General features: G+C 41.7%; 1 protein-coding gene and 1 non-coding gene across 8 annotated transcripts; one reads left to right on the forward strand and one right to left on the reverse strand.

Moving 5' to 3' along the window:
• Positions 1 to 201: 201 nt before the first annotated feature.
• On the reverse strand, positions 202 to 50839 carry LOC111856372 (uncharacterized). Of its 7 annotated transcripts, none has more exons than XM_023836284.2 (31): positions 49992 to 50839; positions 47875 to 47976; positions 39034 to 39177; positions 35160 to 35306; positions 34206 to 34385; positions 33588 to 33674; positions 33065 to 33156; positions 32565 to 32679; positions 32340 to 32417; positions 29854 to 29969; positions 27316 to 27481; positions 22245 to 22387; positions 22096 to 22156; positions 21246 to 21392; positions 20528 to 20650; positions 19870 to 20087; positions 19593 to 19713; positions 15395 to 15541; positions 14216 to 14433; positions 13793 to 13955; positions 13586 to 13711; positions 12026 to 12367; positions 7535 to 9403; positions 6578 to 6643; positions 5662 to 5739; positions 4849 to 4940; positions 4518 to 4609; positions 4234 to 4291; positions 3386 to 3585; positions 2965 to 3075; positions 202 to 1575 (listed from the first exon to the last, which is right to left on the reverse strand). In XM_023836284.2, the coding sequence occupies exons 1-31, from the start codon at positions 50448 to 50450 to the stop codon at positions 1334 to 1336; spliced, it is 6303 nt and encodes a 2100-aa protein (XP_023692052.2). In that variant the 5' UTR covers positions 50451 to 50839; the 3' UTR covers positions 202 to 1333. The 7 variants fall into 7 exon arrangements, with proteins under 7 accessions (XP_023692052.2, XP_023692058.2, XP_023692055.2 ...); XM_023836290.2 differs by having other exon boundaries at positions 34224 to 34385; positions 49992 to 50832; XM_023836287.2 differs by having other exon boundaries at positions 33588 to 33671; positions 49992 to 50832.
• LOC111856384 (U7 small nuclear RNA) lies at positions 38636 to 38693 on the forward strand. The gene has a single exon (XR_002841114.1). It is a non-coding gene; the product is annotated as a U7 small nuclear RNA (small nuclear RNA).
• Positions 50840 to 61741: the final 10902 nt, after the last annotated feature.

Genomic DNA, 61741 nt, shown 5'->3' on the forward strand with positions numbered 1-61741 from the left:
ATCCCACTCTGTACAGGGAGGCATGCTGGGATACCGCCTGGAAGGGATGCCAGTCCATCACAGGGAACATGGACGCACACAGAATCCTGCGCTATGGGCAGATTTAGAGACACCAGTTAGCCTGAAAGCATCTTTTTGGGCTGCAGGAGGAAGCCAGAGTATGTGGAGGAAGATCACAAAACACAGGAATGACATGCTTGGTGCAGTAAATAAAGTTTACTTTTTATTTCATGAAATTTCTGGGCAAGCAGTTTCCAACTGCTTTAACATAAGTACCCAAACCTGTGTGAATTTAAACCTGTTAGAATATGAATTTCAGTTAAATACACAAAAGGCAAAGTTAAGGCAATTACATCCAAATTTCTGGTTGCTGACCAGACAACCCAGCTTCAATAGCAACCTTTATCTATGACAGAATCTAAGATTATCACCACACACCACACCATTGCATATTACTGAATAAATTGGTTTCTTTACCATCATCTTCAAACGTAGAGGAAATGCAATAACAAAGAGTATTTAGTGAATCTTTGACTAATACTAAATTTGATCAGAAAATGGTGAATGTCTTTTTTAGCATATACTATATGGCTAAAAGTATGTGGACACCCCTATTAATTAGAGGAACTGCATAAATAAGCCAAACCCATTGCTGACACAGATGTATAATTAAGCACACAGTCATGCAATATCATGCAACTTCAGCAGCAGAAGAGGTGGTTGGATAAAAGATGCTAGCGATGTTCCACTTGGCACTATCGCAGGACGCTGTCTTTCCAATAAGTCACTTTGCCACATTTCTGCCCTGCTAGAGTTGCCCTGGTCAACCATAAGTGAGGTGATTGAGAAGGCCAAAACGTCTGGGAGCACGTTCAGTTGCAAAGGTTCATGGCCAAACAAGCTTACAGAAAGGGACCTGATCACCCAACATCAATAGTCAATCTGAATGGCAGCAGATCCCACCGGCAATGTTACAACATCCAATGGACAGCCTTCCCAGAAGTATAGAAACTATTATAGCAACAATGGGGAGACAAATTCATATTAATAGCCTTGGTTTCGGAATGACACGCTGGTGTCCATACTTTTGGCCATACGTTGTACAGCTCACGCACACAATGGTCCTTTTTAATAATGGATTCTTCCATTTGGTGATTCAAATGAGTATGCTGCAATAGCCCCCAATGTACTGTCAAATGCCCGCACTGGTCCCACACTGGGTTTTGTGAAAACATATAGGCCTAATGCAATATGCTCTGCACCAAGGCACATAAACCAGCCTTTGAGACAACACTGCCATCCCCAATGAGGTAAATTCACACCAACATTATCACTACTTTGCAGAAAAAAATGTGACAGCAGATTCATCCTGTTGCCCTGGAAGACTTGTGCTGCTCCTCTGGAGACGGGCATCCGGGGAGGGCTCTTGCTGCTGGCCAGCGGGGCATAGCGGCTGGAGCCCCGGGCCAGCGGCCTCTGGGGGCTGCTCTCCAATGAGCAAAGTCACAGAGTAGCTGGAACTGCCCACAGACGGTCCACAGGAAGGGGCAACAGGTGTGATCTTCTGATAGGTGGCTGAAAGAAACAGGGCGCTCTGATTGGCTGTGATTCGTGACACAGCAACACGACAGTGGAACCAGAAACCACAGTGCCAACAAAAAATCAGGTGAGCCAGTCCCGTAACAACTCCTTTGGTGAAAAAGTCACACTACAGACTGCACTGCATATTATTTTATCAGTTTTTAAATGACCCATGGGTGTGACATTACTAAGACCAAATGAACAAAGAGGAAGAAAATTTCCATCTCAATAGTACATTTCCTCTGACTGATCTAACCACGCACACAAATTCCTGTCAGACACAATCAGTTTATCGTGCTGAATCGCTCGTGGTGAACGCTGAATGGGGGTTGCCTGAGTTCCATCCGGGTGGAGCCCAGAACCATCCGGGCCCACCCCTGTTGCCACGGCTACTGCATGAATACAGTATAATTAATCTATAAGCCTTGGTTTAATAGTAAAGGGATATGATACAAACATGGAAGATACAATCGTATCTCTTTATCCGACACAAACTATTATGTAGGTATAATCCACCAATTGGTGCACATCAGACTGCTAAATGACAGGGCGATGCTTCAGCGCGCAACGTTGCTCTCCAGAGGACTTCTGTCGTAAAACCCACCGCACGACCGGAGGGATGCATTTTATCTATATTAAACCATATCGTTCGCCCTAATTCATCACTAAGTGCTCTCCTGTAAACCTGATACATTCACCGCTAGTTCTGGTAGCAATGCAGCATCCACCAGTTATTAAAAATAAATGGCTGCTTTTTGGAGAACAATTTTCCTGTACGTCATGTCTGGAGCGTTGCTTTAATAGCGACTCCCGACGACGTGAGATTCCATTAACAACCTGTCTCCTCATTAGAAAAAGCGCAAGTGTCAGGATAATAACAGTAATGTTTTATAGGGCTTTTTGCTGAATATCTCCCAGCTGGATATATCAGACTCTCATCACAGCGAGTGGCAAGGAGGAGGCACTGCAGGGGGCCCCCCAGGGGAAGCCCTGAAGACAGCGGCGGCCTTGATGGGGGATAATGGGTAAAGTAGAGTAGAAGCCTGCTGTGCGTGAGGTGCTTATGCTGCGGTAAACTGTACACAAGTGGGCTACAGCAGGGTGAAGGGGATCTGCACAGGGGTTGGGGGGCGGGTTAAGCCTCGGTACTTGCGACTGGAAGGTCATCGGTTTGAATCCTGTCCTCGGCAGAATAGTCACACACGTGTTAGGCCCTTGAACAAGACCCTTAATCCTAAAAGCAAAATATGTATGGGTATGTCTCAAAGCAGAGAAGACGGGGATGAAGAAGCATTCCAGTGGCAAATAAAAGCAGCATCGAGGGAAAGGCTCCTAGGAAAGGAATGGTCATTGTTTGTGACGGGGAGGCAGAGACTGGGATACCTGAGGTAAAGCAGTGTGACGGGCACAAGCTGGCGGGGCAGCCTGGGCTGGAAGAGAGGTAGGAGTGAGCCGGCCCAGGGTGCGAATCCCCAGTCGAGGAATGGCACTGGTCTGAAGAAGGAGACACATAAAACTGGCATTGGGGTGAGGAAGTGGACATCCTCCAACGAACAGTGCCAAAGCTTAACGAAGACGGTGACCACAGCGATCAGACTCACCTGCTGGCCAGAAAAGGAACTGCACATTTTAGTAGCTGAATTGTTCTGTATTTTTCCATAGCACAAAGATACCAGTGCATTTTATTGCATTAATTATATGCCGAGGTTTGAAACTTCAAACTACCTGCTGCAGAAACAGGCTGGAAAGTCTTATCCGCTTCAAATAAGGCGTGAAAACCATTAATGCTGATGACATCACTCACCGGTGCTTCCTGCGTCTGAACGTGAGGCCGGGGCCGTCATGTCCCCACAATCCCACTGCGGCTTCAGAGGCTTCTCGCTTGCTGAGACACCAAACTCTCTGGCGCTGGCATGGCATGATCCATTGTGTTTAGTGGAAGAGGAAATGCCATCGGGCCCAGGGACGCAGTGGCATGTGGTTTGGCTGCTAGGGGTGGGTTCCCTGGGAAACAGGTGGCTGAGTTATTGTGGGCCAACAGAAAGATTTGCAAAAGGCTTTAAATCATCTTTATATACCGATACAGAAACTGCCATTAGTGCTATTGTCTCCTCTAGTATTGCTTTATCCTTTTGAATTGATGCCATAATAAAAGTCTTCCTTGCAGCAACAAAAAAATACAGTGCTTCTCCCCTCTAGTGGACATATCATGAAGTACAAGAATTATTGTAGTTATAATGCAGGTGAGGAGGATATTACTTGCAACTAGATAATAAAAAATAAGTATTTTATGTTGCTTATTAGATACCCAATTTCTTTCTACGCATAATTTAAAATCACCCAGGTTAATTCACTGAACGATTAAACAAAAAAGGATCAATGACTGATTAAATATAAGGCCACTCTACATTTAACGCTCCATAATATTTTATGAAAGCATAATTAGAGAATGTGTACACTAATCAGTCTGGTATTACAGCTAGTTCCTCTTTTAGTAAATAATCACGTGCTTGGGCAGAATATTTGCAAATGAATAAAGATGAGTAAAGATTAAGAGCTACGTCACACAGGAGAAAGGTAAAGGTTTTGTTTATGTGTGTTTGTGCGTGTGTATCCTCTGTAAAGTGAAGTGTGTGTGGCGGCATTTCTTACATGAAGAGGGAGAGGTCCGTTGCAAATGATGAAGGGGAATTCTGAGTTTTCTTCAGACCTGGTAATGTTACACACATGCATGCACAAAAACATCAAAACATGCACATATCTGCAAACACACGCAGCAACTTTGAACGAAAATGATCAAGATAGTGAACAGAACCTGAAATGCAAAGAAGCAGCTGCATAACAAAGGCACATAAGCCACGGCCAGTGACTCTTAAATAAGCCACATTAGAACAGAATGAATCCCGCAAGACAGTGGGACTGCACAAACTCAGCACCTTTTGCTGAATTAGCCTGGATCTTCAGCATCCATTTCCTCATCAAAAACGGTGAAGAGGCACTGAGGAGGTATTTGGACCCATTTCCCAGCCTACACACATAAAGGAGGAGAAACATTAACATGTAATACCATGCTAAGGCATTAAAGACAAGATCTTCACTGTAGATACCACGGATGGTGATTAATATCCAGGGAAACTTTTTTAACATTTTGATATTATTCAGTAAAAAAGATTTATAGCAGACTGCATTTAAGTGGATGCATCCTGAATTTATTATAACTATGCGTGATTAAAAGATGAGTCTTTTATGAGATGTTTTTATGCTCACCTCAGACAGAAAGAGTTTGCTCTCTCTGTGCACTCAGGGCAAGTGCTGCACTCAGCATCGGTGAGGTCAAGGGTCAGCTCAGGCGCTGAGATCTGAATGTAGAGCAGGGATGTGTCAATGAAACATTTGAACTAGGCATGGACGTATGTTACTGTACATGTAATAGTACTGCATGAGTATTTGGTAATATTTTACTTTAGAGGGCACAAATAATGTAGTAATACACTCTTAATGCATTAATTAACCAGCAAGTGCTAGTTATGTACTGATACCATGTTTATTCATCATTAATCAATCATAATGCTTCATGTATTTCATGCAGTTAGTATATTGTTCATGGTTTGTACTTGAGTAGTAACTGAGTTACTAAGTTACTTGTTCCCCCACAAGTAAAATGTTACCAAGAATTCTGTAGTAACAAAATGTCTACATACGAAATATTTATTGGCTTAGCTAGTACAGAATACAAAGGAAATAGCTGAATCTAAAATAAAAAACAATATATCTTGCCTACAATTTAACTGGATATATTGTTTTTGCTATTTATTCCTCCAGTACTAGCTGGAGTTTAGCAAATAATTCAGCAAAGAATATGAAAAACATTAAAAAGATCAGCTGCGAGCAGTTATATTCCTGCGGGCGGGCCAAGATTTCAATTAAAAGTAATTAAAAGTAATGATCCCAGTGTGGGTCTGCTTTACTGGCCAGTTAGAAAGTGGTTAAAACCAAAAAACTACTGTGACCAGATTTTCGATGGAACAATCTGCCAAGCAGCAACAATAGGGAAAACAACACAGCGGTAGTCTTGGTTACCTCCGGAATGTCCTTTTTGTGCCGGTAAAAATACAGCGACTCTTTCAGCAGCAGGGTGTGGAAAGTGGTCCAGGTGGCCTTTAAGTATGAAACCATGTCAATGACATGCAGTAGAGAAGGCAAACTGTGCTTGCTTTGTTTTGTTGTGCCAGGATCTGCCCTGATGGTCTGCTTTTCTATGACCATGTTTTTCATTAAACATCATGAACGCGGGAAAAACACTGAGCCCTTCTCTCTACCAAGAGGGTCAGAGAGTGCTCTCAAATGCATCATTTTGAAGAGGAGCTCTGCATAAACACTGTGTTATCACACAGTCCAGCTGTGTTGGCCTTACAGAAAAGTGTTCTGCCTAGGATTTTTATAAATTGTCTTCTTTGCAAAAGCTTTAGAGCTTATCTTGCTCCGGGTCACAGGTTTTATTAAATAATGTAAAGGCAATATTATTAATTCTTAAATACTTATGGCAACCATACCTATTTTGATTTTCGTATGTATATTTCTCCTTTATATAGCTATCTGAATAATCAAAGCCCAGAAATCAAGAGAGAGGCTAATATTTCTAAACATGAAATTCTATTCCCTTTTATATTTCGATTGCTAACTGATCTGAATTTTTTCAAATCTGGTACTGGGATTCTACACTGTTATATTAGTTAGTGTCTGGGTTTCTGACTATGAAGGGAAAACGGATTAATCCAAGCCAGTATGTCCTCGTCGCTGCTTAGCATATTGCCGTATTCCTCTTGCTACATGAATGCCATTTCCATTTAAAGTGTTTGGGATGTAACAGATGGAAATACTCAGGAAATAGTATTTTACACTGGAAATAGTAAGGCTATTGAATATGAAACCTTAACTGTCTCAAAGCAAACATCACGATTATCACAACCATCCCAATATCACAACTATTCCCCACCTTTCCTGCAGTCTCTGAGTGACGCATGATTTCCAGAACCCCATCCATTGAATGGACCTCCTCATTCTGGAGAAGGTACACATGCAAAAATCCACAAACACTGAGTCAGTTTGTAAATATTGCTTTTCATTGCATACATGCAGGAGCCATTATTACACAGGACCTCAGTGTGGTACTGATAGTATTGAGGCAACACTCCAAATGACATACCCTGAGCTCCATATTCATTATATTAGACAGACAGACAGACAGACAGACAGATAGATAGATAGATAGATAGATAGATAGATAGATAGATAGATAGATAGATAGATAGATAATCAGTAAATATAGTTATATAAAACCATGTTGGCAACTACAATCTAAATTATTATCAAGTTACAAATTAAAACCACAGTAAGAAAGTCAAGAACATTGCATTTTTATAACTTAAAAATATTGTGTAAATCACAATCTGGGTTTTGCAATAAAGTGTGGGATTATTTCTAAACCTTAAATGTACTAAAAGTATCTTTGTTTATTATTGGAATTCTAGGTATATGGAGAACTTACTTCCTCTCCAAGAAATGGCACAGTAATCCTGAAACACATAGCCTCTCTTTGTGCAAGACTTTATGGTCTTATAATGAAAATAAACTTCTGAAATATTTGTACTCAGATCATATACCAAGAATGCCCTCTACTGGTGAGTGAATGTACTGCTTTGGCCTGATATTGTTTCTACAAGAGGAAGTCCAGTCCTCTGAACAGATGTGAATGAACAGCAGGCTCACTGGTTGGTCCTGTTGAGAATTTATTTATTTATTCTTACTACATTTTTTAAAGGAATTTTTATGGATGATGTTTCAGTGTTCTGCATACACATGACATGAGATAAAAACATATATTCAGATATTACAAATACAGACAGTTGAACTGCTGAAACCTATAAATTCATAAGTGACTGGAATACCTTACCATTGAAGAGGAGCTATTGTTGTTGATTTTATTTTCTCCTATGGCTTCTTCCGTCTTCCATGAAGTATTATGGCAGTCTGTACTGGGAGATGTTCCTAGACTGAAAGCTGTCTGGTTTGTCAGTGTTGTGTGTTGTCTCTGCTGCTCTTTTAAGGGAGGACTTTGCCAGGATGCCTCTTCTCTCTGCCTGAGGTTTCCCTGCCCTGGGTTCTGCTCTTTGTTGTAGCCCAGACGGTTCTGTATAGAGGCTGGCAGCTTAAACTCTGCCACCAGGAGGTTGTGTGTGGACACAGTAACCGGTTTCCTGCAAAGCTCGTCCTGGTCTGGGGGGGCGGGCTTTCTTGACTGTGTGGTAGGAACGGGGGCCAGCTTTTCATGGACACCCTGGCAGGTTTTGTAGCCATTGATTCGGTTCCAGATGTCCTTTAGCTCCGCCTCTTCCTCTTCGAACTGTCCATGATCTGGATGAATGGTGCCCAGCACACCATTTCCCGATTCAGAGGAATTGCAATTGTCTTTTTTACGAACAGTAGTGACTTCCCTTTCCAGTGATCCCACTACCTCTCCTGTTTCCTTTGGAACAGGACCACCTACAACTTTTCCAGCAGTGAACTTTACATGTTGGCCAAAGTCAGCTAAATCCTCCTTCTTGGTGGTAGACGTCTTGAGCGACATCGAAGCAGGTGAGCTAGCAGTTAAGCTAGTGGCTGAGCAGCCCACCTGACCTCTTAGCCACATAGCAGGCGAATGGTATATATGTCCGTTCAGGTCCCGGATTTTGGTGTGAACACTTGGACATACGTGATTCACTTTGAATAAGTTTGACGTGTGCCCAAGGGCTTTGCTGTTACACTGGTTATCCTGATTTTGTAGATGGGTACTTTGACTGTTACTGTTTAGCTTTGCGCTAGAGAGTGCCAAGGGCAAAGATTTGTGCCTGTTTTGGTTTGCTTCCTCAAACGGACTATTAAAGCCTGAGAGACGACCGAGTTTGTCTGATGTGTCACTCTGTGAAGTGCAGCAGAGATGGTCCTGGGTAGTGTGTTCTTTTTCAGGTAGGGGTCCACATGGGGGTAGACCTGAAGCAAGGTTCAAATCACAATTTTGTGACTCTGGACCTTGACACAAGTCTTTTTTGCAGGGCATTTGCTTTTGTTTGCTGATTTTGTCAGATTTGGATTTTTCTCTTTTGTGCTCTGATGGTGAGTGTAACATTTCGAAAGTGCTTAATCCTTTGTGTCTGTCTGTATTCAAATTCTGGCCCAGGTTGTTACTGAAGATGTTCTTGCCATTTGTCTCTGGCTGGTCTATGTTGATGACAGCTGGAATGCTGGGAATGTGGCCCAAGTCCTTTGGAAGGTCAAAGCTCAAAGTTGAGCCAAGAGGGAGATATTTGTATTGATTCTTGTCGCTGGCGATTTTTCCATTTGATCCAAAACAATCCCCTTTATGCTTTGTAACAATTTCCTTTGCGACTGGGTTTTTGAGATAGGACAAACAATCTGTGTTAGCAAGCCTAGCTTTTGGTATTTTCTTTTTCCATGTATCAAGTGGCCAGGTATGGCTGCTATAGAGGGGCCAACTGTGAACTAGATCCAGGTCTTCTGGATCCACTCCCATCATACTCTGGATGGTGTGTCTTTGTGATCTCTTTTTCCTCTTCTCACTCGTGCTCTTCAAGGTGCTGAAGGTGGAGCTGGAAGCACACCTAGTTGTATCTTGGAAGGGTGTGATGCTTACTTCCTGGGAGCAGGTGGTGGCAGAAGGGCAGATGGATACCTGGGCTTTGCTAACGATGTGGGTCGGAGGGCCAGTCCCAAGCAGAAGATCTGAAGCTTGCTTCTCCTTAACATGCAAATAGGCACTCACCTAGTGAGAAGATAAGACATCACATAGTCTATGATCTGCAATGCATGCATCAAATGTAGAAGGTACCTGCATAACTCAAAGATGGCCTGAGTGCAACAGCCAGCCTCATTAACTAGATTAATGAACTAAACTAATGCAAATTCCTGTGTTCCTTGGGAAATGGACTGCAGGATGTAAATTGACGTCACACATGATAGCAAGTTGAGAGCTTGTGTGCTGCTAAGACTAAACAAATGATAATCAATTATTTAGTACCCATGCAAACTAAATGTTACTTCTGCTTTGTTATGAATCAGCAATAAACCCTCATACCACACACTCAAGGCCATGTATAACTACACTCATGCTCTCCTCAGGACTTGATCAATATCACATGGTGTTAAAAGAGCTCATACACAGCTGCAATGGTTTGACCTATGACTTGCTTGACTAATCCTATGCTGCCACATTCATAAATCATATTCAGTGATGTGGGGCCCTCTGAATGTCTTGCTGCACATTCCTCAGCTAATAGTCACATTGCGTCTGGCCTCTGTCCTGCTGGGAAGCAGTTCAAAGTGAACTTCATGGGAACTCAAGCAGGAGGTCATACCATACAGGACAATCCAGCAAAACATGGAGGCTAACACATGCCAGTTGTTGTAGGGCACGTATGGGACATAAGTAATGTCATCAAGCAGGTACGGGACAATCAAAGCCCTGTCAGATTCCACTGCGCTTGTCTTCTAGACCAGTGTTTCCCAGTCGGGTCCTCAGAGATCCCCAGACAGTCCACATTTTTGCTCCTACCTGGAGCAGGGAGGGAGCAATAATGTGGGCTGCTGGGGGTCCCCGAGAACCAGATTGGGAAACACTGTTCAGGACAACTAGAGCTATGGTTAAAAGCCCAGGTCTTGACCTGCTGTTCTGAACAATTTCAGTCAGCCTATTCTGAAAAAAAATACTGTGATGTCTACTCTCAGTTAAAGCAGATTGAAATAATTTCAAATGCATTGTTTCCTTGCTATGAAATAGTGATCCGGAAAGTTGTGCACATAAAAGCGAACACATCACTGTTGTCAACACTGACCATAGTTGCTCTACAAATGTAGAACCCAAACAATTGTGCATAACATAAAACATCCAAGAACAAACCAACATCCAAAGTCTGTAGGGGCCAAGCCTGTAATTCGAGCAATTCAGCCTGTTCGCATATTCACACTCCTTATGGTCGGCGAAGTGCACTTTTTCCCTTGAGTGCCTCCGGCACACAACAACAAACAACAGATTATTTGTGTTTGTGTGAGCGCCCACTTAACCGAATTACTGTAGGTAGTTTCTCAGCAATTTGAGTCATTTGTTTGAATTGTCGCTGCAAAATAGGAGCATCACACATTCAAATCTGATTGAAAGTTTTTTAGTACCATGAAAATAAAAAACACTGATTTTGTCCTTTCCCACACAAAGAAACAACATTCTATTTGAATTAGGCAAGACGACTTCCATCCTCCAACCAGAATACACAAAATGCGCCACATGAAACCATTTCAAAAACATTTTTATGCTTAAAGATAATTTTATTAGGTTAAAATGGAGCAGACCGCCAACTTCTCACGTTCTTTCCGAATTACCTTGTATGGGTCTTTAATGATTCAAAGAAAATCCTAGAGAATTACGAAAACACTTCACTACAAATTGCATTTGTACACTGGACTCAAGAACCATACCTGACAATTCTCACCTATCATATTATCCATCCAGAATTAACAAAGTGTTAACTTCCAAAAAAGCAACTTCTAAATCTAATACAAAAAGCAAACTGCATGAAAAATAAACACGTACGTAATTCCAGCCTGGAGGAGAGATGCATCTGGGGATGTAGTATAATATTTTCTGAAGGTATTTACACTGATCGAAGCTAAATTATTGGAAAAGAGGCTGACATGCGTAAACCGACACGTGTGGAAAATTAATGTTTGCTTTTTCCCTTAGTTGCGGTCGTTACTGGCATGAGAGACAAAGTAATCTGTATATTACACTCTTCTGTCACTAATGCTAATATTATACTCACAAATTGCATTCGCCTCAGCACAATTGATGGACAACTGGTTTGTTTCCAATACTCTTTGTGCTCTCGTGTAGCTAATCTCTGTTTGCATGCTGTGTAATGTCCCTTGGGGTACGCATGCCTGGATTACGAATTTACAGATAACGTAATTTAAGCCGTGCAGATCGCGCCGGAGCGCGGCGCTTACGGCTCAGTGCAGAGGTGCTGAGTTAAGCGGCGCCGCTTCTCGGCGGAGGAACAGCCGAGCGTGTTCTCAAGCGCTTGGCATTCGTCGCCACCTGTTACCTCTTTAGCGCTCTGAAAATAAATCCTTCTCTTTCTCTACCAAAATTATTTTTCCAAAAAGCCCCCGGCGGGACCTCGGGGAGCTTCTCTTTCTTCTTTTTTTAAACTACAAAGAGGAAAAACTCAGCTGGCTGGGTAATAAGATGAAAATACATGTGAAAGATGACTACAAAAGCAGCAGATAGAAACGTTATTCCCTGTAAGGGAAAATCAGTTTTTTTCCTTTGCAGCTATTGTCAGAGTTACTGTAGTGAAATAAACACAAAACAGGCAGCGTAGGAGTAAGGTACCCTGTGCTTGTGTTCGGAGGCAGCCACTTCCTCTGGGACGTCATGCACCTGCAGCTGGCCTCCCCCTGACTCCCCAAAGCTGAGGACCAAGTTCACGGTGCCACCCAGAGAGGGAGCTGCGGGTTCAGTCAGGACAAAGACAGGAGACTTGGACGTCTCTCTCTGGAGAGGGCTTGTATTTGGTGACTCCTGGATGGCGGGCTCAGGTATGAACTCAGGCTCAGAACACGGTTTATTCAACCCATCATCACAGCTGTCGGCTCCCAGAAGAACATGACAGCCACCGGAGGGATGTGAAGACACGGACTTCTCTGATGTAGGCAGGGGCTCTGACTGAATTGGCTGTTAAAAAAAAGACTTACAAGGTAAACCTATCTTTGACTATATACAGTATATTTTCAGCTAAAGGAAACCAAGCATCTCAGCTCACACATCAACATGAATCATATTTTACAGTAATTCAGTTCATACTAAGTAAAGAACAGTTCTAGATATGTTCTAGGATTTGAGTGTAGTCCAAAATTTACAAAACTCACAGATTCCATTTTTTGTTGTTTTTGAGATGAGACCGCCAGTGATCTAAAGTCAGGCCTCCTCATCATATGTTATAATGCTGGGAACCAAAACTCACTCAGTACTCATGGAAATTGTATCTAAAAATGATCCATCCATCCATTTTCTGTACCCACCTGTCCTATTTAGGGTTGCAGGGGGTCCAGATTCTGTTCTAGAATCTACATGTGCAAGGCAGGGAACAACCCAGGATGGGACACCATCTCATCACATGGCACACTCACACACCATTCACTCACACACCATTCACTCACACACCGGCCACTCACACACCGGCCACTCACACACCATTCACTCACACACCGGCCACTCACACACCATTCACTCACACACCATTCACTCACACGCCGGCCACTCACACGCCGGCCACTCACACACCATTCACTCACACACCATTCATTCACACACCATTCACTCACACACCATTCACTCACACACCATTCACTCATACACCATTCACTCATATACCATTCACTCACAAACCATTCACTCACACACCATTCACTCACACACCGGCCACTCACACACCGGCCACTCACACACCGGCCACTCACACACCATTCACTCACACACCGGCCACTCACACACCATTCACTCACACACCATTCACTCACACACCATTCACTCACACACCGGCCACTCACACACCATTCACTCACACACCATTCACTCACACATGCACACCTACAGCCAATTTGGTAACTCCAGTTCACCTCAGCATGTTTTTAGACTGTGAGGGGAAACTGGAGAACTCTGAGGAAATCCCAGGACAACACGGGGAGAACATACATGGCAGAGACTCCACCCCTGGTCCTAGTGCTAACCACTGTACCACCACAGCGCCCCTACAATACTTATTAGTTTTGGAAATTATATCCAATTCTTTTACTATAACTGTGAGTAATATCAGAAGTACACCGACTAGGCTTATCGTACTCACTGGCAAGTCAATAGACATTCCACCATAGCTGTGCGTTACCACAGTACCTTTATCTCTGATGTCACAGGAGCAGCCGTGTTGCCCCCGGGTTCAGAGTTCTGCTTCCTGTTACTCCAGTGCCCTCGGACCCAATCCAGCATGGTCCGGAGCTCCCGCGTCGTTTCCTGGATCTGCTGAGGAATCATAACCCTCCAGTCATCCATGATGGCGGGGAGTCAAACCGGCGCGGCCATCAGACAGAAACGCTAACTTGCCATCTCTGTTAGATGATGTCCCTCATCAATGAGCTTCTGCCCTGCAGCAGCCAGGTCCTGGAACTGCCTGGATTTCTGCTCCATATGCAGCTCCGTGCCTCCGTCTCCAGAGCTCGCCGCGTTCCCAGAGAAGACAGGGCCCTGTGTGAACTCGGGCCACAAACTAAGCAGGGAGAAATTCAGGGGAAAAAAGCATGAGATACAAATTATCATCATACTTGACCCACTTCAAATTTGTTTTGTTTTATATGTTTTTATATTCCGTATATTTATAATAACACTACACTTCTTACTCGATGAAGTTGCCATGGCAATAGTAATAGCTACCATCAAACAGCATGCTTGTGATATTTATGAATAACAGAGCAGTGGATGCTGGGGCTTGGCGGTAAAAGGACACCATTCCTGCTCTCCATCACTTACATCATCGCTTGGTATTTGCAAAAGAAATCCTGCAGCTGCCCCAGCTGCCGCAGACGGCCCCGGTTCTCCGCCATGCTGCTGTCCAGCTCCTCCCAGGCCTCCAGAGTCGCCTTAACCTCCTCCCCCAGGACCTGGTCCCTCGTGGGACACGTGACCTCGGATCGCTCGGCCAGCACCCCTATTTTCACCAGCTCCTCTCTGATGCTCTCATAATCCACCTGACAGGGTTCAATCCAACAAAACTACCATGAGGGGGCCAGCAGATCTTAAAGCTATCATCTGCATTGCGGCCTCTGCCTTTTTACCGGTGTACTCTACCGTTAATAATGACCAGATCCCTTAAATATTTCAGCTGCTGCAACAGCCTGCCTTTCTAACACTTCTGTAGTAATCGATAACACTAAGGCTTCAGTGGGAAAATTCCTGAAAAACCTCCCAAGCTTCAGAGGAATGAGGTGTCTGCTCCATAGCTGTAATGCTATTTTAGTAAGAGAGGTGAGGTAACACGGCTCCTCGCGGTATCAGAGGCGGCGCAGCTGTGCGTGCATGGGATACACGTAACATCGGCCCAAACATGACTCATGCAGCAGACCACCGGAGCCTGAGACTCCCCCATCCCAAGTGCACGCACGCCATCGCACAATGAGGTCTTTTGTTGGCAGGACGTGGCGCTCTCTGTGTGGTGGGATCACATGCTGCAGCTTATATAATTGGAAGGAGCGCTAAGCGAAACAGGGACTGACTGAGCCTTCGGTGGTTTCCGAAAACTTGGGCACGCCAGGCGACACCACAAGATACCCTCTTTTCCAGAGGAGAATTCTGAAAGGCCACGCTGCATTCTTAATTGGCGGAGACGGAAAACATTTATTAAACATATACTTATTTTTATAGCCCAATAAGATTTAATGAAGAGCACGTGCTGACAGATGCTGTTTACAAACCCGTGTCGATTTACTTGCTTAATTTGCTGACAGCTGCAGGGGAGCCTGCAGCTTCCGGCGACCAGCATGGAGAGCAGTGTTTTCCAGTCCGGTCCTCAAGGACCCTCAGACAGTCCGTGTTTTACCGGGAGCTGGGAGAGAGCAAAAACGTGGACTGTCTGTGGGCCCCTGAGGACCAGCTTGGGAAACCCTGCTGCAGTGCCCTGATTCTGTATTAAGAGCTAAAGCGGGTTCTGACCTCCAGCTTGTCCTGCTGCTCCTGCAGTGCCTCCAGCCGGGCACAGTCCGGTTCCCGGTCGATTGACATGTCCCTCTCTGCATCCAAGATGTCCATGCTGAGCATGGCGGATTGGGACACGCTGCGGTTGATCCAGACGAGAGGGGTCTGAGAAAAGATCCACATAAAAGCTCATTGTGAGAGGGGTGGATCAGTGGGTTAGGCCTCTGTGTGTGTCATCAGAAAGTTGTTGGTTCAAATCCCAGTGTTCCCAGAATAGTCACATCACCATAGGCCCTTTGAGCAAGGCCTTTAAACCCTCAAAAAACGCTCCTGGGGTGCTGACCGTGTGCTCAGGCACCCTGTTTCCCTGACTTGTATTTATATGGGAAATGCAAAAACTGAAGAGTTCCTCTGTACTTATACTCATCCATCCATTTTTTGCACCCACTTGTCCTATTCAGGGGTTCAGAGCCTATTACAAAAGTCACAGGGAGTGAATTGCAGGGCAACCAACCCATCACAGGACACACTCACCTTTCACACCTACAGGGAGTTTGGTAAATCCAATTAAGTCCAGTGTTTTCACCATACCTTATTCATGTATTAGCACTTTTAACAGTAAATAATAAACATCATCACAAAAATACTAAATAAAAGTTTACCAAATAAAAATATAAATAACTGCTTATAAAAATATCCAAAAGTATTTCATACGTTTTACTTAAACAGAACAAATGCTTTGTTTATAGTGATAAATATTTGTGTTTATTACTGGCAGTATCTCACAACAATATTCTTGCATATTTTAAACTGAAAATACATTTTAGACATAATGATTGGCTTATTCGTAAATTAACGAAAACATTGCTAACAAGTGCAAATAAGCTATTATAAGAGAATATGGGCTATTTAATGAAGCTGTCAGCAACTGCCAATTTTAGGTCAGCTCACTGGTAAAAGCTGCGGGGGCCTGAAGCCTCGCACCTGCTGATATGAGTGCTTAGTGACGGCACAAGCCAATTAAACTTCCATGCTGAATCAAGTCTGTTCTCCAACTTACTGACCTCATTCCTGTTTCCTTTATTATCAGTTCTTGTTTTTATTATCGTGTCTATTCTTTTATTATTTACTATTTATCTATTTGTTTATTTACTTATTTATTTATACTTGTCTTTTGTCCCTTTACATAGTTTGGGTGAGGGTGGCAGTAGGGGTGGGTTGTTATTGTTTTTATTATGTAAAGCACTTTGTGTTACATTGAGTTTGCAGGAAAAGTGATATATAAATAAAGTATGATGAACTGATAGATTGATTGACTGACAGATTGATTGATTGATCAAATAATAAAAAAAACTGTCACCAAACAAATGAGTGTTTTGTGGGGTTTTCTGTCCCTAAACAGGATGCAATGGGCGACTAAATGACTTTTTATCTGCAGGACGGTGTGACTAGGTGACAGCAAGGCTGTTGGAAATGGATCTTATTGTCTCAGTGTCAAACTACAGTACAGCAAATTGCAAAATGAACGCAAAATAATGCAGACAGACTACAGAGCCAGACTAAATAAAGTGTAGTCTGAGTACTAAATAAATGCACATGAATCACACATGAGGAAGACATGGGAGTGAGATCCAGATGTTTGTGCAGATGTTCCCTGAAGCCGAGTCACCGTGCCTCCCCAGCCACTCCTCTGACAGCTCACGCATAAAAAATATTGATCAATGGACTATTATCATTGTTGTTATGGTTACTATCGAAGGCACTGTGGTTAGCACTGTTTCCCAGCACTGTTGTGGGTTCGAATCCCACCTTCGCTCTGTGTGTGTGGAGTTTGCATGTGCTTCCTGTATCATTTGGGTTTTCTGTGGGTATTTTGGTTTGCATCCAAAGCCCAAAGACATACAGGCAGGTTCCCCAGTGTAACTGCCCTTGTTGTGTCATTGTAAGTTCATGACATACCATCCAGGGTGGAATGACTCCACAGCATGAAAAAGTTTCATGTTTTTATCACATTGTGGGGGAAATCTGGTCCCCACAATGTAATAATTACAAAAACACACACATACACACACGCTATGGGGAATTAAGATATTCCATTTCACTCAATTGCATGTCTGAGAGGGTGCTGTAGTACCGGGACACTACCAGGAATCACGGGGAGGAAACTCAGACAGAGCTGGGTTCGGGACGCCATCCTTAGCCCCAGTGACGTCAGGCTGCAGTACTAACCACTGAACTGCCACACTGCTCTCTACAGTTACCAAAAGGTTACTCATTTAAATTTCTCAATTTCATAAATTCTCAAATAATGGGATCACAGGCTATAATAGCATTACAAACAAGGTGTGTTTTAAACCAGAGGCCTCTTCCTGAATCAGCATCCATTGCTGTCTCTGAGCTTTACAAACCGTCAGCCACTAACCAAAATGGGCTGTGATCCAGTGTTCATTTTCACAGCACAATCTGATTTAGTTTTAGTCTCAGTTCTTTGACAAAAATGGAACTTAGTTTCAGTCATTTTATTTTTGTTTATTTTATTCTAGTCTGAGTCAATGTAAATTACAGGTATTTAGTTGACGAAATCTACAGTACATGCAGTCAAATGAAACTAACAAGTTTAGTCATAGTCTGCACATGCATGTACACACGTGCACAGATTAGTCTACCTCTCTCCACTCTAGATTCCTGAAGGAAACATCTGGAAAGCTGTCATTATAGCAGGCCATTAGGTTTGAACAGAGTCTTTAAGGACATAGATTTAACTGTTGAAATGCAGGACATTTCTTAAATGCAACTGCTAAATCACTTTATGTGAACTTCATCATTAAATTGAATATAAATAAAACAAAATTTAGTCTCAAACAAAATATTTGCACATTAACACACCTTCATTCATAATATAAACGAGCAAGCAAATAAACAAACAAACAAACAAATAAATAAATAAAAACCTCAATTGTTCTCTCTCAAAAACATTATCAAGTATCAGACTGTCATGCAATAAGGGACGAAGGACAGGGAAGCAGGAGATGGGGCAAAGAAACAGGGTTTTATTCAACTAATAGTCTTAAAACAGAAAGGGTCAGGATCACAGCAGGGTTGCCAACTTTGGTCAGCAGTGGGCAACCCTAGATCACGGGGGATCAATACTGGGGGTACGGAACCCTACAAATGGGACGGGACATAATCAGTTTTTGTTCCATTTTCGTCACGGAAAAGATGTCGTTGACGAGTATTTTTCGTTTTAGTTTTCATCAACAAAATGAACACTGCAGTGCTCCTAGTCTCTTCATGCTGTATGTTTCCGGGAGGTCCTGTTAAACTACTTTCTCAACTGTATGTTGCTTTGGATAAATAAATAAATGTAATATCTCTGGCATCAGTCCACTGCTGCTGCACTGCCCACCCTCAGATCTGCCTCTTTAGCCCTGGTGTGCAGCCCTTCCAGGCCTAATTTTACAGGCTCACGCCAGACTACCAACCTCTGCTGCATCAAAAGACATTTTTGTTTAGTCCACTCAAAAAGTCACATCCTCTCCAAGCTTAGTGACTGTCTATTGCCAACAGGGGGGCACTCGTAAATGGGTGGTTTGAGTGGTGGTAAACACTGCCATTGGCTATATCCATCAGATTGTATTACTGCTGTGAGCTTCCTTAGTCTACCTGAATAAACAGCTCCTCAATGCCCTGACTTCCCATCGCTAAACATTTCCCCAGCTTGCCAAAACTTTTGCAGTGCGGGCGAAACACTGTTCCTAAAAGGACCACTCTCCTCCAGACATAACAATGGTGCTGCCAAACCCAAATCGCAGCGGAAGACATGACAGGAACACATTACAAACCGGACATTTGAATGTCATTCATGCTAATTGTATTCCAGCAAACCCCAGACTTTCTACTATAACCATTAATAGGACATGAGCTCATCTCACTGGAAACCAAGACTGGTAAATCATACTAGAAAATACAAATATTACAACTGCAGAACATGTCACGAGGGAAACATAATTCAGCAATATTAAGCAATATTCAGAAATTTTACGAAATGTTAAGCCATTTCTCCAGCAACACTTCTGCTTTATTGGGAAATATATCACTGGCTGTATTAAACCTCTGCACCACACAGGCTATAGTGAGATTACACGTGGAGTTCACTGGGTCATTAAGACCTGCAGCATTGCTTGTAACTGGTGCACTGGGGTAATTTGGAGCCTACCTGCTCAACTTTGCCATGGCCACTCTCAAGAAAACCCTGGCTCTCCTCCAGGGCCATCTGCCAATCTGAATGATCTGGATCAAGGTTCTGCTGCTTTAGAGTTCTCAGCGTGCTGTGGTACCTAGAATGTGCAGCAATGTACAGTATGATAAACTCCATCTTCCAAAATTTGAGAGTTTATCATCTGTCATTTAATAGCATCCCTATATGTCCAAGAGTACTCACTCTAAGACAACTCCAAGAGTACTCACTCCAAGACAACTCCAAGAGTACTCACTTCTCATCCTCTGTCAGCAACCGTGTCCACAGCTGCTGCATGTACAAGTGTCCTTCACTCTGTGGCTGGTTCATCTCAGAGTCACACAAAGGCATCTCCCCCTCAAGGACGTGTTTCTCCTGTTTGGTCCCACTCACAGGATCCCTGGGAACTGAAGCAGTGCCCACTGACTGCAAGCAGGAACCCAGGTCATTCAGGTCTTTCAAAGCTTCGATGACCTGTACAGTGGTGGTGAGCAAGAAGAATGAGAAGGAGTTTGTTTATATTCTGACATATGTCTAATAGAGGAAGATCATTATATCTATCCATAAATCCAATGTCATCCAGTAAAACTGCATGATAGGCAAATAGGTAAATGGAAGAAATACATACAGGGGTAGAACCGAAGAATTTTTACTACTAGCCCACAAGGCTAATTCACTAAAAATGCAGTACAACATGAATTTTTTTTACCAGTCAGGAGGCTAGTGTTCAATTTTTTGTACTTGACCTTTGGCTAAACGGCTTGCCTCAGGCGAGTGGGCAAACTTAGTTTCCAACTGATTAGATACTAACATAATAATAACAGAATCCATTTTATTTTTACATTGGTTTATAGAAGACGACAAAGAACAGTGCCATTTCTTTTTGCTTTTAAATGTTTAATTGTTACCCTTACAATGTTACAGTGGCTCAGAGGGTAGTATTTGTTGCTACACACTTCCCAGGGTTGGTGGCGCAAATCGCTCCCATGGTCGGTGTTTTGCATGTTTGCATGTTCTCCCTGTGTCATGTAGGTTTCCTGCCACAGTCCAAAGACATGCGATTAGGCTAACTGGTATCTTTATCTGCATGCCCCCGTGATAGACTCGCATCCTGTCCCCAGTGCAGCCCTGAACTGCTAACTATTTTTTGTTCTAGCAACGTTTACCGAACGTTACGACTAGGGTATGGAAACATTCAAAGTATCCAGTTTTCTTGAACATTATCCCACCACTACAGCTACTATTACACTAATAATAATTATATAAAAACAAATGAAGGGCATGGTACGGCAGCAGGTAACACTGGTTTAAAACTCAAAGGTTATCGAGGGGTTATCAAAGGGTTCAAGGTTGGATTGCTTGTCCACAGTATAGTGCATGAAGTGCTTTTATAAAATAATATTTTATTATGAATCAATATTTTTCAACATTAACAGGCCTTTTGTTAAAATGTAAAATGTCAAAATAGTGTCATTATCTGCCAACTTTGAGAAGACCTTCACATAACATTGGCTAAAGTTCTGGGAACGTGCCCCGTTAGCTGGGATGAGTGTTTAGGACATGGATGGATGTGGCTTGTGCGGAACCATGAGCAGGCCAGCGCAGGTGGATGTGTTCTGCCTAAAGCTGTACCTTTTGGTCGAGCTTCTCCAAATCCTGGTATCCCACCAGGCCTTCCCGGTTCTTCTGTAACTCCTCCCACAACAGCTCCAACTGAACAAAGAACTCTTCTATCCTGGTACTTTCTGGGTGCTGCTCTTGTCCTTCACGCTGCCCTTCCTGAAGGAAAGCATTATCATATTCATCAAATTAGGGGGTAGTAACCTATAGTTTAGCAGTAACCTCAAGATAACACTGAACAACCTCAATACCTTAAAAATATGTTCAGACATGTTTCAGTTTTCTTTTGCACAACCACAGGCAAATACAATTAGCATGTTAGTTTACAAACAAACAGCCTAATCTAGTCAGAAAGCTGTATTGCTTTTTTGAGAATATCAATTCTAGCCCTGCTTGACAGTATAACCTCATCTAAAAAGCCAGACAGGTCTTTGACGGCTCGCAGTTAACAACATTTGGGATGTGGGAGACCATGGCAACCTGGCCCTTCGACCAGTCGAAGTCTTTATTAGTCATCGGGACGAGAAAAGGCACGTTGGTGGAACTGGAAAAGGTTTTGCTCTTTGAAAAAGTGGGATATTGATTCATAAACCCCAAACTCTGCTACTGGCACACAGTCTACGAAAAGAAAAATTCCTTTAAGTCTGACTACAGGCACACATGTTTCTACATACTCCTATGATTAGGGGAGAGGCCCCCACTATCCTCGCTGACATTACATCATCTCGGAGACATCCCGTGGCCTTCATTATTAATATCGCTCAACCGACTGGGACAGCGACAACCTCAGGCTACTTAACCAAACCTCAAGAACAGAAACGGGCCTAATAAGTGTTGATGTAATAAAAGAATCAGGCATCACCTTGTCTGTGGATGTTGTGCCTCCTGGGAGGATCAGCTTGGGACTGGTCATCTGTTTTTCCCTGCAAAGCGAAAACAAATGCCTTAATGTTGCATGTTACATGGTTCATTTTTCTTCTGTTCTGGGAAAATAACTTAGCGAAGCCTTACCTTTCCGGCTCTCTCTGGCTTCTTCCCATGACATCATCCATATTACTGTTCAAATTTCCTGTGGATGTGGCAGAGCTTTCTGAAAACTGCCCCGCACCCTGGTCATTCGCTGACTTCCAAGCACCCCCGGGGTCTATTACGCTCTGTCAAGAAGAACATTTGTCTTATCACGGAGGCTAGTTCATATTCACACCTAAAAAGTAGCCTTGGTCTTCTGTTAAGTCTCCCAGATGAAATCTGGCAATCTGCACATACTGCACACTTAGCCAGGGTGTGTTTACATACCCTGGAGTTTTGTTGCGGCCTGGGAATTTATTCCAAAGCAGAGCTTTACTAGTATATGCCCAAATTAAAAGCCAACATTATCATACACTGCTCATATTCTTTTGAGCACTGAATATTTATGTTACCTACTCAGTCAGAATCTCTGCATTGAGATGACATGCATGCAAATGTTTTTTTCACCACTGGGGCAGACATACCGACGCCCCTGAGCTCCTACCAGCCAGTAAGTTATACCTCATTTCAAAGTGAAGCATTAAATCTCTATCATTAAAATTTTACTGTGATGGATAGGCATTTACAGTGTAATTTATCCTCCAAAAGCCCCCGTAATTTGTCACAAACTGATACTGCTGACCCTGCACTGCAGTGCTTGCAGGTTTACAAGATATTCAACACTAACATGAGCAGACAGTCTGCATGCAGTGGCTGTCTTTCCTCATCAATTAAGCCTATAGAGTAAAAAGCAGGGCTTCACTGCAGACAACAGGGAGCAAGAATAATCTTGGGGAAAATACTAAGAGCGTAACAAAATTCAAACTGAGAGGAAAGTTGTGCACATGCAAAGAGTTTGGGACTGTCATCAAGACAAAAAAGGTAACATCTCGGTCAAAGGAAAAAGTACGATTGAAACAAATATGCAGTTGAATTATTCACTGGATTGGCCACGAATTCTCCAGTGAGGAATTAATCCAGCTAAATGCTTTGGCTACATATAAACCAGGAAACACCTGCAGCTGTCTGATCTGACAACATGAGGTGGGATTGGCCATCCCACACTGGTGGCTGGAGCTCAAGACGATTTGTAAGTGAAAAGTCAGTACAGTGACAAGGGCGCGGGGGGGGGCAGTGCTCTCATGACAATGTGGCCCCGTGGCCCCGTTAAATGCGTATGCTTCTTGGGTCTGGAATACATGCATTATTCTTCTTCTTCTTATTATTATTATTATCATTTATATATGTGGGCAAAAGTTTTGTGCACTGGGAACAGGCGAAACACAAACGTAAGCACAATTCTTTGATGGACTGATCAAAGTGGTCAAGTCACTTCAGCTGGTGAAAAGTTCATGACAGAAAAAAAATAATCAAGCTCGTGAAGGCATGACAGTCTAAAGAAGAAATAATTGTGTTACATATTTGTAAAAATTGTAAAATGTAACTGCAAAACATTGCATAAACAAACATCTTATTGGTTTTTAAAATTGTCTTTTGCTTCTTAATGCTGGCAATCTAGTGTAATTACTATTTTGAGCACAGTAAGGTTAAATACATCTGGTCCCTCCAACAGACAAACTGGCCTCTGTTTGGCCCCCTTTGTTGCAATGGTCTAGAACCTCCACTGCGAGGATGGACCGTAGGGGGATCAGGACCACATTACTGCAGGCCATATGAAAAACTAACCAGACACACATGACTTTAGTTTGGTCTGAAACAAATTCTCCCGAACCATCCAAAACTGGCCTCTCCCAGCCATTAGCGAGGAAAAGGACCTACGTAAGAACTTAACGCTATAGACTCTGGAACGTGCTGTGACTGCTTGTCATTGTCATTTAAAGGATAAGAAATCCAGGACTGCAAAGATGTCCAACTCCATCTCTTCTGCAGTATCAGAGAAACACACTAAAGCCAAAAGAGCCAACGCGATACTGGTTATGTGACTAGTTATACCCTTAAAAGACAATAATGAAGATATGCATTCTGAGTGTTCCACAATGGAACAGTAAACAAACATTTCAACGAGGGCGATACATTATCAGCACAATTTTCCGCCTGTGATTATTCTTACTTTGACTTGGTATTCCAGTCCATCTTAGTATGACTTTCATTGTAAGAACAATACTTATTTAGTGTGTTTGGTAATTTAAAATATAATATCACCAGGGGAAAAAAACAGACTCTCTGAAAGTCAACACTTCCTTCACTCACTAGCGGCCTCATTCCACGATTCCCAGCATCGTGTTGCGGGATGTTGGCAGCCATGAGCGATCGGCGTCAGCATACCCAGCTGGTGCGCAGCTTGCGCATCTGGAGGCTGTTAGCAGGAAACAACGGATGGGTATCAGGCCTCACCGTCGCCAGCAGCGCCTAGCCGGCCGGCTGCCACTCTGGCGGCCCGCCACCCGCAGAAAACAACCTCCCACACCTGTAACTGAGTCGGACCTGAACCTGGGCAAGGCATCCTGTCATGCTTTTCTGTTATCTGCAGGTTTTCCGCAGCTAGGCCCGACACCTCCAGCGACTCGGTGCATTGTAGTCTCGTCTGAGCTCCCCAGGGTGAGGTTAAGCATTGTGAAACCGAGACAAATTTGTTTTGCTAGTTGACTGGAGGCTGTAGCTGGCACCAAGAGGTGTCTCTGACTCCAGGCTTTTGTTCGGCCTTGTATAAAACTCTCCATAAAGTCCAATAACAAGGGCTCCCACAGATACAACATAAATAACCGCAACACCCACAGTCAGCTGCTGCCAGGGAGCACTAGACAAGTGGCCATTGTTATGGGATGCTTGCCGTGGGCCGTGAAAGTGGCCAATAAGGAGAGAGCAATACCTGAAACGCAGCTGTGCTCCTTGTGTCACCTTTGGTAATCAGGGAGACTCAGCGCATGGGGAGTCTTATATCACGCAACAATGGCTAGAACTATTAAACTCATACAGTCCTCGTTGTTCCTACTGTATATCATTTAGCACTCATATTGTTACAGATTGTTAAAGAATCAGAAAGACTGATAGAAATTTGATTCTGTTATAAAATATGTAATTCGGCAAATGGGTCGCAAATAGCATCACTGGTTATAGCTTAAAGAAACATGGTAAGAGTAAATCTGATTGTAGAAAACTATTATGACAAATAAGAACATGTTCATTAGTGCAGTTTGTAATAGCCATCGATATAACAAAATAGTGATGGAACCCTAAGAGACCATGGGTCACAGCTGAGGGGACAGTCCCTCTCTGTTTTCCCTCACTCATAATGATTATGCTGCATGGTCGCTGGGCCCAGATTCAAGTGCAAGGAGGGGAAAGCAGTCAGAATGACAGTTTGGGTTAGCAGCTGAGGCTCAGCACGTTAGGACACCGGGCCTGCGATTGGAAGATTCCCAGTTCAAAACCTGAGGTTGGCAGAGTGATTTCATCATTGGGCTCTTGAGTGAGGTCCTTAACCCCTAGTTGCTTTGGAAAAAGCATCTGCTGAATAGGTATAATTATAGAAACCCAACAAAAAAGGAGCTGTAAGGTCAGAAGCACAGCAAGGATCACTGAAGTAAACCGCCGTCTCTGGCTCAAGACTCAGACAAAGGGGGGGGGGGGGGGGGCACAGGACTTAAACAGCCGTCCCCAGGTGGGGATAATCATTACTTATTTGACTGACAGCTGTGCCCATGCTGCTCTGCAGTAGGAGGGTGATGCTGTTCAAACCAGATGACCGCTACAGACTGCCAATTAGTTGAGGGTATGACCAGACAACTATTTACCCAACAAACACCTCAGCTCCATTTTGTAGGCACTCTGCAATTTCTCTGCAGAAAGTTCACTTTTGGTTTGTGTAGGTCTGCAGTCTTATGCATGACGGTCTTATGCTACGGTCTCTGGTCTCCAAGTAGATTCTTACAGGCTTCTTCACTCCACTCGGAGGGTTCCTGTTTGTATTAACAACTAATAGAGACCATTTCCTCTTTTTCTGGCACATGTCTGACACACAGTTTAAGGTATTCAACTGAGGAAACTTTACCATCATAAAAATAGAAACACTGCTCATCAAACCTGGGAAATGTCCATGTATCCAAGAAACGTAGCATTTAAATTCAATACAGAGCTTTCAATTACCAGTGACACAAATGCCCTTTACAGATTGTAATATATTAAAAAACCAGACCGATTCTTCTTGTTACTATTATTACTTCCAAATGTCATACTAACCATGCTGCCATTTAAAGACACAGGAGTATTAAAGCTATTACATTGTGAATGTAAAGGTAAAGGGTATTTGTTCTGGCATACTATTTTACCATAGTGCACAATCATGGCATGCTGTTTCCATGGAAACATGGAATTTCAAGCCCATATAAATACAACCTTTAAAACGTTTAAACTACACATTCTTTAAGTAGAAGAAGCCATTGCAAATTAGTGGCTTCACATTCAGAAACTGCAGGAGGTCGAGCGATAGGGCTCCGTTCATTGTCTGCCGTTTGAGGCCATTCATTTTAACCCCTCAGAGAGGTTGTCTACATACAGCAGACTGTGCTACCTGCAGGGGGGGAACTTAATTTTTGCTATAGTCACTTGGGCTAGTTCAGTGAAGAATGTAGTTTGACATGCAGTTTTTTTAGTAGTCAGCGGGCTGGTGTTCTATTTTCTGTACACATACTTCGCCTAAATCAGTGTTTCCCAATCCGGTCCATGGGGACCCACAGCCGGTTCACGTTTTTGCTCCCTCCCAGCTCCCTGCCAGACTGTCCACATTTTCACTCCCTCCCAGCTCCCTACCACAAAACCGTATACTGTCTGTGGGTCCCTGAGGACTGGATTGGGAAACACTGCTCTAAATGGCTCGCCTGAGACCAGTGGGTGAGCTTCATTGCCAGCCCTGGTTACCTGCATTTATTAATTAGTATGTACCTCATTTAATCAGCAGACTAAAAATAAAGGCCAATATGAGAAGTACTTAAACATTACTGCACTTTCCTGTAATAAACAATATCTCATATTTACGCCGGTGCTAATGAGACCGGTGACCCTGATGCTGTGAAACATAACGGCTCACGTCCCTGAGCTGCGAGCAGCTCCTCACCACATGTCCTTTAAGTCGGTTCTGTTCTTCTTTGTCTTCCTTTCCCAAGATCCTGAGGGCCTCATTCTCCATGCCACCCTGAGGCTCGCTGGACATGCTCAGCGGACCAGCATCTTCTCTGGTTAGAGCATTGGCGTTGGAGGGAGAATCCGAAACTTCCTTCCTGCTTGAGAGAACATTGCCAAGACCAGTGAGTAACACATAACAAGTAAAGTAATGATTCATCATGTGTGTCAAAAAAAGTGGAATGGGCTATGAGGATATTTAGCTCCTTGGATGCCCCATCCAGAGTGCCCCCCTGTGCCCTATGCTGTCTGGGACAGGTTCAGAACCTCCAGCAAACGTGCACTGAATAAATGTTAGGAAGGGATGAAATAGACACCATGTATGAAAGCCTATAGCCAAACTATTCTAAATATACAACTGAAGACAATCATCATCAGTTGGTCTGAGCACCAAACTACAATAACAATTACTTTATCCATCCATCTATCCATTTTCTAACCCCTTATCCTGGTCAGGGTTACAGGGGGATCTGCAGTCAGTTGCAGGCAGCACGGAGATGGCTGGGGTTTATCCTGGGTGGGATGGCAGTCCACCGCAGGGAACATGCACACAAAATTATGGCAATTTTGAGACCCCAATTAGCCTAATTGCATATCTTTCAACTTTAGGAAGAAACCGGAGAGCCTGGAGGAAATTCACACGACATGGGAAGATCATGCCAACCCCTTGCCAAACCTGGAGGCTAATGAGTCACTGTGCCCCTCACATCAGGGCTGTAGCTAGAAATGAATAAATGTCATGGGGTATCCAGCAACCCTACCAACAGGTCTCCAACTTTCGGGGTGGGGTGGGGTGGTATTCTAATCCATACTTTTACTACCTGTTTATGTGCCTGCCCATGATTACGTTACACTATCCAAAAATAAGTAAATCCAGTATTTAACATAAATACGATTAAAAGTGATGACTTAATACTGAGAAGATGTTTTTTTATAGTGTTACAGTCATCAGTAATGATAACACTGAAATGTACAGTGGTGATCAACATAATCCTGATTACTCCTCAGGGATGCCTTTCTTAAATGTGTTAACGTGTGAAAGAAAGTGAAAGGGGCCAATGTATAAGAAATGGTGTGGCGAGTGGAAACAGTGCCCAGTTTGATAGTTTCTCTATGTACAATAAAAGAACACATCTCTATGCAAAGCTCTGTGCGGAGCCTCCAGACCATGTTAGGCCGGCCTTTGGCTCAGGACCAGTGAACAGAATCACATCTGGCCTCCAAAACAAGCTTTCTGATCTCCCATTAGAACGTCATAAACCAGAGAAATGGTGCTGCGATGAAAAAACCAAGCCAGACTGCAGAGCCTGGGGGGTGGGGGGGGTTATTGTTCTCTCTGAATCTAACTCTTCCTAAACTTCTTTGGTTGTTTGTGCAGAGACTTTTTGGATATTTCCCTCTAGAATTAAATTTTCTCTTCATGAATTTCATAAAGGGAATATAAAGCTCCTTCAAACTAATATCCATTTAACATGAACTTTGCAAAACATTGCAAATCTTGATACCTCCATACTACTAGTGGTACTATTATTGTACATATAGCTGCCTTTTTAAATAAAAATAAGACATGCTTTTGAGCTCACCGTCATGCCGTTTTGTGAATAAATCTGAGTTAAATTAAACAAATTGGTTTAAGATCTGTAGTCGACATGCTTATTGCGTCTTGCCGTGTATGAAGAACAAAAATTGTAAATCGATCCATTCTGTATAGCAAGATGTCCATCCATCCATTTTCCAAACTACTTACCTATCTGGGTCACAAAGCCTATGGGCACAATGCGGGGAACAACCCAGTACAGGGGGGGCAGCCCATTGCAGGGCACACCCACATCTATGGGCAATTTAGCAACTCCAATTAACCTCGTCATGATTTTGGACTGTGGGGGGAAACCCAACAACGACATGGGGAGAACATGCAGACTCCATACACATGTAACCCAGACAGCAACTCGAGCCCAGGTCCCAGAGGTGTGAGGCAACAGGGCTAACCACTGCACCACCATGCCACACCTACCAAGGCAACCTATTTTAAAAAAAGGAAATCCCTCACAACAGATACACACCCTTTAAAACCAGAGTGCTTGAGGAAGGAGAAGCAGAAATGCCCGAGATGAACGTGATTCTGTCTCTGTGCGCATACATACCTCCCCAGACTACTGTTATTTGTCATCTCAACAACACAGACAACAATACATGGAAACAACATAAGCAACAATGTTTCATCTCACAGAGGTAACAATTCTATAATATTTACAGTAATTAAATTATAGTAACTATGAAAAACAAAAAAAAAGTATTTTTTAATTCTGCCAAAATAATTAGAACCTGTTGGGTAGTGGACCTGATAAACCTGTACTGAGTAACTGGTACAGATTAAAGTCTCAGACACCGAGGCCCGGTGTGTTTGCTGGTGCTTCTCTGCTCCAGGGAGACCACAAGCAGGGAGACCACAAGCAGAGAGACACCGCCCTACCTGAGGAGACTCTGGAGGAGGCTCCAGCTGCCCTTCACCTCGCCCTGCTTGTGGGTCAGCCTGGCTGCCAGGGTGGGATGGAAGCTGGACAAGCGGGAAACAAACACATCCAGCATCTGGGTGGGGGGAGGCGGAAATTAGTGTGTTTAGAAGGACTTCATGAGACTGCAACAATTGTATTTTTAAAGATGGAAAATAATTGCATAATATATTTGCGGAACACTTTATTGCTAAGTAGAAAAATCATTTTTCCTTCCTGGATGTAATTATTTTGGACCTTGCTGGATAACCTTTTACATGCATGCTGGCTCCAGCTGATTAGCATTTGCATCAGATAAATGAAAATAAGCTGTATTTGTACAGAGAGTGCCAGTGAAAAACCCGGACAAAACAGCTTTTAATGCTTTTGTCTCTGTTTTAGCATTCAATGTATAATAAAAGGTCTCCTGTGAAAGATGTAATACATATCAAATACTGCAGCGACCAAGAGAGGTGTTCAACATCTTAACATTTTCTAAAATTTTATACTTTTCAAACAGCTCCCCTCTGCTTCGATGTCGCCACCTGGAATGCTTCTCCAACAGTTCTGAAGGAGTTTCCACAAGTTCTGGCCACAAGTTGGCTACCCAACTCATCTCAAATCATTTGTCACAACACTCCATGACCTTCCTTGACAAGATTATACTTCATAACCCTGATGTGTGCTTAGGGTCATTATTTTGATTTTCACAGCGATGATTTTATTTTTTTACACAAGTTTCATTAGGTGTCTCCAGACTTTTGACTATAACTATGTATATATACATAGTACAGTGGTACCTCAGTTCTCGAACTCATTAGAACTCAAATTTCTTAAAAGTCGAACCAACCAGTTCGAAAAAAATTTACCTAGAACTCGATCTGAATCTCAGAAGTCAAACCGTGAACGCCGACTTCAGATAACTTGTACACGCGGGGAAATGAGTCACGCGGCACGTCTCTCAGCGGGAACAAAGGGTAAAGCTTCAGACTCAGCCTGGCATTCGCTGTGATAGCATCGTGCATGTTTACACTAGCTGAATACATATATTTAGACAGTAAAAATACATTTAGACCAGGGGTCACCAACATGGTGCCCGCGGGCACCAGGATGCCCCCAAGGACCACATGAGTCGCCCGCGGACCTGTTCTAAAAATAGCACAACTCGCCAGTGAACTGCATCTAAAATTTAATTTTGTCCTGTTGCTATTCTTCTTTAGTCATATGTGCATTTATATTAAGGTTGTCAAAATTAACGGGATAACGCGGCTTAATCCATCATCATGATTAATCTGATAAAAAAAATTTAACGCAATTAACCCATCTGCAGCGCAGAATGAATCAAAATCCCTGAAATGTCTCTGTCAACCCATTTCGGGCAGTTTTGGTGCGTTCCATTTGCCCTGGTACCTCGTATTCCGAGTCGGATTCCGAGTTTTGAAGTCAGAAGTGACGACATGCGCGCTTCTGTTTCTCGGAGATCCGAGAAATATCTCGGAGCAGCAGAGGGTCCCGAGTTCAGAATCCAAGATGGCTGCGCCTTTTATCAACAGAAGGGAAAGTTGTAGTTTTATATTGTTTAAGCATTACTTCTCATTTGTGGTTCATTAAATCGGTTGCACACACTATGCCATCCAACTTATCTGTGGACGTGTTGCTATGCAGTTTTATATGTAAAGCACCGCAGGTAATGTATCAACTGATATTGCTAACAATGGCAATTAACTGGGCTAGAATAGGATTTCATGATTAGTTGGATTATTTGTCGGATTTACAGTAGTTCGGGCTAAAGTGAACGAAGATAAAGACCATTTAAACTGAGCCCAGCGGGGACGGAACAGAGACAAAGGCGCAGACGTCAAGGTATCGGGGAATACGGGGTTTAATTACAGGTAAGGCAGGCAAAACGCAGACGGACAATACAATGACCGGACTGGGGAAACAAATTGAAACGCGGACTAAATACAGAGGACTAATGACAACAACCAGAAACAGCTGATCACACGGGGATTCCACACGGGGTTAACGAGGGGGCGTGGCACATAGTTTTTTTTTTAACTTTACACATTGTTTGGATACATTTATTTTCTTACTTTAAAAATTACTGTTTTGATAAATGTGCTTAGATGTGTATAGTACAGTATATGCTTTTCTTGTTTTGTCCAGTTCATTTTGTGTTTAAATGCTTAAAAAAAAAACATATTTCAGTGTAATTTTTTGGGGCCGGGAACCAATTAATTGGTTTTCCATTATTTCTTATGGGGAAAATTCGATCAGAACTCGAAAATTTTAGGATTCGCTCTGGAGTTCTGAATGGATTAATTTTGAATTCTGAGGTACCACTGTATATATTCTTTCTTCCTGTTAACGCCACACTCATTTTAGGTTTGTCGAACAGTGACTCAGCAGATACAGGTAACATGGTGATAATGACACTTTACTTATACACAGCCTTTGCAGAACTCACCGTGATTTGACTGGCTATGTCTCTAATTTCTTTATCTCCACTGCTTCCATGGTCATTGGTCACAGAAATGCTTTTGCTCTGAGACAAACCACCAACAACAAGGAGAAAGAAAAGGTGACTCAGCAGACTTTGCCTCAACAGAGCAGTGAAAAATGATGCGATACAGCCTAAAGGCAAACGTGGCCTGTTTCAACAGAATCTACCTTTAAAATTTACAAAAAGTACCTTATTGGTAATAGCATTAATGATGTTATCTGCTAGCTGGTAAAATGAGGACACTTCCAAGGCTAGCTGAAGACTTTCATGGTAATCCTTCAGACGAGACTGGATCTCAAAAAACCTGAAACAAAGATACCGCCAGCAAGAACATTCTGAGAACAGTCAGCGCTTTATAACCAGTATTTACTTTGAATTCCTCCGCTTCTTATGATCAGTTTCTCCATCATGAATCCAAGAGATCATGACAGGATTTCATAATAAAAAAAATTAAAGTTAAATTTACTGCAACACTTAATGAAGTTTCCAAAATAAATTTTAGTGTTTCCGTGCAGAATCGGCCTGTCACAGGCGATTCCTTGGTACCACTTTAATCCAAAGAAATCTACAGATGCCCAGTATTACATTAAAGGAACTCAAGTTCCAAAGCCTCAGCCCCTCATGCGATTTCACGGCCCCTTAAGCTGGAGGCTACCTGCCCTCCCTGCTGGTGGATTCATGGTGCTTACATCTCACTGACATCCCTCCTGCTGGCAGTGATGTTCTTGCTCTCAGTTCTCCAATATTTCTCCAGTTTTGGTGCCAGATCATTCTTTTCATCCTAATCCCAAGAGAAAAATATCAATATTATGTCTCCCTTACCTGGCCTGGAAAATAATACTGTAAGCCTCCATTATTACTTTAGTATTTTACTATTTTACTGCTATAACTGTGCAACGCCATTTTATCTTTCATTACATTAATATATTCTACCACTTTAGCAGCTGCTTTCATGAAGTGAAGACGAATGGAAAAACTGATACCAACTTTATATATACAGGCTTGTTTCCAGTTTACAAACTAAAAAGTTCAATCCTTTCAGAGATCAAAATAATTTGTGAGGCCACTGCCCGAGATCAGACACATGGAGGCCACTGCTGGATCAGAGCTACAGTCACTCAGTTTACATGACAAGAAGCAAATACGACAGCTGGGACTCGGGAGATGATGAAACCTTTCCTGTTCCTTCCTTTTTTTTTAAACAACACTCACCTGTTCCAGATCCAGGATTCTTCTAGTCAGCTGGATATTGTCAGTGTTTTCCCTGCAAGTATCTGCCAGGGTTTGCTGCTCTTCCTGCTGATGAAAATAAAACTGATGTTTTTATAGGTCTCTAGCTGAATGAATTGGGAATGTACATTTTTATCGGTGCCGTTGTGATTCGAAATACCCTCGGCGTAGGATGGAAAGTAAAGAAAAGTACGAGATCCAGATTCCAAAGCATGCTAAAGAAGTAAAAAGTAAAAGGTCCAATATTCCCCTTTGCTATTACCCCAAGTTTGTAACTAAGATATATTATATATGTACATTTACAAATGGGAGAGTCTACATGGATAAAAGCAGTAAAACAATTTTGCTTCAGGTCACAAATATCACAATGCAGAAAGACTTTTATAAGGTATTTGGTATATGTCTGAGAACATTAAAAGTATCTTAAAGGTATTTGGTATATGTCTGAGAACATTAAAAGTATCTTAAAGGTATTTGGTATATGTCTGAGAACATTAAAAGTATCTTAAAGGTATTTGGTATATGTCTGAGAACATTAAAAGTATCTTATATAAACCCAGGTGGACAGGCCACATGCTGTCAAGAGGGCATGTGGGTCACCTTCTCCTTTATCCAGACCTCCATGTTGTTCACTTTTCTGTTGGCCTGATGCAGGTTAAATGGCACGGCCTGCTTGGTGGCCACCTGCTTCAGGGCGTGCCAGTGATCTCGGAGCTGACCAAGCTGCTTCTTCACCACGTCGGCGTTGGGGTTCTGCTCACACACAAGCTGCTCCCCCATCTATAAACAGCAGGTTACGGCCCACGGGAGAAAAGCATGGAAAAGAGATCTCAGATCTGATCGAAGCGGGGAGTTCAGACAGATTGAGAACATCCCTTCCCGAGCCTCATCGGGCATTTTAATAGTCAAACTAGAAAAGGCTGAGGGTTACAACAGGGAAAGGAGCAAATTCAGCAAGAGTGATTTATTCACAAATAAAACATATTCAAATAGAGAGAAGTTCAATGTTTCTGATGTTGTATCAGACAATAAAAATGTTAAAACATTTGTACTGATTCATGCTTCTCTACTGAAAGGGATTAATATATTTATATGTAAAAAAAAGATAAGTACCTCATCAGCATTAATTCACCTTATTATAAGACAATAACAGGAATGAATGTTGCACAAGAACTGGGTCCAGATCCAAGTGCAGGGAGGAAAAAGTTGTCAGCATGAAAGTGTGGGTCATTCCAAGAGTTTATTAGGTAGAAAACCAACAAAACAAGAGGCTTCAAACACAGGGACTGGGAAATACATTTACCACAGAGCAGCACAGAACCACAGACTGAACTGAACTGCATACTTTTAGTAGACATCTGCTTAACATTCAGTGGCGGTGGAACAGAGACACGTGAAACAGGCAATCGTTAATTCACTGATGACACCAACCTCGGTGCTCTACAGTAGCAGGCTGGCGTTTTCTAAAATATCTAGTTTGTCATTAATCCATTAACCTCTAGTTGTATGAACAGAACTACAGCACCTGTGCTGCACAGAGTACACAAAGCTCACCTGATTGAGTTGTATGAGTGTATTCTCAAAGTCCTTGAGATCTCTCTGCAGGGTCTGGGATGCCTCTTCCCAGTCCTGAAGAGAGGCCCAGCAGGTGTTATAACCATCTTTCAAATCCTGCAGCTTCCCATCGATCCACTGCTCGGCCTGTAAATGAGGGGAAGCCCAATGAGAGGCAGCTACTAACTGACTGAATCAATCAAATCATTCATTAGGAAGCACTGCTTCACCTTGCACCCCTGCTGAAAAAGAAGGGTCCACAAATGAGAGAAACTTCCAAACTTACTAGCAAAGGTAATGTGTTAAAGATACATACTGTATATTCTCAGTGATCTAACATAACTATTTTGTAGTTAATTTAAGCTAAATCAGTCTGGTATGTTATAGTGTATCAGTGTCAATGACAAATCGCCAGCACTTGAGAAACAGTACAGCTTACTTTCAGGCAACTCCAATCATCCTCCCTGACTTTCACCCCCCCAGCCCAAAATGTCATGTGCTTTTGGAAAACCTGTGTTACTGACTTCACACTGTACTCAAAGTACTCAGTTTTTCCAGCCACAGATACACAAGACCATTGTGAGTTTCCTCTAAGTTTTAAACAGAACGCTACAAACTTTTATTTTATTTGAGGTAAAATATCATGCGTTTCAGTGTTTGTGTGTTCACACTCTGAAAACAATTCATCAGCTAAACAAATTTTAACTATGTGTATAACAATAAAACACTTCAGACAAACAGATCAGGAACAGTGAGAGATATTAAACGTTGCTAGGTAATTTGGTCCTGAAAGGCTATAACCTAATCTAGCCAGTCACAATCAGTATTACACTGCAGTTACACAGTGTAAAACTTAAATACAAATTATTAAAAACAAATTATCTGGCAACTATTCTTCATTTTCCAGTAACGTGTTATGTGCAACTGAAGGAACTAAGTCTGTTTATGCTAAGTGCAGTGTGCCTGTTGCCTTAGTGGCCTGCTTACGGCCAGAGCCTCACTCCCGAAACACTGAGCCAGCAAGACCTCAGGGAAAAGATGTGTTTATGTGGGACACGCTCAATACATTGACTTTCATCTGACTGCAAGCGGCAGAACTTAATTGCATCATTTAAAAGGAAAACTTTATTAACTGCATGGTTATCTGAATATAATCCACAACAAAGTTAAATGAACAATTTAACATTATGAAAAGACCAGCGATTCGGGGGCGGGGGGAGCAAAGAGAAGGAACTAAGCAACAAATTGAAAAAGGTCCATTTCCAATATCTGAGGACGGTTACTTTCACTCTGTCTTGGCTTGATTTCTTCCGTCTGGCCTATACTTACAAAAATGAGATTAAATTAAATATCAAATTATTAAATATTGTAAATAAACGGGAATCCAACCATTGACATTTAGTTTTTGTTAATAAAGCAACAAATTAACATTTTGAAAAAGCTTTTTTCTTTCTGAATCCAAATTCAAAATGTTAATGTGAACAATGGTTACATGGAAAGATGGATAGACTTTGTACTAAAAAAAATGTTTTCAATATGGTCTGAATAAATTCTTGTATAAACTTGAAAATGACAGAAAATAATTACTCAAAAACATATCCAGTCATCAACAACCCTGTACTGAAAGATGTATGGATGGACATATTCAATCATTTGGATTTCCATAATCCATCTCATCACAACACAAAGTACAATGCCTGCCATTTCCTCTGAAATACTCAACTGCTTGTTTTTGCTGCTTCTCATTGAAGCAAAAATGCAATCAAGCCCTCAAAACAATCAAGTTAAATAGACTAGCTATAATTATTTTAAGTTTACATAATTGGCACCAAAATCTTGTCAGTAAACTTTTGAAATTAAAAGTGACACATCGCATCAGATGTAGCGTAAAACATGTAAAATTCTCCAAAATAATACAAAGGTTTGGGCTCCATAAAGTATGACTCAGCACAGTGTCACCCTAAGCAGATTGTCACATGGAGCGCAGCCTTACACCCTCAATTTTCACTGGGGGACGTAGAAATTCACCATGGAACCTATCAATAAAACGCCTTAAAGCTTTAGCATAAAACAGCCACGGACTGAAGGAGATGGTACATTGTCTTTGTTGTGTTTTGTAAGTTGTTATTAAGCTGGTCATGCTGCTCTGCTAACATTTTTTTCATTCTAGAAATGTTTACTGAACGTTATGATTAAGGTGTGGAAACTTCCCATACCCTAAGCAGAACGCCAAGCATCGGATGGAGTGTTGTGTAAAGCATTCCTTAGGTGCTCAGAACAGCACCCCATGACTACAACCACTACTACAACTAAGACTAATAACATAAAAACGAACAAAAGGCATGGTAGGGCAGTGGGTAACACTGTTGCCTTACACATTAAAGGTTTTGGGCTCACTGATGGATGTTGTGTTCAAATCATACACATACAGGGCATTTATGAGATAGAATTTTATTATAAAACAATACTTTTCAGCATTAATTGCATTAAATGCAATTTTAGGTAGTAATCATCATGCTGACATTGACAGAGCCTTTGTTCCATTGACCTAACAGCAAGAACCTTCTCTGCCAACTTTGAGAAGACTTTCACATAACGTTAGCTAAAGTTCTGCAAACATTCCCTGTGAGCTGGTAGGCATGTAGCCTTTTGCTATACCCCTTACTACCGATAAGTATTTGCTCCTATACAATTCCCCCACATGAGGGAGATGAGCAACACCCATTCCAGCCTGCAACTATCCGTCCTAAACACACTGAGAAAGGACCTTGTGCTATCTCTCAGCGTCAGCACCACCACAAAACAGCGCTAGCTTTGTACCGCTAAGGCTGATTTCCACAGGCCAAAGGCATGAAGCAACAGAGCCAAACAATGATCTCATCTCCGAATAATTGTTCCTCTTGTAGCCATTCCCCTTACCACCCACACCCCGAGCCCGTTAGCACGCCAGTGCTGACAAAAACACCGTTGTGTTCCCCAGGGTCAAAGGGACACAGGCCTGTTTCCCCACATTACTGTTATTCTTGAGTGAGTTCCACATCCGTCACCATCTCTACCAGACCGGCTCCCCGCTTCATGGTGTCAGACACTTCAAGGTGCATGTGAAGCATAACGACTCATCACCAAGGGCCCGCCGGCCTGTTCTGCTTCACCCGAAACTCTGAGGTTAGGCCTCGTCCTGCTCATCCTCTCACAACTGTAAATAATTATTTCTGACTGCCAAGAAAACGGCGTAACAGCCATGGAGGTTCTGCCAGCTACATGCAGAAAATTAATACTCATCTTTCATTACAAGTTCAGCTTTACTGCTCAATTACAGAGTTCTAAAGCATTCGTGAAGTTTCACAGATGTTCAAATACATATACTATTTAGTAAATGGACTAAAGGAATTATCTAGAAAACACAATAACAAAAACCAATAGAACTACTCTTGTGCATGTCATATTATATATATATAATATGAGAAGCATATATATATTTTTTTTTGCTTTTTAGTGTTTGTCCAGAAGGTTTTCCCTGTGGGGAAAACCCCTTTGTTTGTGGGCAGTGGTGGCTTAATGGTTAGGGAAGTGCACTTGTACTTGAAAGATTGCTGGTTCGAATCCCTAACCAGCAAGGTACTGCCCCCAATCACTGCTCCCCGGGCGCTGAATTAGCTGCCCCCTGCTATGTCATATATGGGTTAAATGCAGAGGACACATTCCATTGCTGTGGTGTGTTAACACTGATCATCAAATATAATAATATTACCATATTCTATTTAAAATCAAACATTCTGAATCTACGTTCATTGACTAAAAACTAGATGAACCTTTGACTGTATTTGCCATGCAAACAAAAAAAGTATATGCCATGAAAAATGGTTATCCATACCTGCAGAACCTCTCTGTTGAAGAAGGTGTTACGCTGAGTGATGGAACAATCATTCTGCATAAGGCCCACTCCTGTATTACTGCAGACAGAGTCATTCTTGTTCTCGAGCTGTCTGGTGGGAGATCGACTTCTCAGCAAAAGTCCCTGTCCGAAGATCAACACAGAAAAAAAAATTAACAATTGGTATTTCCTTCTACGCAAATGTACACATACTGAATGTGTATTATTACATTTCATATCACCAGCAAAATTATATTAAAAGTTAAATTCAAGGAAAGGTAAATTACAGTAGTGATGGCACTGTTGCTTCAAACCTCCGGGGTTAAGGGTTTAAATCCCACCACAATAAGAGGTTGGAAGATAGAAGATTAGAGGATTAAGCAGTTGGGCCCAGTTTACAAGATAAGTTCACTTTTGATTCCCATTCCGCTCTCTAGAAGCAAGGCAACAAGCCAGTGGCCATAGAGAAGAGAACAAACCACCTCAACCTTTTGAACCTCAAGGCTCATCTGAATCTGGTCACAGAAAATGAACACCTTAACAAATCTGTTCTGAACTTATTTACAGTATGTCTCAGCAGGCAATGGTTACTAAACAAATTATGTAATAGTAGCAATAATAGCAGTTATTCGTCTATTATTTTTATTAACAAAATAATAATAATACTAAAAAATGAGATTATGCTTTATTTGCCATTTGCACAAGTGCATCAGAATGCTTCTTTTCACATATCCCTTCTTGCTCTCCTTTGAGACATATACACAGGGATATGAGTGCAGGGTCAGCCATTTATCTAGGGCCTTGCACAAGGGCCCAGTGGAAACGTGACTATTCTTCTGAGGACAGGACTTGAACCAGTGACTTTCGGATCATAGGCACAGAGGTCTAGCCCACTGAGACACAGTCCCATTAAATCCCCTATTACATTCTGATAATTATTTCTATAATAGTAAAATACATAAAACAAAATCTTTAATACTATGGAGTCAGGAAGGCCTATTATTCAGAGCAGCAACACCATATTAATACAAAAAGAACAATGACGTTAAACAAGACTTTGCACAGCTGAAAGAGATTCTGAGCCGCTTCCAGTTCATTCCACTTCATTTACTTTATGAGAACCATTGAAAACCTCAATTCAGGTATCTGGTGAAGGGAAAAAGGAAAAAAACAAGAAGAGACAACTGAGTTACTGAGGTTCCAGTTTCTGGAGTTGCCTTTGAAATACAGTGGAACCAACTACAGTATGTCAGTTAGAATAGACTTTACTAATCCCCATGGGGAAAATATCGTTGCACCATCTTGCCCTACATTCAGGTGAGAGGAAGCTTGGGCTTCACAGTGAAGGGGGCGCCACTGCTCAGCATCCAGGGAGCTGGGGGTTAAGGGCCTTGCTGACGGGCTCACAGACATGGAACTATTCTGCTGAGGCTGGGGCTCAAACTAGCGACCTATTGATCACAGAGACAAAGGCTCAGCCTGCTGAGCGACTCGGCACTCCCACGGCAGAGGAGTCAAAAACTGGACCACTGTTCTGGGATAATTTAGCAGGATAACTCTGGGTCACACATGTCCAGAAAACAAACCCTTTTAGCTGACCTGTCTCATCTCTCTGAAAACAGGAACATCATTTTTACATCATTTACATTTTAGTACTTTCACTTCTTCACTTTGCGAACAGGCACTACTGCTGACCCTTAGTAACAGAAAAAGTCACCCAGAATCACTGAAGACTTAACTAAAACAAAGTAAGCAACGCAGCAGAGTTTTAGGAGATGTAGCTCCACGCTGAATGTTCATTTGGCCACACTTTGCATTACATAAACCGGAATCATTATGAGAACCTGGGAGTGCGAGGATCATTAATACTGTAACTCTGCAGTCTGTCTTTATTCATTCAAGCAAGGTAACAGTAGTATGTCGGAAAGTGACAGTTTCAACAGAGCTCAACAAAGGCGCCATCTTAGTGTTTCTCTTAGTTTGACTCAGAGTGGTTACTTTTGGCCTGAGAGATCTGGATTCAGTTCTTGAGTTGTAAAATACCACTCAACATTCATTTATACACATATTTTGGTGTACTAGTCGATTTAGCTTAATTTACAACTAAGTGAAAACTCAATATGCTAGTTTGTACAAGTACTTGAAATACTTATAAAAGGTCAAGTTGGCAGTATATGATTCCCTAGGTTATGTCAGTGGCTCCCTAAGTGGGGGTTGCGAGGCACCAGTGGGTGGGGGGGGGGGATTGCAAGATGATTTCCAGCATATGTGAAAAAAACTTTAAAACATTAAAAATAGTGATGGGAATTGACAGAGACCTCCCAATTCAATATTACGTTGATATTTGTTTGCCAATTCAATATGTACCGCAAAATTGTAATCACATTGGAGAGAGTACATGATAAGACCAAAGACTGTCTGTCAGCACCGTTATACCAAACTTCAATATGTTGCTGAAAACAGAACCACATGCTCAATAATTTGAGAGGAAATCATCTGAGCGTATGTATGACCAGAGCAACACAGAACCCGCCTCTGTACGTTAGTCTCCCTGTGGCATCTAAGATGTTTTTCCCCAGGGAATTCAGTACAGATTTGCAATCATACTTGGTATTAGAGAACAAGAAATGTAATTCATTATGACTGTTGTGATTTTATATTTTAAATTTAACTTAATTTTGACAATGTGCAAATAAGCATGTATGAGGTTTTGTTATTCAGACGCATCAACAAATGCATTGCCTTTGATTTACAACAGTTTCTGTGTTTGTATTTACAGTTTTACTAATAACTAATTTCAAAACTATTTTCAAGGTTTGTACCGAATTGTGAATTTTGAGTAGGTAAGCTGAAACTACATTTTGAAAAGAAAAGGTTAGCACCTTTTTCTCAGTTTATCACACTGTTCACAAAACAAAAGTTTAATGTCCATGAACAAAAAAACTAAATCTAAATCCTATTTGGCAAATGGCTCTAAGATCAGAAGCCAGACAACCATTCCCCGTGAAATGGCACTAACTGAATGGTTTGATTAAGTCGGTTGTAATTGGTATCAAGTTTCCGTGCTAATTTGGGCCGAAGCGAGAACCCCGGCGATCTCTTCTGCGCATTAATGCAGATATGCGACTATAATCAATAGTAGAGAACTATTGTACATGTTTATTTTAGTATGTAAATGAGCGTCTCTTAGATTATGTTATTCAGACATGACGAAACTGTTATTTTGAGGATCGTGGGCTGAAACGTTTGGGAACCCATGGGTTACGTCATGTACATCGATCATTAAAACTCTGATAATGATTACAAGGTCATGCCAAAATGCAGACATTCTAATATAACTGCTTGTTTATTTCACTGCTGGTTTTCATAATTGCTCAGCATGGGGCAGCACTACATTCTTACGATGCTGTTAGTCAATATACTGTACCTCTACTAGTCTACAGTGCATGTGTGCAGGTAACATTATCAAACATGTCTAGCTTTGAATATGAGTTGTACTCTTAATGAAAAAATCAGGCTGCACTAATGTTCATTTAGATACTGGAATTGTTCTGCTAGCATTGTATTTCCGCAGCTCCAACATAGCCTAGCTGTGGACAGTATTTCGGATAACCTCGCTGAAATTTTCCTTGTATCGTTGTCTTGTCTTCACTATTCCTGTCCTGCTGGGAGTTCAAATTTCTGTAGGCTGTTCTTCTGAATCTCGACAAACAGCATTGCTGATGATTTCTTTTCATTTTAAAACATAATTAACTCACGGAGCTCGCATTAGTGCACAAAAAGAATCCACAAATGGAATTCCAAGTTATGCACGGTTCCAGACTGGCCACTTATTTGCCCGTTTTGTTTTGCCGTGTTTTGATTGGCTATTTCACTTGCATTTGTTTGGAACATTAACAGGGCCCTGGACAGAGAAAAGCTAAAACTGCAATAAAAGGCAACAAAATAAAAATACACAACACGATAAAATATTGTTCTGTGTCTAACAACTACTCAAGACCAGAAATAATTCTTAAAATTACGTAAAATGCAGGTGGGAAATGTCACTATAGTCTTGGCAGCTGCCTGACGAATGTTAAATAGGACAGGACATGTGTGAGGAAACTGAATCAAGACGGACATGTGGTTTCCAAAACCTCAGCATGAAATGCTCCTTTGTTTGACACTGTCACAAATTTGAAACATTTATTTAATGCATTCTGCGGTTATTATGTATATAAATGTTTCAAACCCTGATTTTTATTACACAACATTTTCAATCACACAAGACAGGGGAGAAGGTCAGAGGAAGATCAGTAATAACTTACTTGGCTTCAGATTCTGTAATGAGAAAGTTACAGTTTGAAGTTCATAATGATTGGCACAATCACAGTATTTGCAGGCAATATTGTTCATTTCTGCTGAAAATCTGGTGCACAGAATGTACAAAGCCCTATTTTCTGGGAACTCTGGCATTCTGATGTAAAAAAGAAAAATAAATATTAAAAAAATATTTAATAGTGATCTAAAGTTAAATAAAACACATGCACGTGTGGGAAAATGAGCAATAGACTTCTGATGAAGTCGTTGCTGACTAAGGTCCTTGTTAAACTAAGTGGATAAGGAACCGAGTGGAAGACTGTGGCTTGTTGCTTGCCTACTGCCAACTCATACTAAGGACTTATGTCATTGTGGGAGGGGCCTCATCCTGGAACAGATGAGAGAACAGAGAGGAGTGCTGGCGCTCTAGTGCGGCCTGTGCTCTGCTTTGCAGGCAGAGAGCTGGTCTCAGACACAGGTCATGGGTCTTCCAACTGCCCTGCTAGAAATGGGAGTATTAAAGCAAGTCAGGAGACAAATGGCTGCAGGGGAATCGGCCCTCCCAGAAAGGCACGGCGATCATGCACCAAAGGGGAGAACAAGTAACCAAAAACATAAAGCTGGAGCAAAACATAATGACAGGAACACAGAACCCACCACAGCCACACAGGAACCTGAGTGATGATGGCAGATTCCTAGGAGCTTAGTGACAAAATAATCACATTCATAAACACATAGATGTAAGGTACCTTCATATATTTTCACTGAATCACTTTACTGCACTATGCATAGCCTTATGTTTAGAGTGTTACCTATTTAGTGACTGTTTTCTGATATGAGGAGGATGATTCTTTTACTGTCTGCTTGTAATTTTTTATCAAGCCACACTGACATAATCTGAACACCCACCTTAAGTTAAGAAATCTACCATCACACTGGGATTGGGATTCATTAGCATAAACATAACACAACTTGGCTGCTTTATTTTATAACCGGATTATCATACTCTTTTATCTATGTTAATATGGACACATTAAACGGCAAAATTTCTCAGAATGTTCCATTCTTTGCATTAAATTTAGTTTTGTCATTCATGGATACAGAGTACCACAAAAAGTATGTACTATTATCATGTATCAGTATAATTGAAAGAAGCACAACATGTGCATCTGCACTGAGATGCCTGAAAGAGAGCATGGTAAATACCGAAAAGTCAGCGTTCTCAGTTGGGAAAAGAAGTGCCCCAATTCGATATTCAGATCAGTATCGGCACCGATCCACACCTATCAGACAGATGGGGTATCAGCCGTATGTGACCCATCCACGTCCGATATTTACTTATTTAGTTTTCGGCAGTCCATAAAAAGATAGCTCCTATATCTTGTTAAATCAATTTGTGCAATCAATCGCACGACAGCTCATTCACGTTTTAGATGCGTATTTTGCAGCATTCAAGCTGGACGCTAACGCATTGAGAAGGTGTGAGCGCAGTGACCTCCGTCTGCTGTGACGTCATGCGCATACGTTATGCTTTTACCAGCAACTTGTAGCACGCCGATTTGTAATATTTGTAAAAAAAAAAAATTTGAGAGGTGGAAGCAGCGTTTAGCGGAAAATCCCACTAAACAAATTGCACGTAATTGTGCAAGACAGCGCGTGTAATATGAAAAAGGCAATGGATGATTTTGGAGTCGTTATAGCTTGGGCTGTTTTGCGTACTCACTACAGCTTGTGATACGTGAGGGGCTGCTATCGCTATGAAGTGACGCTGTTGCCAGTGGGAGAAAAAATGTGGGATATTTTAAGCATTAGCTACCTGCGTATCCTTGTTGGAAGATATTCAGATTGAACTGCAAATGCCTCATAAACAAACAAAAAAAACATAATAATAATATATAAAGTATAAATATGCATATAATATTTATACATTTATTATATTAAAATAAAACGAGCTTTTGTGAATCTCTATCGGTATAGGCAGAAAAAATGTGGGTCCGTAGTTACTAATGTGGTTGGTCATCCAGCTCTAAAGTTGCTGTGTCTTTTAGCTGGTGGAAAGGCCAGACCTACAACTATCACCTTCTAGGGAGAGAAGGCTAAATCTATGCTAACAAGTTGTTAATAGCGCATTTATGCTATCGAGGAGAGAGACGTGCAGTTGCTGCTCCACAAAAATGCCGTCAGCTAATTGTAATCTTCCTTAGATAACAAGGAGGGAAGCTATCCAGAAATGTACTGTATACTTAATTGTTCTTCTTGTACAGTGTTTGATTCATTAGTATAACAGGCCTTTTGGTGCTGTATAAGTAAACACCCATCTATCTTCCAACCACTTACAGGGTCATGGGTTTGAAGTATATCCCAAGGCACAGGGGAATACCCTGAATGAGGTTCCTATCCCTTACATAGCTCACACATGCACACATAATCATGGGAAACAGGAGCTGCCAATTTTCCTAAAATACACGTCTTTCGATTGCAGGAGGAAACTGGAGAACCCATAGGGAACCTTTGCAACATGGGGAGAACATGGAGGCTCCCACACACAGCAGGGACAGCATTTAAATCCTGAACCGGGATTTTCCGCTAAACGCTGCTTCCACCTCTCAAAACTTTGTTTTTATAAAGATTGCAAATCGCTGTGCTACTAGCGCAGAATACTTCCGGCTCGTCACCTCCTCTTATCTGATTCTTACGCTATATTCATGAGTATTGAAGACATACACAGAACACACTTTTTAACACATATATACACACATATACATACATATACAGTACTGTATATACGCGCTGGTGTATAAAAATATAAAACCTGGCTTAGTTCAGTTATATATATTTATGCCATATTCCAGTCTACATTTTACTGTCTTATGTTTTATTAGTCTAGAATACATTTTATTTATTTTGCACTATGACCAAGAGAAACATAATTTCATGTCACTGTATGACTCATGCATCATTGAGCACAGACGACAATAAAAAATACACTTTAATATTGTAAACGTTTTTGTTATATTAAAATTATAGGTGGTTAAGTATTTTAACACCAAAATAGTATGAAAACTACACCCCTGTTTTTTCTAGTGTGACTGTTCGAGACATGAAATAATTGTTCCTTCTGGCTTGGCACTCACAAGCATGACATCACTTCCTAAATTCCAAGAGACCATTATCATATGTGCAACTGAATTCAGGCTGTTTTGCATATGATTCATAGCGCGATATACAGTAGATTTCTGCCTCAGGGGAAATAGAGAAAGAGTCTTGAATCTCTTGTGGGATCGTGAAGACAAAAATTTAATGAACTGAACCAGTTGCCCAAACATGATAACTTCGTGCATTATTTGGGTTTTCGTAAACAGTCTGTTTTTGCATTTGGCGCTAATGTAATTTCCTAAACATGAACAATGCATTTATTGTGTAGCAACATAAACTTCCCATGTAAGTAAGAGTCAAGTAATTCAAGTAGTGGATACATTTAAACTGTGGCAGTAACTGATAAGATGTCTTAATAGTGGAAGATATAATTGTGATTTCCCAGGATTTCTGATTAAACTGCATTGCTGGGATTTAGACCAACAAATTGGTCACCAGATGGGGCAGATTTTTTTAATCCACCCTGTTACCTACTGTAAGCAAATCTCGCATGCCGATACATAGTGCTCGGTATGCGCGAGCGCACACACACACACCCACAGGTTTGTAATGATATCTTTGTGGCGACTCTCCATTCATTTCTGTGGGGAAAACTGTAATCCCAACATGACGACCTTAACCCTAAGCAATCATACAAAATACGAGACGTTTGGCATTTTTAGTTTTTTGATTGCATTTCCAGATCTTTGTGGGGACCTGAAACACACACGCACACACACACACACACACAAATTCAATCGCAAACGTCATACCAAACCAACATTCAATGAGACACAAATTACCTCATGTGGCAATAACAGTTTTATATTATAGCATGCCAAGATCCGCTAATACCCTATAATATTCCGCAGTAAGCATTACTTTTAAAAAGTACTTTATTACTTCACTGTTTAGCTAACACATTTCTGCAAAGGGACTCACAGTTTTATGCATTTATATAGCTGGATATTTACCCATTTACAATAAGTACTTGGCAGCTAGTAACTTAAACATCTTTAACCACTGCACCATCTGCTGGCTGATTTATTATATTAAATTGTATAAAATAAATGATCTGTACTTGGGTGCAGTTTTAGGACTGTTATTTTAAGACGAAACCTAAAAAGACCTAATGCTATCAAATAGTTTTGCACCCATTTTTTCAGCAAACATGCAAACTACAATAAAACAAAAATTTACTGCATTCTATATTCCCTGTGCATTTTAACTTTCAAAATCTGTATATAATGTAACACATTTGTCCTTGCCAAAGCAGTTGATTATATTTCACTTGTTAGAGGAATAGGCTACACAATAATGCTTAAAATGATACCTATAGCATAAGTAATTACCATAAATATTTCAGAATGATGTTAATGTTTATTTTGAAAAATTGTAAATGAATACCTGATCGGTGGATGTTATTCTAACACCAAGACATTGTAATCCACTGACAGGTGGACTCTGACTCTTCTCTGGCTCTGAATCGGCATTCTTCCTAAGGAGACCCTGCAATATTAAACAAGGTATATAAATATTTGTTTTATAGAGAAAACTATATGCATTGATCTAGACATGCATATTTCAGTTTTGTTAGGTACGCTACAAAATGCAAGTTGGCATTCCTGTGAGGTCTGGTGCTGGTGGAAATGACATCCTCCGTGACATGAACCCAAAGTACTGTAGATAATGTTACACAGCTTCATTCTGAGAGTGCCTCATTCTTCAGAGCAGACAGCTGCACACAATGTTTAACTCTAGTAGCTTTGGGGAGCAACAGGATAGCTTGTGAAGAATTAACCCTAGGACATCCAACCTGATGTAATGCCCTGGCAGTCTCAACAGCCAATGAGTATACATAGAGAACAAAATATGAAAATGATGTCATCCTTCGTGGTGACAATTTAAAGACTGTAGTAATTCCCAAAATCCATAACGCATGCCTACTGCTGTTCCAGGGTCCTACTACTTCTCATAACATAACATAAAAATAACATACATTTTTCACATAGATTGGATGGTATCTAAAAATATAGCAAATTAATCTGTTTTACACAGTCACACAAAATATCATTACTCTGTTTTCAGCTTTTGCAATATATTATTGTTATTATTATTTTTATTGTTGTTGTTGTTATTGTTGTTTGTTGCTATTGTTGTTGTTGCTGTTATTATTGTTGTTGTTGCTGTTGTTGTTATTGCTGTTATTGTTGTTGTTGCTGTTCGTATTGTTCTTGTTATTCTGTTTCACTGTGTCAGCCATCTGGTTAACATGTTATGGAAGTTATAGAAGATTTCGCCTTTGAAAGTTATCAGCAGAAATAAATAAATTAGAAGTGAAATTTTACTCTGAACAATACACAATACTAAGAAAAGGTGTTAGGCAATCAAAGAAAATGTTTAAAGATTTTTGTATGGGTAGTAGGTGTATATTTGTTCAGGAAAAAAAAACTATTTACCATTAGAAGACATGCAGATGAACAGTAACATAATAAAAATTAACAAAAATTTCTTCTGTTCTGCAAAAAGTTTCTGGTATCTTGTTGGATAGTGAGATGAACACCGCTTCACATCACAGCCTTTCCATGTATTTGTTAAATTTCTCCACTGGCTCACTTCATTATTTAATTTACTTTGTCAAATGACTCATTGAGATGTTCTGAACATGGGCTGGTAAAACTATATAAGTTTATTGGATGCTTTCTGCAAATACTAGAGTGAAGTTTTAAAATGGCTTACTTAAAACTATTTGAGAGACATAAAATCATATTTTTACACCAACGTGAGGATCTTTTAAACAATCATTTCCTTTGACTGCCTAAGACTTTTGCACAGTACTGTGTATGTGCAAGCAGATGGTTGCCACAACACAGCCGGCATGTTTCGGGAGCGTGTCAGTAGGAAACGGCGGCAGAGCCGCTCTTCATGTGAAAGTGATTAAAGGCCGGGCTCTCACCGGAGAACGTCCTGTTTACGTTTAGCCATTCTTACTAGAGATCATTTAAAAGAAATAACAAATTAATTGGCTCCATGTGCGTTGCCCGTTCGGATGCGTCAAGACGTCAGCCACGTAAAGCTGTGCTACCTGGGAACTGGGCAGGAGCGAGCGGCGTTTTGAAAAGAAAACCATTTTCCTCAGCTTGTTTCCTTCTGCTTCCAGTCATTGTTTCCATAAGACATCACTCGGCGAGCAGGACGCCAGTGTACAGGGAATACCACGTTACGCCATCCAAAAGGTATCTTTTTGCCTTTGTATATCATTCATCTCTGTGGTCAGTGTAAGTGCGCAGGAAGCACAAGGAAAGCAGAGGCCTCATCATTAAATAAAATGCAATCATGTACAGGGCTTAGTAAAGTTTGCAGTTGTCATTATTGCAAACTGAAAAAAAAAATCAACTTACATGAGGCTTCTTTTACGCAACAACAAAAACCTGTTAATTGTAACGTCCGTTTTGTTAATACATGCATAATGTCAATGAGATATGGTATTAAACAAAAATATTAATGATTGATATAGGTCGTACCTTAAAGGGGGGATCTGATCTATTCTCACAGCTGGCCTCTGTGATCTTGGGTAAGAGGCTGCAGACTCCCTCGTAGCTGTCCTCAGGGCCGGAGGTCTCTGCTGTAGGACACTGCTTGGACTGGACGTCCGCATCCCCAGTGGGTTTAGTGCTCCCAGAGATGTGTATCTTCTTGATGGACCGTGATGCACTGCTTTGTGGTAGCGCTCCACTGCTGAGGCCATCATCTGTGGGCACCTCCTCCTGCACGCTCTCCTCCTCAGCCACCTGGGCGACGTGCACCTGAGGACAGTCGGTGCCAAAGGACACCTGGTCGGTGCTGGTCCCTGCCTTACAGGTGTCCAGCACCCGGCTTGGTAAGAAGGCGGCCATCAAATCGGGGCATTTGGGTGCGGTGGGGACAGACAGCCTGGTCCCGATCGTGAAAGGCTGAATTTTCCTCACCACACTCTCTGACATGGCTGAGTCGCAGGTTCCTAACGACAGGAGTCAATAAACTTCAGTGCAGAAATAACCACCAAAAAGGGTCTTCTCTCTCCCTGACATGAGAGAGGATGAAAGAGCAATGAAAAGAAGCAGCTGTCTGAGTCGAACGTGATGGAGACCCAGTTTTCCAGGTAGTTTTGTCCAATTTCAGAATGCTGAGGATGCAGGGCTGGCTGACCACACCCCTCACTGCCCCACACACGTAGACGTGGGCCCAGATGGGGTGGCACAAGCAAATGACGCAAGGAACAGGCACGCCACACACTCCTCCCCAGCAACTGAGTCGCCACTAATTTGCCTCTATCCAGGCTGATAAGCAGGGAGTGAAGCGAGAGGAGAGCGGCCGTCGGGCTGTCTGGGAGGACAGGAAGAGAGAGAGAGAGAGAGAGAGAGAGAGGGAGGGAGAGAGAGAGAGGGAGGGAGAGAGCAGATTTTCGTTAAAAACAGCAGTGAAGTCACCAGTTCCTGTCAGAGCATGTGCAGAAAGGACTGGTATAACAAAAGGGCTTTAAAGTTCACATGTCAAAGGATCTCCGCAAATTAGGGTGGCTGCTCAGATAAGGAGGTGACCGAGAAGCAAACGCAAACCAGACCAATCGTCTGCGAGTGCAGCCTGGGAATGAGGTAATGCCTTAAGCATCAACAACGCAACCTACCCCCGAACCACAGCTCCGTTTTACAGTCCTGTTTTTTTTTTTTACTTTCTTTTTTCAGTCGTAAAAGACGACATACAAGTACACCGTCAAAAGAAACACAGCTCAGTTGGAAATGCTGTAAAAAAAAAAGCTTAAAATGATGCAGGATAAGGGGGGTAGGGTGGGTAAAAAAGACTTGAAGAGTGTTTAAAACTGTTTAAGTGATTTGCAGCAGGGAAATAGTCCTACTTTTTGTGCTGTTTTTACAAAAAGTTGACAAAAGTGGTTCAAAGCATGTTTTACATGCACAGAAATTTAGAGAAACATACACTAGCATACAGCAACTCAGACGCTAAGAGCCTGTGAATGATTTGAACCAGGTGCCCCCTAAACACATGCTAAAGACGTTAAATATTTGCTTCATTCACCCCTGGTGTACGTTCACATCCGCACAGGCTTCAAGAAGCTACATTTCACTGACACAGACAACAAGCCATGACTGCAATCAGTCCAGAAGAACATCTCTAGGAACAACTGCAGCCCCCTCGCACCCTATAATGTAAGGCTAAGGGAGGTGCTTCATTTACCCCATTAATCAATTCCTGAATAAATATTCATGAAAATGGGGAGGGGGGTCATAGATGCATTATAATTCCCAGTAACAGGATCTACTTACAGTAAATGTGTATCTGAGCAGCTCAGTTTAATAATCTGGACTCTTACTGACATACTGTACTGAAGTCCAGTATTTATTGTCAAATAGTCAAATATTAGAAAATCATTAAACTTTTAGGAATGCAATTAAAGTTTTATACCAATACTCAAATCTGCAGTGCACTGTTTTTATACACTGATGTGGACTGCACCACTGTCGATCTGTTGGTAATGATTTATTTCTTATGAATGCATTTAACAGGTGCCAGTTCTGGCACTGCATTCTGGAGAGTGTTCATGCAGTGCACCTACTACTTTTTTGGACACCGAGCCGCCAAGCATGTCCTTTCTAGGTCATACTGATTCTCCTCACAAATTTATACCAGATATTCAGCGCTGCTTTGAAGTACGCCATCAAAACAAGGTTCCCATGTGTCACTCACGCCATATTCCAGTCTGAACCAAACATTTGTGCATAAAAATGCTACTAATTACTTCCACAAGATTCCACAATCTATGTGTACTGAGATTAATCTCATGCCGTGTTCCTGTGTAATGAATAATAGCCTTTTTGTTGAAAACATGCAGTGCTGGAAAGACATAAATAGAGTTTATGTCTATAGAGTTTAGTAGAGACGGTAAAATTTGTCAGGCGAAGGCAATCATTATCTCCACAAACTGTCTCCTCAAAGTTTCTATAAAATAAGTTATTACTATTGTTTTTACTTGGTGTTGGGATAGAGTTGGTAATTTGTGTTTCTGAAGACTTTAAAGGGTTTTTTGTACTGTCTTTTTTCATTATTGCTGCTGTTTTCTCAAAGAATTTCCTCATTGTGGGATTAATAAAATCTAATCTAATCTAATCTATAACTGATGATATTCAGGGAACTCAAAATGAACATTAACTTCATTATAAGGAAAAAACTAATGTGTATAGAGCTGTACAACTGCAGTTTTATTTTTTTTATAATAATCAGTACTTTAATGATCAGTCCATATGCCTCCCTCATCTCGCTCTTTGTAGAGTAAGCTGTCCACGAAGGGCAGCCTCCTGTGATTACAGGCACACAGGCTTAGCCCGCTGAGCCACACTCTGCCCCACAATTTGCAGATTTTCAATCAGATTTTATTTCTTTATTAGAATGTGGCTTAATAAATGTTAATGTAATTTTGCATATCATATGCAGAATGGATTCAAAAAGCTCACATCACAAGCAAACAAGTACATCACTGTATATTAAGAAATCTGTATGAACCTAAATTAGGTAAATGAGGAGAATCTGAGAGTGACATGTTTGTGTAAGCACTAATGTTACACTCTCGCCAAAGCTCAGATTCCCTTCTTATTAGCTCACCCATTTGTGTGTATCTTTAGACTGAAAAATAGAGAGCATGTTTTGTTTTTTCTGGAACTTGAAACTTTGCTTCAGCCTGAAGAGACCTGAGTGGATATCGTTCATATTTCAGTCTTTCTGTCTCTGTCCTCCCCACCTTCAAATTGCACGAACATGTGATTTTCAGGTTAGTGTAAGAACTGAATAATACACAACGTGATTTACTGTGAGCAAACAAAGTGCTGAAAGTAAATTAGGCTCATAAACTCTGCCTGTATCAATACTGATCTTGCACATCTGGGTTATTTCGTCTTGAGACTAGCGAAGGGCTTTGTGAAAATGCCTAACCCCTGTTACTTTGCTCTTTACTTTATAATGCAACATTGGCTGTCATCTTGACATCCTGAAAACAGTTGCTCAAATAAAGCATTTTTGTCAACCGTCCACGTATTTTGCTTCTAAGCAAAACAACCCAATATTCGAACGTGGAATAACGTAAAACGGGTGTCGTAATAAATAGCACCATGAACAGCACATTTGCAAAAGCATATTTATGCTGTCAAGTTCTCATACTTGAATGATCTTTCCCTGTTTATACTCGACACAGAATAAGGCTGTACATTACTGGTTCCAAAAGGCTCACCCGTACAGCACTGTAAAATCTGCAAGGTAGGATCAAGCAGAGGAGGCTGAGGGGTCGGAAACAGAGGGTAATGTAATCATCTCCCGCCTTTGGCGAAATTTCGCACCTGCATTCCCAGAAATTCTTCTTATCTCTGTGAGAAAAAATGAGAGTCATGAAGAACCTATGATGTCATTCACCGTACTGGCTGGGTTGCCAGTTCCAGGTAAGAGATGCACCTGTGAAAATGACAAAGGACCACTTGAACTGTGATCACCTACCAGCTGCACAGAATGCTTACTTCACTGATTCTTTTTGCTTCTGATTCTTCTTTTGCGCTAATGGTGCTTGTCCACTGCTATCACTTCGCATAGTTACTTGCATAAAATAACAATCACATTCTTGTACCGACATTGTGACATCTTTGGCTGCGACCGACATTGTGACATCTTTGGCTGCGACCGCAACAGTTTTCTGCACTTTATTTTATGGACAGTAAGTCTTCCAATGATTTCACTGAGGCAGACAATTGCGAGAGGGATCAGATATGAGGGATGATGTGAGTGTTCCAACTTCTGCATTAAACAAATCTTACACTTCAAATGTGCATCCGTAAACTGCATCATACAAGAAAAATATAGTCATTTTTACAGAAATCTGGAAATCACAATAGAATTCTTTAACCATACACAAAACACACATTTTGACACAATGGAATTAATTCATTCACATACTGTACAGACACCACACTGGCTGAATAGCACAATAGAAAATGTGTTCCCCCCTTCCCCTAATGTGTGTAATTTAATTATTATTTTTGCTCCTATGTTAAGCATATAATGTGTTATAATTACACTTTAAAGAATATATCCTTAGATTAAAAAAGTAGAAGCCTGTAATACAGATATCCATATGTCAAGACAGGGACTATGGTTATTTATCTTGTGTTGCCGTGTAATCATTTGCTAATTTATTTTACACTTCACTTGACACTTATTTTCATAAATATACATATGTATTTGTAAGGTGTATGCATTTTTATTATTACTACTATTATTATTATTATTATTATTATTATTATTATGTTATTTTTCCCCACCTTTCCCAGTACTGTCTGATTTTTGTCCTGTTCCTGTAATTGTATTATTGGATGTCTGATGTTCTTGTTGTTTGCACCTTAATTTTAAAAAAAAAGGCTATCCACAAAAATGACCTTTTGTACTGCAGTCCAACAAGCCTGAAGTGTAATATAAGAAATAAGAGCAGCATGGATTTCAATGTTTAGAATTTTTGAGAATGGGGTGGTTTATAAAGGCGGCAATTTAAAAAAGTTAAAGTAGAAATAAACTGCAAAACAAGTACCTTTAATGGGGTGGGAAGAAAGACGGCATTCTCCGCGGCACGCATGAGTAATTAAAAACATTACATCACACACCTGAAATGTGCCTCCCCCCGTTTCCAAGCTGGACGGCAGTTTCGTGGTAAAATCAACAACATGGAGAAATCTGGATTTATCATATGCTGGTTCTGGCTGCAGTGCAAGCTTTTGGATTCGTTGACATGGCAACTTCACCGGAGAGCAGTCAAAACCTTTTGTTTCTGATAGAGAGATAGTGAGAATGTTTAAATGTAAGGTGGGGGGGGGGGGGGGGGGGGAGGGGGGGTGGCCGCGATGACTCCTTGGGCAGCACGGTGACCTCACACCTCCAGGGTTGTGGGTCTGAATTGTGCCCCAGCTCTAAGCATGCAGAGTCCCTGTTTTCATGTAGGTTTCCTCTCCAGCTCCCTTCTGTAGCCCACTGAGGGGACTTGGGGTCGCTGAATTGCCCATAGTGTGTAAGTGTGTGCCCTGTGACAGCCTAGTATCCCTGCCTCATGCCTGTGTTTCCTGGCATAGGCTCCAGCTTCTCCCTGACCCTGTACCAGGTACGCAGCCACAGCAGGTGGATGGATGGATATCAAATGGAAATTAGAAGGAGTGACAGAGTAAATAATACAAACCCGTATCAGCTAGCTGCAAACTACTGTACTGGCTTACCCGCTACAGCAGGGGTCGGCAACCCTGATCCTGGAGTGTTGGTATCCAGCAGGTTTTCTATCCTACCTGGTCTCTGCTGAACCTCACCTGATCTCAGGCAGATAGTGTCTCATCAGGTAGGATAGGAAACCCACTGGATACCGGCACTCCAGTATCAGGGCTGCCTACCGCTGCTCTGTGACATTGACAGAAGCTTTGAACACGTCAGAACTTGTGCAGAGGACATTTGACAAAAAATTCAATTTCTCTTTATGAGAAGGAAATATTGTGCAGAAAACCTAAAATCTTTGCTATTCATTTAACTTTCAGTGGTCTTAAACAGTTGAAACTGTTGAAACAGATGGTCATGCTGCCATGATTTCATACACATAAAAGGAGGAAAGCCATTCTGAAACGGGTAGTACTTCATATTCAAACAATACAGTGAATGTTAGAAAATGTGTAGTCTGTGTTAATCTGTGTTAATCAGAAAACCAGGTATATATGACACCTGAGAGTATATAGTGATGAGATATCATATTCCTAGTGTAAGCTGAGCCACCAGCTCATGGTTAGGAGTATTCGCTGCACATCCCAAAATTCAAGTACAACTTCATTGGCTTCCTTACTTTTCTTCTCCTACTTCACAATAATGTTTACCGGTAAAGATTTGTTTTAATAAGAAGGTCTTTGAATAAACATAAAGAAAAATGGAAGAGTAAGGTTTTTTTACCAGTCTTTACAGCTGCTCAACTGTGAATATTGTCCTTGTTTGATAATGAAATGTTGGGATATGTACTGTATTATTTTAGTGTGATTGACAGCTGATTCAAAATTACCTAACGCTTAGATATTCTGCCAAGAGAATCTAACAAGGAAAACCGCACCCAACCAACTTGCTACCGAACATGGGATGGGCAACTTGTACGTTATTCTGATGCAATATTAATTTTGCTCTGAGAAAAATCTGGTAAATGCCGTGACATGTATAGCAGTGGGCCAAGCTAACAACTAGACTTGTATAGCTCTGACAAAGTCATGAAAAATCCAGGATATCTCTATAAAACGTTAAATGAAAAGAACCCACATTATCACTGCAGAAAGTCCACCCCAGAAAACACTGCACTGTTATTATGGAGTGGTTGTGTTACCGAATGTCAGTCAGACCCTTAACTTGATGATGTCAGAGAGGACGCTCTGTCTGTAATTGGTAGTGTGTACATCCAATAAGAAGTTTCCATGCAGAAACTTCAAAGCATGCTCCATCCCACCAATTAGGGGGTAAAAATTGGGCCTGGACTGCTTTAAATATACATATATAAGAGAATGCCAGCAGCACCATGTGATGTTGATGTCATTGCTTTGGGAGATATGCTCCTGCCTATGTTTTTTTAGGCAGGTTCCTGCAGGTATGAAGACATCCATCCGAAAGAATGAGTTGAGGAAAACACCTATGGCAAAGGCTTATGTTCTATTTTTACCTCTTTCACCAGCAAACCAACAGCATCTGGTCATCTCTCCACCATGTGAAAGTAAGCCTAAGCCTAAATGCTTCTTATGCTGCTCCTCAGTCTTGGAAAGAACTTCCTGTTCACATCCGGTCAAAAGAGTTTCTCCAAACCTTCAAAAATGTCTCAAGACCATCTGTTCTTAGAACTCCTCAGTTAGCTTGTGCAGTTAGTGCACTTGAGAAACAGCTTCAGCTATGCACTCTTATGATCATATTATTGCTGGTGCCAGATAACAATAATTTTCCCCCTAGCAATCAATGAAGTTCGGTCTTAGCGCCCATTGCTGGAGGGCACTTTAGATCAAATTGCTGTACGATATCGCCATCTATTGGTTCTCTCTGGAACTACACTAATGATATAAATGCAAGAGACAAAATGTATTGTTTAAAAAGTCCACTTATCTGACAAGGCAGATGTAGCAATATACCACATAAGCAAGATAATAAAATCCCGAATATCCATTCATCTATATTCCCGTTGATGGTCATGGGAGAGTGGGCTATATCACAGGATATAAGGCTGGGGAACTACCTGGATGAGATGCCAGTCTATTGCACAGAGAATTACACAGACGAAGCATCGCCGCAACGGCGCTTCAACTGTAGAGTCGGAGTGGCGTCTGTGTATCGCGCGCGCGGTAAGCAGCTCTCAGCGAAAATAGTGTAACAGACTGAGGTGAAATCAGTTTTAGGTTGGATATTCGACGGATATTCAGATCCACACTCTCCAGACTTAGCGGCGGGGCATCACTCACGCTAGCCGGCATAAGGCGGTCGAAAGACGGCCATATCAATTCCACAGCCTCGGAAGCGCTCGCGCACCGCTGATTTAGGGACCGTCAACGAATTACTGTCAGAAAAATAAAATACTGATTGCTTGCAATAACTTCAATGCAATGGGACCCAGTAACTCCAAAATGAGTGCATATTCTATAACTACCTGACATACACAGGACACAGTGAACTTTACTGCTTTTTAACATTTTATTGCATTGTAAAAGGAACAAGTTTGTAGATAGATTTCTTTCAATAGCTCTTAGGCCGTAGGAGCCTGCGACCCAAAACCTAGTACTAATTGTAGTACTACCTTTGGCCTATAGGACACAGCAACTTTCATTCAAGTTTAACCCTTTGTGTACTTGATATGATTTTTTTTCTCTAAAATTAGCTCCTAGGCCGTAGGAGCCTGCAACCCAAATTCTGGTGCCAATTGTAGTTCTACCTCAGCCCTGTAAGACACAGCAACTTTGGTTTGTATCCTTTCAAGCACTGTATATGTATTGTTATTGTGAAATTTTGTCACCATAATGATGTTCAATGTTAATAAAAACCCACTATATATTTTCGGAAAGTTACTGACACATCCCACCCCTCCCCTAGTCAGACGACTAAGTGACTGCACCTGTCCCGCTGCCTTTAATACCCGGATCGCCCCCACATTCTGTGTCAGGTATTGTTGTTTTCATGCGACCTACTGAGCTTTTATTCTGTGTTCTCAGCATCTCCTGTGCCTTACCTTTATAGCTCTCGTCCTTCCAAGTCCCCGCTTCCCTCGGACCTTGCTCATCAACACATTCTCACACCCGGCGCGTGAAAAACCGACGCATGGTCAGAGCGCTTTGTTACTGAAGGTCCATGACTGCAATGAAAAAACTAAAAATGCAAAAACTCTTGTATTTTGTTTGGTTACTTATGGTTATGCTTTGGGCTGGGTAGGGGTTAAGGTTGTCATAGTTAGCATTAGCATTTTCCCCATAGAAATGAATGAGCGGTTCCCACAAAGATATGTTTACAAAGATATGTGTGTGTTTATGTCCCTGAACACTAAGTACAGTTCCTAAACAAACTGAACTTTTTACACCTTTCTAAATTGCTCCCTGGGGTTTCACCTCACCCCGTGTCTCACGCTCTCCTTGGCTGTGGCTCGTCCCAGGCTCATTGCCAGTCACAGCACCTTTAGTACTTAGAATGTGTTTTTGTTGTGCCATTGCACTTTACTGTTTGTCCTGTCCGGTCATGTCTTGTCGTGTCTTGTCTGCGCATGGGACAGTGAGGAACGTAATTTCGATTTGTCTAGTACATGTGAAGAAATTGACAATAAAGCTGACTGACTTTAACACCTAGAGGATTTGGAGTTGCCAGTAGGTTCAGATATAGCCTGCTAGATATCTGACGGGCGTCTGCAACACATAAGCGACTCGGTTGGGTCACATTGTTAACAGTTCACAGATAGTGATCAAATGCTGATTTCCCAGCGCCAATCACATACTGTACTGATTTGCCTCAGATTTTTTTTGTCGGAAATTTCCCAAAACTGTCAGCAAATGGAAAACAGCCCAGTGATTCACCACTCGTCATTGACAACAGTGCTGTGGAGGTGGTCAGCAGCATCAAATTCCTGGGGGTGCAGATAACTGACAATCTGGACTGGTCACCAAACACAACATCACTGGTTAAACTGGCTCAGCAGCGTTTGCACTTCCTGCACCAGATGAAGAGAGCACACCGTTCCTCTCCCATCCTCACCACCTTCTACCGAGGCACCATAGAGAGCGTGCTGACCAGCTGCATCTCCATCTGGCTTGGCAGCTCAAAGGCCTCAGACAGGAAATCGCTGCAGAGAGTTTTGAGGACTGCGGAGATGATCATCGGGACTTCTCTTCCATCCATCCAGGACACTGCGTACAAACGCTGTCTCAGCAGAGCCCGTGACATCATCAGAGACTCCGCCCACCCCCACCACGGACCATTCGCCCTGCTACCCTCTGGGAAGAGGCTTTGCAGCATCAGGACCATGACAGTCATATTCTGTAATAGTTTCAATCCTCAAGCCATTAGACTCCTGAACTCTCAATGCCTCATGGCAGCCCCTCCCACCCCACCCCCCCACTCCACCCCCCCCACTCCACCTCTCTCCATCCATGCGCACGTCGCTTTTTCATTTTTAAAATGTCTAGTGCACTATAACTGAAACGTTGATGCACACTGTTTTTTGCTGCTATACTGCGGTTAATATATTTTTTATGTATATTCTATGTTAGTTCCACTTATATTCTATTTTCTATTTAGATTTTATATTTTTAAGTTTTTTAGTATTACACTCTGCTAGGCCGATGGTGAGTCAATGCAACGTAATTTCTGATGTGCACTAACCTGTTTGTCACTAGTTCAAATTGCAGACCCAATCTGACAAAGCGCAGGATATTCTGAGTGCTATTTTACATTAGATGGCAACGCTTATAAATAAGGGTTGTTTAATCTTTGTTGTAAATTATATATACCTACATTGTATTGTTATACAGTGACACAGATCAACATAGACTGCCATAAATCTGATAATTAAGCAGGCATGTCCCAAGAACGTTTCTGACATACCCTTCCAAGTCAAGCTGTATTTTCTTACAACGTAAAACATGCCTAGAGTATATGAACATGACAGCAATGACACACAGTTATTGTGCATGTTGGCTTCTCTGAGGCCTGGAACTGTAAATACAGCTTAGAAGTATAATCCTGTCACTAAGGGCCAAATGTCCCGTGTGATGATATATGGTGTTCTACCACAAGCCACTAGGGGCCAGTAATGTTACTAGACAAGGAGAAAAAGAAAGTTGTAACGTGGTTCTCTCGGTCTGAATAAAAAGGAACATAAAATACAATTTAAGACAAAGTTCTTTATTGTTAAGAGAACAAAACATCCCGCAGATCACACTTCATATAGGCATGTCCTACAGCAAACATGAAAAGGCAGGATTCTGTACCATCTGCAGATCTTCCTCATGTCCTTAACCTGTTTTAAACATATCAATCCCTGTCTGGCTATAAGATTAACTGGGCAAAGTCTTCTCTCCTACCACTGAACCCTGCCTGTCACCCCTCTTCATTTCCTTCTTCTATTCCTCAGAGGGGGTCTTTCAGATACCTGGGGTTGGATGTCTACCCCTCAGTTCCAGAGCTCACGGCTGCTGGCTTCCACCACGTTCTGGAGGGCATTAAAGCCTTGATCTCCTCCTGGTCTTCTCTCTCCCTCTCATTCCAGACAAGGTTGGCCATTATTAAAATGAATCTACTCCCAAGGATTAATTGTATTACTTCCATGCTTCCCCTTCCTCCTCCACCTGGATACTGGGCCTTTTAAGTCTCTCATTTCCATGTTTCTTTGGGATGGTAAAAGACCCTGTCAGACACTCTAATCCGCGACCGGTCAGACGGGGGAGCTCTCCCCCACCCCACCTTGTTTTCACCCTAAGGCCAGTTTGGAGCTGGATCAATCCCCCCCAGCATCCCCCCCGCCTGGCTTCCTATCGAAGCAGAAAATGTTCTTCTCCACCGTCTAGCCTCTCCCCCATTTCTGCCCATTAAACTAAAATCCATCTCCGCCTCTGTCGGTCCAATTATCTCCCACGCCCTTTGTACATGGAGAAGAATCGAGAAATTGCTGGGCCCCTTTCCAAAATGGCAGCCCCACACTCCGTTGCACCACAAACCTGTC

This window comes from Paramormyrops kingsleyae, chromosome 20 (assembly GCF_048594095.1).
Source record: "Paramormyrops kingsleyae isolate MSU_618 chromosome 20, PKINGS_0.4, whole genome shotgun sequence".
In the NCBI taxonomy this organism is placed as follows: domain Eukaryota; kingdom Metazoa; phylum Chordata; class Actinopteri; order Osteoglossiformes; family Mormyridae; genus Paramormyrops; species Paramormyrops kingsleyae.

Excerpts from the sequence above, each read along its gene's own strand:
- LOC111856372 (XM_023836284.2), bottom strand. The coding sequence starts at position 50,450 with ATGTCAGAGAGTGTGGTGAGGAAAATTCAGCCTTTCACGATCGGGACC. Across the intron at positions 39,178-47,874 it reads GAATAACATCCACCGATCAG|GGACTTTTGCTGAGAAGTCG; the intron begins GTATTCATTTAC and ends ATCTTCGGACAG. Across the intron at positions 33,675-34,205 it reads AGGTCTGGATAAAGGAGAAG|CAGGAAGAGCAGCAAACCCT; the intron begins GTGACCCACATG and ends TATTTTCATCAG.